The following is a 72,089-nucleotide window of genomic DNA, read 5'->3' on the forward strand; positions in this document are numbered from 1 at the left end:
TGAATTTAAAACTTTAAATGCCAAGCCGAGTATGAAGCCTTAATTGCAGGATTAATTCTCACCAAAGACATGGGAGCCCAAAACGTCATATGCAAAAGTGATTCTCAGTTAACAGTAGGACACATAAAAGGTGAGTATTAGGTAAAATATCCATTGTTACTAAGATATTATCATAAAATTTTAATAAACATCATGCAAAGCTTTCGTAGTGTCGAGATCAAACATATTTCGAGAGAACAAAATTCAAGAGTGAATTCATTGTCCAAGTTGGCAAGTCAACGTAGGCAGACTCAACACAATTCTTTCATACAACAAACCATGAATAGTCCGACAGTTGGAGTTGAAGAGTGCTTGGTAGTTGCAACAACAAAAGATGATTGGATTAAGTCATAGAAGAAGTAAGCAGGAATCAAGAGCAAGGTGTTGAAAATGATGTTAAAATAGTAAGAAAAGTCGTCAAGTTTATCACTATAGGAGACGAGTTATATAAAATAGGACATTCAACCCCAGTACTGAAGTGTCTTTCCCAAAAGCACACCGAGTACGTGATTCGAGAGCTTCATGAGAGACTTTGTGGATTACATTATGGTGCTAGAACTATGGCAACAAAAGTTCTGCGTGCTGGATGCAACTGGCCAATAGTATGAGAAGATTGTAATGAATATGTAAAAGCTTGTAAGAAATGTCAAGAGTTTGGTAATCTTAATCAAACATACCACCTCAAGATTTGCAGGGAATTATTTCACCTTGGCCATTTGCTAAGTGGGGGATGGACATCCTTGGTCCATTTCCTTTAGGACGAGGACAAACAAAGTTCTTGGCTGTTGTAGTGGATTACTTTACAAAATGGATAGAAGTTAAAGCACTTACAAAGATAATTGCGCAACAAGTTCAAAAATTTGTGTGAAAAAATATAATTTGTAGATTTGGTATCCCGTGTACTATTATAACTGACAATGACCGAAAATTTACTGAAAAAAAACTTATGGAATTCTCTGCAGATTTCAGAGTTAAATCTATAACAACCTCAATTGAACATCCGCAAACAAATGGATAAGCGAATTCTGCAAATAAAGTCATTCTCGACCAATTGAAAAGAAGACTTGGAAATGCAAAAGGATTATGGGCCGAGAAGTTACCAGAAATACTATGGGCATATAGATGCACGCCATAAACAATGACTGGAGAAACTCCATTCAACCTTACATATAGTACTGATGCCATGCTACCAGTTGAGGTAAATGAACTAACTTTGTGAAGACAAATAGAAGACTGAAATATCAACAATGAATGTTTAATTACAAATTTAGATTTGATTGAAGAACTCCGAGAAAAGGAAAAAATAAGAGAAGAGGCAGTAAAACGAAGAGCATGCAAGAGATTCAATGGCAAAGTCAAGCCAAGAACTTTCAATGAAGGGGATCTCGTATGGAGAATGAGAACTGATGCAAGGAAAGATCCAACACATGGAAAATTAGCACCCAACTGGGAAGGCCTATTCAGAATAGTTGAAAACATACAAAACGAAGCCTACATATTGGAAACACTGGCCAAAAAATCAATATCGAGAACGTGTAATGCAAGTCCTTTGAAGTTTTATTTAAGTTAAAAGTCTTGTATAAAGTCAAAATACTTATCATTGTATATAAAACCTTTCAGTCAAGGATGGTTTCTCATGTATAAAGAAAGTCTTTTCTAAGATCGAAATACTTAACGAAGAAGTTATTCATATGAAGAATCAAACCATTAAGTTTCTCAATGCTTCACATACTTCAAACCTCTCGGTCCAGGATGCTTTCACTCCAGGTGAAATCCCTCTCGAGAGTGTATTTCGTACTTCAAACCTCTCGGTCCAGGATGCTTTCACTCCAGGTGAAATCCCTCCCGATAGTGTAATTTCTTTTAATTAAGTCGATTTTAAAATTAAAAGGCCGAGAGGTCGAACCCTTTAGGTGATCTATCTTCATCAAGTTATTTGAAAACATTAAACACTTTTTTGGGTGTTTAGAATTTAACATTACGATATCATAAGTTTTATTTTGTACGTTGTATTTAATAATAGAAAGGTTAAAAGGATGATAAGAAAATAAGTTAGAAACGACAAAAGCTACAACTGTTATATTAAAAGTTCAGCCTAATCAAAAGTGACAACCAAAGGCCAAATTAAAACATATCAAACTGGTATCCAATAATCGGGAAGTATAACAAAAAGGAGAGATTACAACTAAATCAGTCTTCAACTTCAATTTGCTTATAACCATGCCCGTTTTCATCTTTCGGCGTCTCATCATAAGGAATGTCATCAATTGGGATAAGTTCACCGTTGTGAAAATCTTTGCCAACATCAAAATTTCCTTCATCCAAAGAAATTTTGTAAAAATATTTAGCCTGCTCAAGAGCTTTAAAGAAATCCAGTTTATATTAATCAACAACATAGTTTTCGACTTCTAACACGCTTTTCTTCAATTGATTTATCTCAAGTTCCAAATAGTATATCTTCTCGGCATCAACTTGATTAGCGATAGATAAGTCAGACATACCATATTAATTATTTTTATCAATTATATTCTTGAGAATTTTAAATCTTTAAATAGTTTAAACATATATTTATTATGTAAGTGGAGTTACAAAAGAGATCAAATAGAAAATTGTATAATTATTTATCATAGTGAAAAAACATTATATTTTAAAATTTTAATAAAATAATTTAATTGGAGTTGTTGGCAGTAAGAAAAAAAAAAGGAGGGGGGAGGGGGTAAAACACGTGGCGGTCAACTATAGATTTTGTTATATAAGTGACATATGTTTGATACGAAAATAGTGATGATGATATATATAGGAACAAGAACCTAGTATTTCGCCTAATCCTATTCCCAAACCCCTGTTTCTGTCACTTTTGTTATATCTTTCTCATTTCGTCTTGTATTTGCTAATTCTGAAAGAGAGATTAACGCTCTTGCTCACACTTGGTCAGCATTGTCAATGGCGCTTCATTGTCTCTCATCCTTTTCTCCAAAACTAACTATTTTCAGCATAAGGGATTTAGATAACCCTCTCCTCTTCTCTATAACCCATCTTTCTTCATCCCTGCTTCTCTTCTCTCCCAAGAGGTAATTCCCTCCCTTCATCACTTTCTTATTCTTCTTCTTCTTCTTCTCTTTCCTTCCCACTGTCTCGGCATTAATATTCCTTCTTTCCTTTCATAACTAACGCAATCTCATCGGTACCGTCTCCAATCATTTCATTTTTGTTGGTTTGTTTTGCGTTTTTGGCTTATCCTTAAAAGGTGATTGAAAAGAAAAAAGATGTGGTGTGTGTGTGTCTAATGAATTGTTGGTTGGTGGGGCTGCAGGCAGGGCATTTGGGATTGTGTTTGTTTCCTTTCATGCCCTGAGTGACATGAGCTCTTGATTCGTCTTTCATCCACTTCAACTCCTGCAAGACCAAAGGAGCAATCAATTCAAACGACACCATGTCGGGTACTATGTCTCCCAAAACAGGTTAACTTATCTTTGTAGGCTACACTTTTCATTTCTACGTCCTTTCCTTCCCCAACTTTCTTAAATACTAGTTACATTTTATTATCTTTTTGCTTTTCAATGTAATTAACTATTATTATTATTATTGTTGTTGTTATATTGTTATTACTATCTTTGGTATTATCATGGATGCGGCTCTTGAATGCTGTCATGTGTGGTAGGTTCTTTCAAGAAAAAAGCAATCAATGCCTCAAACATGCTGAGGAATTCTTTGACGAGAAAGGGTAGGCGAAGCAGCAAGGTCATGTCCATTGAAATTGAGGATGTCCACGATGCTGAGGAGTTGAAAATAGTTGATGAGTTCCGTCAAGCTCTTATTTTGGACGAACTACTCCCTTCAAAGCACGATGACTATCATATGATGCTTAGGTCTCTTTTCCTCTCCTATGCCCTTCCTTATGGATTCAGATTCTCTGCATTCGCATTTAAAGGCATTCTCATATTCAATGATGGACAAAGATCAGAAGACTCATATTTTATCTTGGTCAATCAACTTAAAACACATTCGAAATCTCTGTTGTCTGATCTTTATCTAATGGTCATAACATGAGTGCTAGCATGACTACCCTGAATCCGGTTCCGTTTATCATATGACTTGCTTCCTTCATGGTTATTTGTTCCGTGTCCTAGGATGGATATATACTTGCATATCATCTCATGTCATGTCATTGATTAAAATAAGAAGTTGAAATATACTATTTTATTATTTTGTTGTTCAGATTCCTGAAGGCTAGAAAGTTTGATATTGAGAAGACAAAGGAAATGTGGTCTGAAATGCTCAAATGGAGGAAGGAGTTTGGTGCTGACACTATTCAGGAGGTACTTGAAATGACAAATGTTTTGTGAGATTGAGGGGATTTATTTATTTCATTTTTGAATGCTATTGCTTTCCACGTTGGCAGTTTCATTTAACTAGTTTCTTTCCTCTTCTGGACCTTTTTGTCTCCTTTATACCAGGACTTTGAATTCAAAGAAATTGATGAAGTCTTGCAATATTATCCCCAAGGACACCATGGTGTGGACAAAGAGGGAAGGCCCGTGTATATAGAGAGATTAGGCCAAGTCGATGCCGGGAAAATGATGCAAGTCACAACCATGGATCGCTATATCAAATACCATGTGAAGGAGTTTGAGAGGACATTCGATGTAAAGTTTGCAGCTTGTTCGATTGCTGCAAAGAAGCACATCGATCAAAGTACAACTATCCTGGATGTGCAGGGAGTGGTAAGATAAAATAGTTAATTATATGTGCCAAGAATAAAGTCATAAATTATTAAAAAAAATCAAAATGAAAATGGCAAAATGTTAAAAGCCCAGAGATAGTATTCTAGTGGATTGAAAATGAATCCTGATATCAACAATAAAGAAAAAAATTGGAAAATATGAGAAGTTGCTAAAACTTTAAAACTGAATCAATGTCACAGGGGCTTAAGAGCTTCAACAAACATGCTAGGGAACTCGTTACTCGTCTTCAGAAGATTGACGGTGATAACTATCCTGAGGTATTTCTTAGTTTTTCTACTTTGATTAGAATTTTATTGTGAATAAATATCATGGATTACTGAGTAATACTATGTACATTGTTGCTTCATTGCAGACCTTGAACCGCATGTTCATCATCAATGCAGGTTCTGGATTCAGAATACTGTGGAACACCGTAAAATCATTCCTTGACCCTAAGACCACGGCAAAAATAAATGTGAGCATATAAACATTACCCTAAATGTGCTTGTTTGGTCAGAAAAATATAATAATGTCACTCGAACATAAATTTTCAGGTTCTTGGCAACAAGTTTGACACCAAATTGCTAGAAATAATTGATGCAAGGTGAGTTGACGAATAGGGGGAATATCGCAGCATCTGGTTTACCTTGTTTTACACGTACTTTTGATCTCTTTGATTGCATTCTCTGCTTTCATTCTCCTCCTCGAAGTCTTTCTATAGAACTGACAAAAGGTTGTTGAAAAGCTTTGGTTTTGCTTTGCCAGTGAGTTGCCTGAATTTTTGGGAGGTACTTGTACTTGTGCTGATCAAGGAGGCTGTATGCGTTCTGATAAGGGTCCCTGGAAGGATCCAGAAGTATTGAAGGTAAGCCTGTACTCCATTTTATTTGACCTCTTTCTTTCCCTTGCTTCTCTACAAATAACCTCAGCTGATAGTTTCTATATGTATCATTCATAAAGTTATTTTATTATGAAATTGCAGATGGTTCAGACAGGTGCTCACAAATGCTCAAGAAGAGGTGACTCACACGGCGAGGAAGAGAAATCAATTTCTGAAGTGAGATAGCTCATTCTAAGCTCTTTGGTTTATCTTGTGATACATTTCGTTTTCATTTAGTTGAGCCTCTTCAAATGCTATAGATTTTTTGTATATCTTTTTCAATTTTCTATAGACTCTCATGAAATTTTGAACTCATAAGTGAGGATATATGCCTAGGAACCCGAGACTCCCAAGTCTGAGGCAGCTCCGGCAACTCCCAAGTCCGAGGCAACTCCCAAGTCCGAGGCAACTCCAACCACTCAGGTTACTCCCGTTGCTGAAGAGGTATTTAAATATCCGTTCTTAATAATGTGTTTTAGATAGTAATTCTAGTGCACATGCATATTTGGGAAATGTTGGGTAATGGTTAAGGAATTAAAAATTAAATATTTTTATTAAAAAGTATTATTGTGACATTTTCACTTACGAGCCTCACAGGTCCCTGCTAAGCCTGTTGAGTTAGCACCAACGGTTGATTTGAATAAGCCTAAGGACGTAGGCCCTGCGGTGGGTTCAACTGCTGCTGTAGCAGCAGCAGCAGCAGCATCAGGTACACGTTGGATACACTTTTATTTCTTCTAATCATTCTATGCTAAATCTATTTCTTTAGCAACAAGCATATGCTAAGTAGGAAATTACCACGTGGTGGATTCATTAGTTAATTCATCCAACATAGATTCTTTTGTTTCTCTTATTATTTAAAAATGTGTGATTCCTAAAACATCTAAAGTCCGTGGTATCCAGTGCCTATCAAAGCCTCTTCTGCTGAATCGCTTCTGACCAATTTGCCTGCAACAGGGTTGTCTCCTGCAGAGTTTGCGGCTGTGATGAAACGCATGGCTGAGTTGGAGGAGAAAATGGTCATCATGAATAAGAAGCCTGCATCCATGCCACCCGAGAAGGAGCAAATGCTGAATACAACTATAACTCGGGCCGATGACTTGGAGAAGCAACTTTTGGCAACCAAGAAGGTACAACATTATTCATTATGCGCCCTTAAAGTATATAACTTAAAAGCAGAGCAGAGTCAGTTATTAGGTGCATTTGGGTAATCGAAATAATTAAACACTTTTTATCATATGAACACAGTTTACAATTCACTTCCACTGTCCCAAATAACTTTGTTTCTTGGGATGTATCGTGTTAATGGTTGTGCATTGTCAGGCTCTGGAGGATTCACTTGTTCGGCAAGAAGAGCTTTCGGCTTACATTGAGAAAAAGAAAAAGAAGAAGAAGAGATTTGTATGTAGCCCATCATCTTAACTTTTGGTACAGAATTATTTGGTTTACTAAAGGATTTTGGTTTTTTGTTGCAGTACTTCTTTTAAATAAGCAAATCAGTGAATGCCCGAAGGCGAGGTCCAGAGATAAACGAGGAATTAAGTTTTAGTTTGTGCCTTTCAGGAAGATTTCCCAAATGCCCTCTTGCCTAAATGTTCCTACATGCGAACTAGTAAATATTCTAAACGACAGAAGAAAAGCATATGTTGAATATATGAATTATGCTAATCGGATTTGTTGTCTCTATTAGGATAGGAATTACTCTCTCTGTATAGTATTATAAGAATAATATAGGACGGCTAATCCAGCCCTATATTAGTCCGTACAGAATCAATCAATATCTAATACAAAATTAGAGAGTATGTTTGACATACATATATATGTGAAAAACTAACTCACAAAACACCTCCCTTTTCCTGTCACACTAACGAAACAGCACTAACAAATCCACATCAAACCAAAACTTTCTACCACCCATATAATTCCTTTCTCATGTTCACCAAAAATACCTCAATATCAATAATCAACAAAAACAAAACAACAATGTTGAGTTTACAAGCTACCCACACCAATTGCAGCTTTACCTGGATCATGTTCATCACCTTGCTTCACACAACTACCCTTTTAATCTCCCAAAAATAATTCATAAAACTGGATGATTTATTCAACCTGAATCTCTGATCCATCAACCTACTGCATCCCACCTTCAATAAAATGCTACTTTGCGAACGCGGTGGCTGCCATTTCAATTCTTTTGCAGATCTCATCCATATCTTCACTTCTAATTTTTTGAATCACACGTTCTTTTAACAAACCCATCATAAAACGCTAAATTTTTTTTATCGTGAGATGAAAGACATCTCTACTATGGTGGAGGTATTTTGGCGCGTGTTTTTTCGATTTTGCAAACTGTGATCTAAAGATGATTAGATGTATAAACTAAAGACAGTTTCGTTGGCTCGGATAATGTATAGACCCAATTTAATTCAAGCAAATTGAATTGATTTTTTTTTAATTGAGTCAAATTCTATTAATCTAATCTAATTCATTTTTCTATAAATTGATGAATGAATTTTATATATTAAACTCAAAACGTAATTTAATTAATTCAAAGTTATTAAATAATATTAATATTAATATTATTACTCTATATTTTTTTACTGACATTTGTAACATTATATCATATTTAAAATATAAGAACTTAGAATAAAAATAATAAACCATGGTAATGTTATATCATATTTAAAGTGAATTTTTATTTATGAGTAACTGCATTTTATAAAAGACACAACTTATTTATGAGAAAGTATTTGTTATATAGAATTATTTCAATAAAAAAAGTAGTTAATTGAGCTGAAATAAACTAAATTAAAGTATTTTTTAAGTTTAATTTTTAGAAAATAAACTGCTTAAAAAACAGTGCAGAACATTACTTAAACTATTATGAAAGTTGAAAAGAAAATACATCCACTACCTGTTCTTGAAATTACCATTTTTTATACGAATTTTCAAATATATCTTTTTATTAATAAAATTAAATATAAGTGTTAAAATTTGTTTGTTAAAGATTATTTTAATATCAAGAAGGGATCTCAATAGACCAATTTGCACTGTCAAAAGAATGACAACATTTTTTCTGTTCCTATGACCAGATGTTCACCTTTTTGTCAATTGTTTGTTTTTTTTCACACTAAGAATTTAATATTTGTAAAAATTATTACATGCAATTTGTCTATAAAAGGTTGATGGCTACTTTGTTAATAAATAATTTGTGTATGAAACTTTTTATCTATTTTTCCAACTAGGAATGTAGTTAACATAATTAAATTACTTCAATTTATAAAAAAAAAATCAGTTATGTTAAGAGAAAAGGAAAACATAATATATGTGTGATTGTATTATGTGATGATTGGAATATAGGGGAATGTATAGCAGTCACTGTAATAACAGAAAGGAAACTAAGTGCCTAATATCCTCCCCTTAAACTTATGGTTTGTCAATAACCATAAGTTTATTACAAAAACTAGAAAAAGAGGGTCCAGATACAGGTTTTGTGAAAGCATCCGCGACTTGAAACCTAGCTGGAAGGTGGATTAGCTAGAAAAACTACTTTTGAACATAGTCCCTAACAAAATGAAGGTCAAGTTCAAAGTGTTTTGTGCGAGAGTGCATGACTGGATTTGCATTGAGTAAGACAACACCCAGGTTATCAGAGAAAAGTTGAGGTTGTCCAGTGGATGTGCGAAGCTCATGGAGAAGAGAATGAAGCCAAATAACTTCAATGAGGACAACAACTATGCTCTGATACTCTGCTTCACTATTGCTTCTTGAAACAACCTTTTGCTTATGAGAGGACCAAGTGATGATGTTGAATCCAAGATAAACACTGTAACTAGTTGTGGATTTGCGATCGTCTACATCACTGCCCCAGTCTACATCACTGAAAGCAAGGATGTTTGTGGATGAGTTGCGTCTAATAAGCAAACCGTGTGTAGTAGTTCCGACAAGGTATCATATGATACGTTTGACTGCTTTCCAGTGGTGTTCCTGAGGATTTTGCATGAACTGGCAGACCTTATTAACAACATAGAAAAGCTCAGGGCGAGTGACAAGACTATACTGTAGAGAACCAACTCCAGAGTGATATAAGGTGGTATCTTGAACAGCTGGAGAAACATCCGGTGACAAACAAAGAGCAGTCTGCATGGGAGTGGGAAGCGAATGAGCTTGGTGCATGTAGGTTCGTTGAAGAAGATCATTGATGTATTTGGTCTGAGAGAGAAGAATGCTTCCATCTTTGAGATGCTGAACTTCGATGCCAAGGAAATAATGGAGACGTCCCAAATCTTTTAGAGTAAAGAAGGAGCCAAGGGTGCATATCAGATCTTGAATGTGAGAAGCTGAGGACCCTGTAATTATAATGTCATCAACATAGATTAAAATGAAAATGGTATAAGATGAATGGAACTTAATAAACAAAGAGGTATCACTAGTAGTAGAATGAAAACCAATGGATTCCAAGGTAGAACGTAGCTTTTCAAACCAGGAGTGTAGCGCTTGCTTGATGCCATATATGGCTTTCTGAAGCTTGCATACAAGGTGAGGAGAGGATGATTAAAAACCGGGAGGCTGCTGCTTGTAAACATCTTCTTGAAGATCACCATTCAGAAAAGCATTGTTGACATCAACTTGGTGCATGGGCCATGCAGCATAAACAACATGGGAAATAACAACACGAATGGTCGTTGGCTTGACAACAGGACTATAGGTTTCATTGTAATCAGTGCATGCGGTTTGATTGAAGCCTTTGGCCACAAGACACGCCTTGTGCCTTTGAAACGAGCCATCAACATTGTACTTGTTTTTGAAAACCCACCTGCAACCAACAACTTTGCCACCGCTGGGAAGAGAGGTGAGAATCCAAGTATTGTTGTTAATAAGAGCATCATATTCATCTGTCATAGCTTGAAACCACTGTGGAGAGTGAAGAGCTTCAGTGATAGTAGCAAGTATGGAAGACTGCAGATTAGTGTTAGAAAGAAAGGTCTTGGGTTTGCAGATACCTACTTTTGATCGTGTTATCATGGAGTAATTATTGAGATTTGTAGTAGTACGAGAATGGGGAAGAGAGAGATCAAAAGAAGAGGGTTGGGTGGTGTCAAAGGAGGGAAGATCAGAAGAATGAGAGGAAACAAGGGAAATAGGGAAAGTAGTAGAATGATGAGAAGATGTGGGTTGCGAGATTATTAAGGGAATGGGAGCAGGGTTAGGAGGAAGGATTTCTGGAGAAGAATGTGGAACAAAATTGTATTGTGGTATATTATATGGAAAAAGATATTCTTGAAAAAGAACATGACAAGATATGTAAACCTTACAAGATGAAGAAAGGCAGATGTAACCACGATTGTGAATGTTATAGCCAAGAAAGATGCAACAAGACGAGCGAAAACCAAGCTTGTGTTTGTTGTATGGTCGAAGAAGAGGATAGCAAGCACAACCAAAAGTTCTTAAGGATGTGTAGTCAGGTGCATGAGGGAAAAGAAGAGCATGAGAAGATTGGTTACCAATAACAGGAGAGGGTAAGAGGTTTATGATGTGAACATAAAGCAAGGGAAGCTTGAGATTTATGAGAAATAACAAACATCCATGTATAACGACTATAAGCATCAAGGAAAGAAATATAATAGCGTGAACCATTGGATGCACATACAGGTGAAGGTCCCCAAATGTCAATGAAAACCAATTGTAAAAGTGTAGTGTATCTGTTAACAGAAGCATGAAAAGGAAGTTGGTGAGCCTTACTGAACACACATGCATTATAGAATTGTGTCTGAGAGTTATATTGTATATTACAAGATTTTAAAACACGTTGAACAATAGGAAAACTAATGTGCCCAAGCCTGTTATGCCAAAGCTGTAAGGGAGGAACATTCGGTTTGTATGAAGCATGATTAGCAGTGTAAGAGAAGAAGGAAAAACATATAGACCATCTCTAACTATTCCTTGAATGAGAATCTGATGAGTGTCCTGATGTTTAACAAAACAAGAGTGAGGATAGAATTCAAAATAGACATTATTTTCTTTAGTAAATTGAGCAACGCTAATCAAATTTTTGGTGATATGAGGTACCACTACAAGAAAATCATGAAATAGAAACCAATTTTAGAGACAAAAAATAATTAGTTGCTATAGTGACTAAATTAGTGACCAAAGAGGATCTTCTATAGTTACGGAGCACCAAAAATAGATGGAGCAGAATCATCACCGACTGAGATGGAAGATTGAGAGATGTTAGCCATAAAAGTAGAAGCGGTAGGAGGATCATACATATGCCAACAAGTATCAACAATGTGCCCTTGTTTGTGGTAGATCTGACAGTGAGGTTTATTGGAGTTCCAAGGTGCAGGATGGAGGAAAGTAGAACGAGTGATAGGTCACGGTCCAAAAAAGAAAGGCATAGAGGTTGGATACGATCGACAACTCTGATTGTGACCACCACGATAGAGTTCGATGTGAAAATTGGGTTTCTTGGTGGGACGAGATGAAAACCATTGCGTGGAAACCTGATTGGCTTGAATGATGGAATTTTGAATGAGTTTATGTTTCTCAAACCTTTCTTCTTGAGCCAGGAGTAAAGATTCCAGTTCGTCAGTAGTGTAGGGATCAATACGCGAGAGAACAACAGTGATGAAACCATCATATTCCTCCGATAGACCATCAAGAATGGCATTTATGTGTTCGACATTTGAAATGGAAGCATAAATGGCAGATAGAGAGTCAACATTCTTTTTTATATCAAGAAGGTAGTTTGCAACCGTGCGGTCATTCTTGGGTGTGCGAAGAAGAAGACGAAGTTTCTTGATGGTGGCCCTTGTATGGGAGGCGTAATATGTGGATAAGCGTGTCCAGATAGCAGTTGAAGAGTCCAGACCAACCATTTTGGTTAAGATGGAGGAGGACATGGAAGCCAACAACCATGCGACGAGAAGATGGTCTTGCTTATGATATTGGAGAAAGAGGGGGTTGACTGTGGGTTCTTGATCTTGTTCTTCAAAAGGGAGAAACTGAGATGGAACATGAGTACCATCAAGAAGATGAAGAAGATCGAGCCCACGAAGAGTAGCAAAAATTTGTTGTTTCCAGGTTAGAAAATTTTCAATTATAAGTTTCAGGGTAATAAGAGTAGAAAAATGGTGTAAAGAAGGTGATGCCATTGGCGACGAAGGAGGAGAAAAAACAGGGAAAGAAGGTGATGAAGGAAAGGTAGCGGAAGAGGTTATGGAAAAGAGATAGCTCTGGATACCATGTTAAGAGAAAAGGATAACAAAATATGTGTGTAATTATATTATGTGATGGTTGGAATACAGGAGAATATATAACCGTTACACTGTAATAACAGAAAGGAAACTAAGTGCCTAATAAGTTAAATAATGCATATTAACTAAACTAAACAATAGTTGAAGTTAAATTCAACTTGGTCCAACAATTTTTTTTTTTTTCAGTTTAACTTAGTTTGGATAAAATATTTTCTAGTTTAGTTCAGTAGTTATACAATACCAAAGCAAATTATTTATTTTCAACATTTATTTTCACTTTTTTTATTTTTTTATTTTTTTATTTTTTTCCAACATCTATTTTGTTAATAAAATATATATTATTGAAATGTTAATTTCATATTTAGTTTCAATTTAGCAAAACAAAATCTTGTTAAAAAATATATTTATTGAACTATCAACTTCTAGTTTAGTTTGAGTTCAAAAAATACAGTTTAGTAACTATAGTATTCATCACTATAATAGTTCAATTTAGTTTTTTAATATAGAAGTAATTTATTGAAATTTTTAAATAGTTTAGTTCAATTCATTGTTAACGTTAATTAGTTTAGTTTAGTAAAACTTTTTTAATAGTTTAATTTAGTATGATTTAATTTTTTCTTTCAAACTAAACTATAAACAATCCTAGTTCTCCCTATGTCATCAATGTATCAAATCTAAACTATCTCAACGTGTTCAAGTCATATCTTATCACATTCCAACTAAATTCAGAGTAACAATTTCAAAAGATTTAGACAATAGCACAACAATAGGAAAACTTTAACCCCAGTTCCATGTATTGAGAGATTAACATTAATACATAAATACCTAAAGAGAAACAATGTTTTCTATCATATTGATTCTTCTTTATCTGAAGTTATTACATCAATTAATTTATGCTCTATTTTCTTTTTCTTCTTTATCTGAACTCACAAGCTCTAACAATTATCCGATAACCAAGTTATAAATAGTAAATGGGTATTTAAGAGGAGTAACTTTTTAGTAGTACAATTAAGGTATATGATAAGTTTAATCATTTAAAAATTAATAATGATAAAAAAAAGCATATCATATTAAGGTTTATTTAATGTTATTTTAATTTACTTTACTCATCGTGCGAAAATTACTTTTTCTTTTGATAAAATAATATGTGTTGTGGGCGTTGGAAGACTTGAAAGTAAAGCAAGTACAGCATGCAAGCATTATGAAGAGAGCAAGAGAATAGGCATGGAACTTTACTTTATCGGTATTAGTTTCAATAATATTGCATTAATGTAATAATCCTTAGTGATCTTTACAGCTTTAACGCTCATTGCTACATCTCTAATTTAATGTTATCTTATAAAATAAAATAAAAAATTGTTAAAAATCAAAGAAAGAAGAGAAAAGAAAGTGGTCCTATCCTACTCACTCTACAATGCCCTAATTTTTTAGTATGGTAAAGTTGTAGATTTCCCTGGAATCAAAGCTAAGCACATATACTAAATGCTATACACACTACCTAAAATAAACGAAATAATGCCAAGAATATGATGTTAAACGAAGAGAAGACAAGTTTTGTTCAAAAGAGTTAGACTAATAGAAAGGTATATAGAGGATTAGGTATCCAACTATACCTGTTCCTTCGTTACATTGCATCATAGATCATGCCACGCTCTTTGTTATTTATTTTAGCCCTTATGAACATTAGTAATTTATAACCTTACACATAAACAACTGCACAAGTCTAGATTAAGGTTGTTACAGGTGTCCAAAAGATGAAGCTATTCAACATTTAATGATTTTAACTCATGAGACATTAGCGTTTGTAGCTTCTTTTCACCGACACAACAAAAGAAGAACAAAGAATACAAACGTGGATTTGATTCTTATAATAATATAATAATCTATCATTCTGTCACGGTATATGAAAGTCACTCTACCTTTTTTTTCTTCCATGTCCAATGGAAAGAAACACTTTCAATATCTCTGTACTTTTATATTATTGAATTTGTTTGTTAAACTTGAAAGAACATGTGAATTTAGTGTATATGATTGAATTGTTGTTTTAGAGACACCAAACTCACTCTTATACTCTTTCTCATCCTTCTCATGAGTTCTCACATTGCAGACAGTAAAACTCCATTTTTGGTTAGAAAATCTAGTCAAAATTTCAAGAGCTGCGATGAAGTCAACATGAGAAGGTGAAGGTAACTTGGTAGAGTCCATCTAATAAGACCCAGACAAGAAGAAAGAACTGCGAGGCCTTTCTGATATTATCATAGTTTACTTGAACAACTCAAGACTCGATTATAATAGTGTTTGGCTTGGTGGATTGAAATACTAGTCTTCTGTCCTAAGGAAGCACCAATGAATCCCTTGTCTTTTGAATACAAAATATGGATACAATCCTTGTAAGGAAACTTGTGAGATGGCAGCGAACATTAATTAAATTTAATTTCTTTGCACCACATACAGGCTAATTGGAAAAGTGTTCTTCATTTATCTAATGAGCATTACAAGTTCATATACGTAAGACTGCGATGATAACAAATTACAGATTCAATTTTTATTACACGTTTTGAATAGAAGAGATGATCTTGGATCCCCAATAGAATAAACAAACAACTAGAGAATGAATAAGAAACTAACAGCAAAAACTAGAACATAAAAATAGAGACTAAAGCAGAGAGTTTGTAGACAGAAACTGAAACAGAAAAGTGAGAAAAAGTGTAAGAACAAATTATTAGGTAAATATAAGAATATTTTACTAACACGAGAGTCATTTCACCCTTGTTGTAGTAATTTATTAGCCTAAATCACAGTTTGTCCGGTGAAAAGTAAAAGATGGAGCTTAAAAAAACAAAAGAAAGGAATCGACAACTTTCGATGAAAGAATACCGTAACAACGTCAAAGGAACCGGGTCCCTAGAGGTCCCTTTTACATAAATAAGACTAATTTATAATTTAAATTCATCATGACATTCATCTTACCTCATAATTCTTGATCTTATCTTTTTATCTTGTTAAAACTAATGAGAAAAATCACTCGAAAATGACTATTATTTCTGCATTAAGTAATTTTGCTTTATGCCAAATTAAAAGCATGTTGTTCCGTGCTTAGAACATCAAACCATAACGTTTATACTAGTGCTCAAAAGTGATATAACATGACAAGTATCAATAGCTAACTACTCTTTATCTTTTGTGCGGATTTGAAAATTAGTTAGTTACCAACTCCAGCTTTTCTTATCCTTCCATTGCGCTTTTTTTTTTTCATTCGTTCTCTGTCATGCAACAATTTTCAGTCAATTTCTTCTCTATAAATATCATACCCCATCATAATGCTCAACCAATCCAGCTAGAAAACACCTCTTCAACCACCCTTGTGCGCTTGTTGTTCAGGGAAGTGTTCTTGAAAGGAACAACAATGGTTAACTCTATAATTTTTCTCCTGCTTCTGTCTCTACTAGCCTTTGCTCCCTTCTGTCACTGTGAAAAGAAAAATGAAGGTTATCTTTACCCTCAATTTTACGACGGTTCATGCCCCAGAGCTCAAGAGATTGTCCAATCCGTTGTTGCCAAGGCTGTGGCAAAAGAACCCCGCATGGCTGCTTCATTGCTGAGGCTACATTTTCATGATTGTTTTGTCAAGGTCTCTATATATATGACAGAAAATAAACCCCATAACTTAGTTAAAATAATTAGAAAATCTATAGCAGTTTTATAACTCTCTTGAGTCATGCTGATGTGCATATTACAGAATTTAAAGTAATGATGTACACTCAAGTGATACTCTTTATTTTTCTTTATCTCTTTCTTTTTTTCGTATTATATATCAGTAACAAATGTGTTTATGGGCACATGGGAGTAAAAAATAATTTTTGTAGAAATTATATGGTTGAAATGTTTGACTCAAGTTTGATGTTGCAGGGGTGTGATGCATCAGTGTTGCTAGACAGCAGTGGAACTATTATCAGTGAAAAGAGGTCAAATCCCAACCGTGATTCAGCTCGAGGATTTGAAGTCATTGATGAAATTAAGTCCGCAATAGAGAAAGAATGCTCACATACAGTGTCATGTGCTGACATTTTGGCTCTAGCGGCTAGAGATTCAACTGTTCTTGTAAATACCTTTTTTTCTACACTCTGGAACGCTTATCTTGATATTTGACTACCAAAATTCAAAAGTTAGTGATAAAGCCTGATTAATCATTGCAGGCCGGTGGACCGAACTGGGAGGTACCTTTGGGGAGAAGGGACTCTCTAGGTGCAAGCATTAGTGGCTCAAATAACAATATTCCTGCTCCCAACAACACATTCCAGACCATCCTAACTAAGTTCAAGCTTAAGGGGCTTGACATTGTTGATCTAGTTGCTCTGTCTGGTACACTCCTAATACTTACCTGTTTCTCGGAGTTTGCCTTTAATTACGGTTATAGTTTGTTTAGATGAATATTTACAAACTTATTCCAAGATGAGTTTGATTTTACAAAACTAATTTTGGTTCAAATTGAGTTTCAAGAATAATTATGCATATTTCAAAATCAAGATCACGGTAAAATTAGTATAAAATTGTAAACTAACGCAATAATTACATATATATTCATCTTTGAAAAAATGATCTTAAATTAGATTTGTATTAGAATTGTATGGAAAGTTTAACCCAACATAAAGTTATATTTTTTTCACTTCCAAACACATGGGCTTTGCGCAAACTTCATTTTGACAAAATACCATCAAACATGACATTTTGTTGTGAAGTCCTAATAGGACTTCCTGAACGTGCGTTTGATACTTTCACATATAAATATAAACATAGTATAAATCATCTTAATTTGAGGATCACTTTGGTTTCACTGAATTAGCAGTATTGTATAGCTGCATCATGAACAAGTTTTGATATGTTATAGGGAGCCACACTATAGGAGATTCCCGATGTACCAGCTTCAGGCAGAGACTCTACAACCAAACTGGCAACGGAAAAGCAGATTTCACTCTTGATCAACAGTATGCTGCTGTATTGCGCACTTCGTGTCCAAGATCTGGTGGGGACCAGAATCTGTTTGTCTTAGATTTTGTTACACCACTTAAATTTGACAACTTCTATTACAAAAACTTGTTGGCTAACAAGGGTCTGCTAAGTTCTGACGAAATTCTCTTGACAAAGAATCAAGAATCCGCGGATTTAGTGAGGAAGTATGCAGAGAGAAATGACCTGTTCTTTGAACAATTTGCCAAGTCCATGGTTAAGATGGGAAACATCACTCCTCTAACAGGATCAAGGGGAGAGATCAGAAAGAACTGCAGAAAAATTAACAAGTGATGAAGTAACGTCATTGTGATGTACCACATGTGAAAATTGCACCTGGATTTTACTTTTCTTTCCATTGTTTACCGCATTTGAAAACATGAGAGTCAATTATTGTGATCCTTGGCAGTGTCCTGATGTGCCTTGAATAATCCTTTTGATAGCGTCATTGTGTGTTTAAATTGAATTTATGTAATTAGATGTCTAAGGCCCAGTCTTGAAATTTGAATAAATTTTTCATGTTGTTGGGATTTATATGTTGGTATGAATTTCAATGAAATTTGTATAACCTTTCATGTGAAATAAGATATAATTCAAATAAATAAATAAGCGCTAAATAAAGTTTGTAAAGCATTAGTTTATCAGAAAAATAATTTTAATACATTTATCAGGAAATCAAAATTAATAGCTTTTACATTATTATTATTTTTTTTTTTGTAATTGTTCCGGTTAGGGAGATGAGACCTATGAAACTATTGAAGTCTTCGTCTTCCTCCTTCCTTCGGACAGGTTGCTAGGGCTTCACTGGGATCCTTCGGCTCTCGGTCTCGGTAAATGCCAAATGGGAGAGGTACCTGCAGAAGCTGCAGAAGGCACTCCGACGCTCAAGTCAGTAAAGGGTGCTCGGTACTCGGGTAGGTGTAGAGTAATATTGACGTACCTTGCTTCTTGTAATATGTGATATTTATATTATTTTAATGGGCTTACCTCATTGGGCCTGATTACTGGAGTGAATCACACTTATGATTGCATTACTTAATTCTTAATGGTATTTTAGTTTCACTGACCTTGATTTGAACGTTAATAGTTATATGTGTCGATCGGCCTGGCCGTGCGTGGTGTCTCGGCCAACTCGGTCAGGGAGGTTGAATCACGTCAGAGTGTACCTCGGTCAACTCGGTCAAGGAGGCCAAGCCACGTCGGTGTGTCGGTCGGCCTATACCTGTACAGTAACCTTGAATCTGCACCTTGGAGAGTATAGTTGGTAATTAAATTATTAATTATTGTTATAAATATAATTTGAGAAAAAAAAAAAACAAAGCATCATCTTAGGATATCCGAGGAGGTTGAAAGTTTTTAGTTATCCAACATAATTTTCGTAACTATTCGGTGTTTTGTTTCAATGTTGATTCTGGAAGCATCTTGGTTGATTTCACTATCCCGCACTTATCTCTACTATAGTGCACTGGTAAGTTAATCAAGAAATTACACACACAACTGTTTTGGTTCAATTGGCTGCAATTTTGTTTCTAATTCACAGAAAATTTGTCTTTGAAAACTTAAGCTACTATGATTTATTTGTTTTTCCTGTTATAAGCTTCTCTTCATGGTGGTTGAGCATTGTTTTAAGCTTCTGCTATGGATCGTTAAACAGTGGGAACTTCTTTTTTTCTGCTTGAGACTTTATGGTAGTTAAGCATTTGTCTTGTTTGCTTCCGTTAAGTGGTTAAGCCTTTGATTTATGGCTTTTGTGTAATGGTTAAGCTTTGAGTTTGGTAGGAAAGTAGTTAGTTTGTTGTCTATATGAAGACTCTTTATAATCCTTTTGTATTACTTCTTCCATCAATCATTACACATATTATTTTCAACTTTAACAACGTGCATTACGTATTCATTCATGCTCCAGAAAAGGGGTAGCAATGAGATTGATACAAATGTCTTAACTGAATGAGGTACAGAATTTACTACTTGATTATTGAGATTAATAATGACAATTTTTTTCTTTCGCATTACATTAACACTGAAATTCTTTCTGCCGCTTCAGCTTTTGCTGTAAACTAAAAAGAAATGGTTTGTGGGATAGTGACGTTCGACTGTGTTGTAATAGAAAGAAACAAAACGAAAGAACAATGAATATCCAGAATCCTTTTTTGGCCAAATTAAAAAATTAAAACCATAAATTAAAAAATTGAAATAAATCTCGGGCATTTACATTTGACTGAGCTAGCATTTGTCATAGCTGTTCAATCTCAGAGAAATGCACCATTGTGGCAAATCCCTGTACTGCTCACATGCTCACAATTAGTTACTAGAAGCCATTCTCAAAGAATTTGAAAAGGAGTAAGATCCTGCGTGCATAGAAGTGAAAAAAGACTGCTCAGTGCTTGACCCATCATCAAGCAGTATGTACATTGCCAACAAAAAATTAAAGCAGGCATCTGAACTGAACAATCGAGTGTCAGAACTTGCAAATGCTTCCATTCCATAGATGAAGGTATGGGTCTCCTATCATTACCACCAGCATTGCGCCAGCGATTAATCTGCAGTGTGGTATGCAATAATGAAAGTAAGTTTTTACAATGTACTTCATATCAAATCTTGTATCAGATTGGTGAATAATAACGTAGAGCTTACCAAGTGCCAAAATGTCTGTAGTTGATTCAATTACCGGAGTATTTGTGAACTCGAAGAAATCTTTAGTCCGAAGTTTATGTTCAAATTCTACTGGCATTCCTATAATCTTTAATTTCTTCAGAGAAGTGATAGCTTTCAGTCCTTCTGGAATCTTTTTCAGCTTCTCACAACGATCAATAACCATGTATTCAAGCCTTGGCATTGCACTTTGCTCAACTGTCCAATCCTCCAATTCTTTCAAAAGAACAAATCGCAAAATATGCAATTGTGAAAACCCTTCAGAATTGAAAGTCAGTTCAGGCCAATCGTATGCCCCTTTACCCAAAACGAGCATTTTAAGGTTTCGTAATCTCTGCAGTTTGGCAATAGACTCCTTCTGCAGGTGGGAGTTATGTAGAGTTAGTTTTAAGAGGTTTGGTGGGAACTCATGCGGCTGAGGTAGCTTCTTGATCTTTCCATTTAAAGAGAGCTTCTGGAGATGAGTGCACTGAGAGAGATGCATAAAGATTGGAAATTCATCCTCTTCAGATACAAGTGATAATGACAGTGAATGAAGGTTCTGTAATCCTTGTGCGGTAGAAAGTACAGAATTCACCATTTGTCCTGATAATTCACAGATCCCCAATTGCCTGAGGTTAACCATATTCGCTAAACCACCATCTACTATCCAGTTTCCAGCCTCAATGTGTGGTAGGGTTTGTAGATTGGTTAATGTGTCCAACCGTAGATGGCCACTATCTGGAGAATCAAATGGAGTGTATAGGAGCAGATGTCTCAAATTCACCAACTTCCAAATTACGTTTGGTATTTTCTTCAAAAAACAACAATACCTTAAATCAAGTGTTTGTAGGTTTAGCAAATTTCCAATGGAAAGTGGAAGTTCATCTTCTAGATTAGTCTTCCTCAATCCTAGATACCTCAACTGAATCAAGTCCCCTATTGTGCTTGGCAGGCTAACTACCCGAACACCATCTAATTCTAATACCCTGAGTAGCTTAAATTTCCTGTAGATGAAATTCAACTTCTTTTCTTGCTGAAAATTTAAAGGAAGCCAGGGTTTCCTGGCTATATCTGCATTATATTCTCTGTTGAAGAACAGCAAGGAACGTGAATGATGCGCATTGTGTTTTAAGGAATCATACCTCTCATCGCAAGAATGCATGGACTGGCGCCGGGCTTTAGTGGATGGACCTGCCACATCACCTTGAAATATTTTGAGAAAATATTCCTCTTTTCCCTTAGAGAGAGAAAGATCCCTAAGGAGATGGTGGATGCGAATTGTTTTTACTCTGCCTAACGAGCTTACTGTTCCCACTTGAATCATGCACCTACCAATCAACTCATTCAAATATTTCTGAGCAACACCTTCCGCAGTTTCTTCTCCTTCTTGCGGAAGAAATCCCTCCGCTACCCATAGTCTGATCAACTTTTTTGTGTGAATGTCCACACCCTCTGGGAAAAGACCCAAATACAAAAAACACGATTTTAAATGAGAAGGCAAATCATTGTAGCTTAGGGCCAAAATTCTTGTTATCTTCTCTTGCTCTTCTAGCAAATGCCAGCTGATATTTTGCAGAACCCGTTTCCACTCCCCACTTGACTTGAGTTTCCTAGACAGCAAACCACCGACCACAACCACAGCCAAAGGCAAACCTCCACATTTGACAACAATCTCCGTCGCAAGATTCTTTAATTCTGGAGGGATGCCGTTCGTTCCAGGAAATGCTTTGTTACAGAGCAATCTCAAACTCTCATCTTCTGTCAATGGCCGCAACTGATGAGGATTACTACAGGCATCAGCATGTAAAGCAACATCCCAATTCCTAGTGGTGAGCAATATCTTACTTCCCATCTTCCCTCTAGGAAAGGCAGATTTCAACCCATCCCAAACCTCCATTCCCCAAATGTCATCAAGCACCACCAAATACCTTTTCTCGCTCAACACACTGCGCAGCTTGTTGATAAACTCTTCCTCAGGTATTCTCCCCATTCCATCTCTGGGGGGAGCATCTACATCCCTCAGTATCCCTTGCAGAACGTCCCTCCTCCTATACTCTTTAGAGACATACACCCACGCTTTGCACTCAAAATGGTTGGTGATTTCGGTGTGATTGTAAAGCTTCTTAGCCAAAGTGGTTTTCCCCGAACCACCCATGCCAACAATAGAAACTACATAAGGCTTTGGCTCCAGGGCAAGCAACTGGGTAAGAAATAACCCCATGTCATCTTCAAGCTCAATAAGATACTCTTCCTCGGAATAAGGTGAAGGCTGTCTCCACTGCCTCAGTCTTTCATTACTATCATTACCATCATCACCGGTCATCACGACACCGTATGTTTCTCGCCTGTCGGATATACTCTTGATCTTGGAGAGGATCTTGTCGATCCTGGTTCTGACCTTGTACAGATGCCAAGGTCTGAACACCTTGACCAACCTGCTCTGCATGGTTGTGTTGTACACGTAGGTTTCTATTAGTTCCTCTGCCTCGAAAGCCACGTCTCTGATTTCCGACACCCACAAGCGAACTCGGTCGCTGCCTTCTTGCTTGGCATCTGCGTCCCTGAGAAAGCTCTGCATCCACCCCAATTCGTTCTTTAAATTCTCCACCTGCCTTCTTACCCCTGCCAGCGGCGAAAACACCGCCACCGCTTGCTCCACCAGCAGCGGCGTCAGCAGCTCCGCCAGCTTTGCAACAACTGTTGACACGGCAACCTCGGCCATCGTATAATGTCTGCTGCTGGCAGGTTCTCCCAACAAGAGAGAAGACTTGATCTTGAGAAAATGGGGGGTTTCTGTTCCACTTCTTTCGTATGTGGTGATGAGAAGCTTCCTTGAATCAACAGTGACCTTCTGACTTTTTCTCCCAGCAGTTTGACTGACAACTGTTGATCAATGATTTATGAGTTTCCCAGCAGGTTATTATTGACGTATTGTTTCACACTCTCCTTTGAAGAATTTTTGTTCTCAATAAACCCTTTTCCAAACAAAATACCCTAAATAGATATTCGCACAAATTTTTATTACAAGAGATTTGAAAAATGATAGTTTCATAACTTTTAGAATTGTATATAATTTTTATATAAGAATTTAGAAATTAAAAAAATTATAATTAAATAATATAAAAATATTAAAATAATAATATTAAAAATTGTAATATAATTATATAAAAAATTGGGATTATCAATATATCATTATTCTATATTACTTTCAAATTTTGGCACTTCAAGAATCAATTCTTATTTCTTCACTCTGTGCATGACAGGCAAATAGGTTGGAAATTCTGAAATGATATTTTCATTTTTTTTTACTTTCTTTGTAAGAACTTCAAATCTTTTACGAATATTAAATTTAAATATTAATATAAATTATTAAACTAAATTCATTTATATTATTTGAGTAATTAATGGATATTTTTCTTGTTAATAAATTTACAAATTTAAAACATTTTATCATTATTGAAATTAATAATTAGTATTACTAACTAAATTTTATTTGAATCTAAATTATTAATTTAATATTTTAATTAAAAATAATATTAATTGTTGTAATAATTTAAAATGAACATTTTAATATAAATTAATATTAAATTTTATTGTTAAAATTAATTTTGATTAAAAAATATTAGTATTATTATTAATGATTTTATCAAAGTTTAATTAAAAAATTATGAGTATTAATTATTCATTTAAAATATTAAGGAAAATGTATTATTTTTTTGTATAAACTATTATTAATAACATAATTTTATTATTAAATGTATAATTATTAATAGAAATAAACTTTATAATCTATTATTTACCGAAGAGAAACTAAAATATCAATAATTCATGAATATAACAAAAAATTAAGAGGAAATAAATTTCAAAAGAAATATATATATACATTACAATGGAACTCATATATTATATAATGATTAATTTGTTTCTTCTCTTTATCATAGTAGTTAGAGTCTTTCAACTCTGTGGAATGTGTATTAACTAGATTCATAATTTATTTATAGGTATAGTGAGACACTTTTGGTCATTCTAATTCATAATCTATTACGTTAATTGAGACATTTATCATTTGATTCACAGCACATCTTCATTAATATGCATGAAAGAGTAGAAGATAAAACGTGAGACTAGGAAAGACAAAAAAAAAGGAAAAATAATAGAAGTAAATAAAAAAAAAGGACAATTTTTTTTTGTATGATATGCATATTTTATAAAAAAAATTATTATTTTCAGCAACTGATTAAAATTAAAAGTAGACAGATATGATCTGAGAGAATGTTAAAATTCTCTTAATTTAGTTTGAAGTTTTTAAAAAATAATTAAATTAAGTCTATTTTGAGAACTCGTGTTTATGTTAAAAGAAACAGGTGCTTTCTTTGAGTCTCAGTAACAAAACGACGGTTTTGCATTGCGTTTTAGAAAAGCCGCAGCACTGTGGCCATTGCAAAGGAAGAAGGGAAGAAACAGTGTATTTGAGGAACAGAAGAAAGAGAAGGATGACGGGATTAAGGTGGAGTATGGTCGTAACGGTGACGTTCGCTTTTTTTGTGTTGTGGTTTGGAACACTGCACGTTCAAGCCTCTAATTCTGTTTCCGCCTTCGTTCAAAACGCCATTTACTCCAACAGAATCACCGTTTTCTCCAAATCCTATTGCCCGTGCGTTCCTTCTAATTTTCCCCCTTTTCTTTTTATGCGATATCACTTCTCTTTTCCTTCATTCCATTTAATTCTATAATGTCTCAATAATTAGGGTTTTCTACTCTGTTTCTTGTTCGTAGCTATTGTTTGCGCTCAAAACGCTTACTTGCTGAACTAAATGAGAAACCGTTTGTGGTGGAGCTCGATTTGCGAGGTAATCATAACCAGCCAGTTTGCGTGTGTCCTGTTAAAATATTCTCGTTCTTCAAACTTTTCACGTGGATCACGTTGCTTGTGCTTTTCTCCTCTTGTAGATGATGGGTATGAAATTCAGAGCGTTCTTCTGGATTTGATAGGTCGAAGGACAGTTCCACAAGTATTTGTGAATGGCAAGCATATTGGTGGATCAGATGGTTAGTTCTAAATTGCTAATTTTATGAGTTATCATCTATGTGGGTGTTTTCATTACATTGGTTCACTCATACTCACAGCTGAAGTACCAATTTACTTTTTTTAAGATAAATATTTGCATGTCCAGTTGGAGTGAGGGATTGTTTGGGAACCAAAATTGATTGAGTTAAAGTCACTTGTAGAATTGTAGATTTTGCGTTAGGTAAAAAATTCAAACATGGATTGTTTGAATTTATTTGTGAGTTGGGTACCCATTGCACCCTTTTGTTGTAAAAATATCTTTTGGCTAACCAAAAAAAAATTCAAAACTAATTTTACTCAAAATCAATTCGTTGCAGATGCGATCTCATTTATAACTTTAAAATAACAATCTCAAATTCTATCTGTTATTCTTGTTAGTTATTATCTAAGGTCTACAATTAACCCCTCGATCTGTTTTCGTTTTTCATTCACTTTGTTCCACTCACTCAGTCTTGTTACTTTTATGCTGTTTGGCAATTCAGATCTCAGTGCTGCAGTCCAAAGTGGTGAGTTGCAGAAACTTCTCAGTGCAAGTTGATGTTGCACTAGAGATTTGGGAGCATTAGCATTGTAGCTTCTACTATTTATTGGTATGTGGGGACTGACATCTTTCATTGTTGATGAGGTTTTCAAGCTTATAGCAGCATAGTACATTTCTTTTATTTTTGGTTATTTAGGCGACAGTGTGTATTCTTTAGTACAGGAATAACCTGTCGTTTCTTCATTCTGCTTCGAATCCGCATGGATTCTTCATAAAGAAATGTAGGACTCTTGAAAGGATGGGCTGTGAAACGTTGAGTTTGAGCTCTAGTTGGTATATTTTTCTTTGGGTTAAACTGTTGATTACTTGTGAATTTCAATTTTATTGATCGTGCTTATAAATATAAAAATGAAAGACAAATAGAATGCCAATTTTAGACCCCGGCTACAACAAACTCAGTAAAGCAATATTTCTCCTTCATTGATTGAAGTTTTGGTGAATCAACCCCATATGATGGCGTGGAGACATAAAGATGGCTGAAATATTGTTTCCAGCTAGGAAATTATGATCCTAAGAATGAGCCAAGGTCAAACTGTCCTGTCTTACTCAGTTTACACTCATGAACTATTATTCAACCAGGCACAAAACAGAATAATAAGACATGTTACATTGGCAATTAAAAATCTAAATCAGTGGGTAGGTGCACCATATATATGACAAGTTTTGCATTATATGATATTAATCTCGGAGCAATTAAACTGAATACAGATATACACATGCTATGAAAACTATAAAATAATAGTGTGACGTTTTCTGGAAGCTGTTGTGCCATATAGGGCTGAGAGGCTGAATACACGTTACCGCCACTGCATAGCTCGATTCAAAGCACTCCTTGAATTAAACCACTAGTGTTTTATCCACTATCACTTCATCAGGACACAGCTACAGACTCGGGCCTCCATTTGCCTCTTTTTGCACAGAGTACACCCTCTTTTATTTTGTCAAATAATATTTCCCAATGTAGAGACTTTAACAAAGTTTCCACTTCGCTGAGGGTGGAAGTTTCATCACGGACAATCAGTTTACCTCCCGGTCTAATTATTCTATCCACCTCTGCCATAACAGCAGTTAGTTTGCACCTAAGGAGCCAAAACAGCAGAAATGGGTCAGCATAATGCAGTTATTCTAGTATGAGTGAAAATTTAAGGATCATACTACTTCCATCCATACCTATCTTTTAACTTTGAGAAAAGATTATCTGCATGCAGCAGATCATAAGATCTTGGATACGTGCTGAAGGATTCACACCAGTCATGATATATCCCAAAAAGACCTCTCTCATAGATGACGGGAAGTGTGTCCGGAGTATCTACGGTCACCACATTCAACACCCAGACGGGAAGATCCCTTAGAGCTGCCGCAAATCTGCACGAACGAGACTGAGATTGAGGATTTCATATGTATAAGAATGTAGAATAGTTGTACCCTAAGTTGAATCAATACCCCCCGTAAATGGATCGCATATCCATGACATTTCTCACGTTAGACCAAGTTATACCAATGTTGCTCAACTCATCTACAACATTTTTCCAACGATTAGTATCTGCTGTAAAATCTTGGGGAGCTGGTTTTCCATAGATCCCAATCTGCGAGTTGTTTAACCAATATGGGGGTTTATTTACTCGACGAGGCCAAGCTTCAGGCCATTTGGCTCCTCTCTCATTCTTGTCCACAGGCACCCTGTGTATGCATGCCTGCAGAGGTACATACCTGAAATATAGTAAAATCGACAGGTGTCATGTTCTAAACTGATCCAATATCAACCATACTGCGAGAGATTTACCAGGCAGCATTTGGATCGTCATCATCCTTGCACAGTGGAGGTTCACTTTGCTCCCTTTGGTCGTAGCATTCGTTGGTTGTGGGTTTGCGATAAACGGCGGCACCAACACGATTCAGTTCATCTTTGTTGATGGTCACAAGCTCCCAACAAATGGACTTTGTGAGTATGGTCATTTCTGGAAGAACATTATAGGATGTCAGTGACTCTTAAATCGTGGAGTTAATTATCTTGTAAAAAATAAAAATCAAAGATATGATATGTAATAATCCTACCCTTCCATATCTCGACATCTTCTTCAAGCTTCTGGTACACAGGAGTTGCAGACCAAACAAAATGGCCACCTGGTCTCAAAAGCCGATTTAGTTCCAACAGCAACATGCCACCTAGAAAAGAGTTTCACATTATTCAACAATCATGGTTTGCACAAAACTCAACCATTATGAACAATCAATAGGAGTTAGTAACACCAACCATCTGAATGCCAAGGTACTCGACAACGTGCACAATGTACAAGATCAAAGACACGACTGGGGAATGGCAGCCTTTGAGAACCCATAACAGCAGATATGGCAGGAATCCCTCTTTCAAGGGCAAATTGCACTTGTGCTTCATGTTCGTCTTTAGGAGCAAAAGACATTGCAATAACATCTCTCTCGAATAGAAACCCTCCAAAACTACCAACCCCACACCCAACATCCAAGACTACCCGTGTATGTTTTCCCCATGCAATAGAAGGTTCAGCCTGCGTGAGTCAAATTATAAAACCACTGAGCAGAAATTATGATTTATTAGCAGTATAAGTATGGTTTTCTCATTCTGACATTTGTAATACATAAATGTTACATGCTGGGTATTAAGTTTTAACGAATGGCATAGTTATTAAATTGAAATTGTGATTACCCGTTGAACAAAATCAATGTAATGGAGAGCTCCATTAATGAACTGAGTGCCACCTCCAGGGAAGGTCAAGAACTCTCCGGTCACCTTCACCCAGTTCTGGTGTCCCTTCACCTCTGCTAGCTTCTTGTGTGGTACATTGTGGTACCATATCTATTTCGAAATATAATCATGTAAACATATCAGCCTCATGTAATCTACTAGTGTCATGCTTTAATGAACTTCTTCACAAGTATTTACGAAAGAGAATAAATAAATTGATTTTTTTTTCATATTAGTTAAGCTAACTTATGCACCTAAATATATTGGATGTATCTTTCAATAAAAAAATCACCTTATCTCTGCTGTTAGGCCACTCGATGGGCGTTTTGTAACCTTTGGGAAGTGGCACCAGACAAGTAGGAGGGTCCTCAGGGCAATGCCTTTCCCTGTGTTCGTAGTGTTTTGTGGTACGCAACTGTTTCAAAGCCTTTTCATTGTCCAAACACGGTATATAATCTTCATTCGCAGTGACATTGCAGAGGTACCATGTGTGATCTTCAAGTTTCTCTTCACTGTTTGATTCAACCTTCTGTCTTTTGTTTTCTTTCTGTGACTGAGCAGCTTGTGTTGACCACTGCTTCTTTGACTTGCCACCTTTCTTCTCTCCTTTTGGCTTCTGCCTTACCTCACCCACATCTTCTACTCTCTGGTTTTCAATATTCTCAGACACTTCCTTAGAACTTGTTTCCTTTAAAGCCGCCTCAGAGTCCTGTTGCAACATGTCTAATTTAGGATTTGCTTCAACCACGCCTTTGCCTTCTTGAAGTTGTTCCTTGTTTTCATCATCTTCCTCCGGTTTGGACCCTCGAGTGTCAAAACCTTGAACATCTTGCTGCTTTCCAATGCTCTGTTCCTGATTTTCCACCGCCGCCCCGGTGATTTCTTGGCCCCTTTTGTTTTTATTAGAAGCCTTGGTGATAGTTGGCCGAACTTTCTCAGGCTCAGCCATTTTCACATCACTATCTGCACCAGCTTCGTGCATCACGGAAACTTGCTCCTTTTGAGTTAAAGAGCTTTCCTCGGACAGCTGCGCGTCCATGCTGGCAATGATGTGCTGTTTTTGTGACTCATCGTCGGGATTCTTTTCATCAGATTTTATGGCATCATCTGGAAGATGACCAGGGTTGTCCCCAAAGACAGAAGAGGAACCGTCTTTTCTCTTTTCTGCAATTTTTGCAGCAATTTTTGAAGCAATTTCATGGGAGGTGGTAGAGAGTTCATCATTGGTGGTTGCAGAGGTATCAAGGGACATTCTGGTTGCAATGTCTTCATCGCTCTGCGTTACCGACTTGGAGGTTAACATCCACACGCCAAAAACACATAGTGCAATGAACACAAATATTGTCAAGGTTGATACGTAAGATGGTGATGATGATCTCTTCCGTGTTTTAAAAAGTGCCATAACAGAATGTGTGTGTGTGTGTCTGTTGAAAGGCAAATTATGCAATGGGTCCAAATTTATTAAAGAAGATGCTGAAAATGGGTGATCTGCATGGCGTTAGAGAGATTGAAAGTGAGGGAGATGTTGAAATGAAGATGGTAAGAAAGAGTAGGAAATATTGTAATCGTTGTAATGAGGGATGATCCAAAAGAGTAGGAATAGGAAATCTGTTAAGAAAGTTTGGTTGATATCTATGAACTTGGCAACATAAAGAAGCGACGTGAGGCTTTACTCTCTTCTTCTATTTTAACCATACTTTAGCCTTTGTTTTAGGAGCTTTTTTTGTCTTTGTCTTTGTTTTTGTTTTAAAAGACATAAAACTAATTAAACTGTAGTTTCAGAATAAACTGAAGGTTTGTCCACCAACAAAACAATTTGGCCGAGACTGAAGGATCCTACAAAGGCGTTTTGAATTAACAAAAATAAATTGAATGTTACTTCAAACTATTTTTTATTTATTCAACGAGTCTTATAATTTTTTAAAAATGAAATATTAATTGTTTTTAATTTAGATCTACTACAAAATTATATAAGTAACAAGTAACACGTACTGTCATTAAAATAATTATTATTAATTTAATGTATTTAAAATTTATTTCAATTTGAAAATAGTATATTCATGTTTTTTAGTAAAATACGTATTTTTGTATTTTAATTTTAATCTATCTTCTCTAAAAAAATTATAAAAATGGAATGAATGACTAAAATTATAATAAACAGAAATAATCTAAGGGAATTTGAATTCAATATGTCGTGCTATACCTAGCACCGAGTCACTTTCGTCCCTAATTTTCTAGAATATTTCCCATATTAGTCTCTAAATTGAAATATGTTAGTTAAACCAACAATCCCACTGGTTCAAACTAAAATAATAATATTAACATTATTCAAAATTTAAATAACAATATTAACATATATTTGAAAACTTAAATAATAATGTTAACATACATTTCAAGACTAAAATTATACTATACAATTTAGTTTTGAGACTTATTTGTCCTCCTAAAATATTATTTAATACTTTTCTTAATTTCAAAAACTAATATTAAAAAATTTTACCATCACAAACTAACGTGTCCATTTACTCATGCCCGATTATAATCATGGTTCTATTGTCCTTTATTTGCATGATTTTTTTTTATAAATATTTCAGTTCAGGCGGAAGGGTATGAAAAATATTTCTGGGCTCTAAATTTTCGAGGTGTAAATTTTTTACCTCTTTTCAAAAAATGTTATAAGAAGAATATTTATGTTTAAAACACGAGGTAGGTTGTGAAGAGAAAAAAAGGAGTGTAAATAGAATTGTCCAAATTGAAAACCCCTGAGTTTTTCCAGCAGGCTGCTTTTTCCTGGATCTCCATACGTTCTGGCAACGACCGCTTCTTCCTACACCTCCAGACATTCTGGTCTCATCCCTATATCAAATGTGAAATACCTTTTTATCCTTTTTGTGTCATCCTATACATAATCTAGAATATATTTTTGGATCCAGAAGTGTTATTTAAATTTATGAAATCTGGAAGTCTTTTTAGATTTGAGATAAGTCTATGGATTATGTAATCAGGAAACTAATCACCCATTTGAAAAAGATTTCTAGATTACATAATTCGGAAGTTGATCTCAATCCAGAAAAGATTTCCAAATTATATAATCCGGAAGCTAATCAAATATCTAAAAAAAAAAGGCTTCCAGATTATATAATCTAGAAACTAATCTCATATATAGGAAAGACTTATAGATTATGTAATGTAGAAGCCAATCAAAAAAGGCTTCCGGATTACATAATCCATAAGCCAATTATAAAAGATTTCTATATTACATAATCTAAAATATTAAAAAAATGATATTTTTGAAATAAAAAAACTTATGAAATGACAGAAGAAAGAAAGGATGAAGGTACAATAAGAAGTCTCTGGCAACACCTCATAGTAAATGTAATAATAGCCTTTTGTTCTTCAGGAAAAAAAAAAAAAAAAAACCTAAAACTCCACACACCTTTTTCACCTTATTTCTTCTTCCGTTTTATTTCACTGCAATACTTCCAAGCCACCTCCAGCACTCCATTTGTACAAGGTTTTTTTTTCTTTACATAATTTGGGAGCGTTTGACAATCTATTTGTGGTTCGTGAAAAAAAATTAGTTTTTAAGTTGTATTTCACTCGTTTCTGGTTTGTCACTGATTTGATCATTTCTTTTTTTTTAAAAAAAAAAAACATTCTGCATTACATAATTTGAAAGACATTTTCGGATTCAGAAGTATTGTAAAATCTATAAGAATTTTTAAAAACAATATATTATGGATTATATAATTTAAAAACTTCTTCTAAATCTGAAAATAGCTTCCGTATTATGTAATTCAAAATATATTTTTTTAAAATGTTATTCTAAATTACATAATCCATAAATCCTTTTTGGATTTAGATTAGCTTTCCGATTACGTAATAGTTACACATTTCCTATATTTTAACTTTTTTACAAAAAGGTAATTTTTGAATAAAAACTTTTGGGATACTGCAAGATGGAGGAGCAGGGAGAAGAAGCTTTCCCATCAACATCAGCTTCTTAAGGCAATTACTTCCTGCACCTTATCAAATTTGAACCTGCACCACATTTTTATGTGGAACTATACAATAATGCCCTTAAATAAAAAGAATGTACGGATGAAAATACATTTTGAATCCATTTTTTTAGAATATGTTTTTGGATTTTTTTTTTTAATTCCAAAATTACTTTTCAGAATGGGATTTTGAATTTTTTAATTTCCAGAATGTATTTTTTCCAATTCTATATTTTCGTTTTCAGAATGAAGCACACTTTTAAAAAAATTTAAAATGTGTAGGGTCCAGGTTTAAAAGGTTGGGTGTAGGAAGAATTTGCCGCTTCTTAAATACTACCCATTGGGCCCATAACGAAAGTACCCATTGCCAACCAAGTACTTTAATCTACCATTTTGGGTTCAAATTGAATAATAATAAGGCAGTTTATTCCATTTGTAAAATTGTTTTACTTCATTAAGATTGAAGGGTTACCCTTCTTCAATCAAATGGGTATAAAGTATAATGATTTGAAACATGTGAATTAAGAATCACTATTATTATACTTCAACATATAATAAAGTCACTTTTACACACCAAACACAATCTGGAAAATATAACTATAAAATACATAATTTGACTTAGTGTATTTTTTTATGGACACAAAGTGTTGAGATATAAACAGGACCATCTGTAGCATAATTTTAATTCAATTTCATCTTACTTTATCCCCTTCTTTTAGGTTCACTTTATTTGTTCAAAAGTGTGATATCAGATACGCATAGTTCTGTGTTTAACTTTGAAAATAATTATAAACAATACAAATCAACTTGATAAATGAATAAAATTTATTTATTCTTATATAGTAAATCATTGGAAAGATTCTTTTATTCATAACAATGGACGAATCAAAAGTTGTCTTCTATTTTGAATGTTTATAAATGTAGTATTTCTTCCCATGATGTACTAAACACATTCTTAACATTTTTTTTATATTTTTTTGTTTTACCATTAGAAAATATTAAAGCAATTAATTACCATATTGTAAGCACCGAACATCATTGCTGTTACAGCTTAAATTTTTCCTAGTAGTCTTAGACAGATTAAGTTGCCAGTAATCAAAATTGTACAAAGTTTGGTTATGCTTACTCCAACTTTTACGTATTTAAGAGAGAGCATGAGAAAAAAAAATGAGAAAAACTTTATTTTTTTTATCATTTACAGAAAAATATCCAAACAGAACCACTTTTTTCACTTAACATTAATGCTCACGTTTATATTTTTCTTAATTTACGAATATTTTTTAATAAATTATAAGTATGCTATAAGTGTGCGTATAATTTGTTTCTTTGCCTGAAGCTAATTGTTTTTAGTGAAAAGAGAGTTGGTCTTTCATTTTGAACAAAGATATAATTTGATTGAGTACATCTGATTTATCTGATTTGATGGATGAAAGAGTTTTTGTGTTCAGGAAGTTTTCATTGGATTATTGTGATCCGATGATATTTTATTTGTTGTGAGTTAAATTACTTTGATATAGTTATTTATTTTCAAATAATTTGTCGGATTGTTCTGATCACTTTTTTTAAAGTGATTTGTATAGCTTTGTTATGATGATCGTTTGATTTCGGAGATAATGATTTTGTATAACTTTGATTTGATGATAGTTTGATTTCAGATAGTGATTCTGCATAGCTTGAATCCAATGATCCTTTGACCTCATATAGCAATTTTGTATAGCTTTAATTTGATAATTGTTTCATCTCGAATAACAATTATGCATATCTTTAATCTTATGATTGTTTGATACTAGATAATGATTATGTATAGTTTTTTTTTCAACGATTGTTTGATCTTGGCCCACAATGGTTCTAATGATCATTCGATCTTGGTTAGTGATTTTGATCCTATAACCGTTTGATCTTGGATAGACATTATTATTCCAATGATTGTTTGATCCCAGACAATGATTATGTATAAATTTTTTCCAATCACCATTTGGTCTTAGATAACAATTGTTCCAATTATCGTTTAATCTCATATAGACATTGTTATATCGATGATTGTTTTCTCTCGTTGAGTGTTCTTTCTATACCATTTGACCTTTGATAGTAATTGTTCTAATGATTATTTGATCTCAAATATATAATGTTGTTTTGAAGATCATTTGATCTCGGCGAGTGTTTTTTCTTGGACGATTTGGTCTTTGATAACAATTGTGTTGGAAATCTCAAGGATCCCTACTTAAAGTGTTTGATGAAGCCATGATTGAAGTCTTGAGTGAAGACCATGTGTCTAGGTATCTTAGGTTTTATTTTGGTTGTCTTCATTTATCTTTTTCCTTCAGGAATGATGAAGGGTCCAAGAACAAAATAATTTTTCAATTGGTTAAAATATATTTTAATTGGTTAAAAAATATTTTAAATCGATTAAAAATGTTTTAAACTAGTTATAATTTTGTTTTCTAAAAAGTTCATTTCTTTAATCTGTTATCTCTCAAATCAATTGATTAAAAATACTAAATTGTTTTAGATTTTTTTTAATATGTTTTACCTCTGAAAAAACATATTTTAATATGTAAGATATCAAGTATTTTAAGTTTAAATACATTCCTTTTAAGAAAAATTGTTTTGACACAAACAACTTCTTTTGAGTAAAATCAGTATATTGTTTTGTTTTTCAACCAATTGATTTTACTGACAATACCCTTTTCTATTTTAATTTTTTTTTCTGTTTTAGCTTTTATAAAAGGGTGAGTTTGTTTTCTGAAAAAGCTTCTGAATATTGCTTACACAAAATACACTTTTACAATTTGTGAGAATAAAGAGTAAGTTGTTTTTGGAAGAATTAGTCTTTGTTGATATTTGAGTGTTCTTGGTGCCTAATTTTCATCATCCAACTAGAGGTCAAAGGTTCTTCAAAGTGCTATTGTGAATTGGGAGATCCCTTTATATATCTTGGTTCATAATCAAGGTGAATTCGTTCCTTTTCATTACTATTCTGTAATTTTGTGTGTGTAAGTGCCAAGATAGGGTTTCGTGGTGGGAATCACAACTGTAACAGGGTTTTGCAGTGGGTGGTTGGTTCTTGTAGTGTTCAAGAACTATTTTGTTGTTCTTTTGTAAAAGAATTTTGGTGATTTAGTTAATTTCATCTTGGTGTGAGGTGGGACTAAATGTAGCTTTGTTGTGAGTGAACCAATATAAAATTTTGGTTTCCTTTAAGCTTTCTTTATCAATGTACTTTATTTTATTTTTTTTGCATAATTGTTCTTACTAGTTAAAATCAATCGATTGTTTTCAAAATCAATTAGTATTTTTTTATCTGTAGATCTGTCTGACTTTCTGATTTGAATAAAACTGATGGGCTAAGCAAATATGTGTGGAACATTATGGACAAATTTTGTTTGTATACACTTGCATTCATTATTGGGTTTACAAGTTGTTTGAATAAAAAAGGTTCTTTAAAAGTGTGTTTGAATTTGTTGGATTCTTCATTGGTTCTTGAAAGCTGCAAAATCTATTTTTGTTACTGTATCCGAAAAAAAGTTTGTTGTTTTCAACTATAATATGTCGAAATTAATTATGAAATTTATTTCTTAAAATAGATTTAAATTTTTTCTAAGTGTGTTCTTGATTGACAATTTTGTGCTTTAAGAATTGTGTGCTCAGATATTTCAATCAGTTGTTTTTGATAAAAATAAATTCATTTTTCTGAATTAAAAACTTAATGACTTTTTACGGCAAGTACACCGCGTTTGTCAGAAGTAATAATTGTCCCTAAGGACAGATATCGATTCCACAAGGAACATTAAATTATTAAGTACAATATTCGCTAAATATAATAATATAACAATAAAAAGAGTTTATAAGTGATTGTGTTGGTACTGATCAATAAGAAAACAAACAAAGAATTAGTTGCTTCAATTGGAAAAATAGGGATTAGGTTTCATCTCTCCCACTCTCATGTATTTTGATCAGCATGTTAATATTGAGTTCTTTGATTGAAATTGATGCCCGTAGAAAATTCATTTATACCGATCTCTCGCATATAAAATCCTTAAGAATGTTTCCTAAATATCGATCTCTCGCATATTTATAAAAACAACTTAGAATCACACTCAGACGTTAATGACAATTAACATTTCAAGTCTATCCCTAGCACTCAAATATGTTAAGTATTGATGTTTAGGTCCAAACCCTAAAAATACCTCTCGGTCAGATTTAAGATTTTCAATTTGTCACGGAAAGTTAAAAGTAAAACAACAATACCAATAATCAATCAAGAACTGAATATTAATATATAAGATATCACCTCAATACATAAGAGTTTGAGCAGATTACTCTCAATCCCAAAGGGTAGAATTAGCTACGCATACTTCTAGCACCTTCCATTCTCCCAATTGGTTACAATTCACTCTATGGTGTTTTCCTCTCACTCTGGCACACTAGGGTTGAGCCTCTAGCCCTCTATTTATCTTAGTTTTCTAGGGTTAGGTAACTTCCTGTGTCGCGCTAATGGGCTAAAGGATAAAACATAAAAAAGACCCAATCTTTCTTTGCATCTTTTTCCAGTTTGGGACCTTCCATCTTTATCTTTTTAGCTCAAGTCATTCATCTTTAATCTAAATCTCCAATCTTCCTTAGAAATCTGCAATTAACACCAAATTTGGGATTCAAATAAAGATCATAAAAAATATAAAAAGGTATAAATTCATAAATTAGGGATTGTTTTATATGTAAATTAGCAATAAATCATCATAAGTGCCTATATTTTAATATGAAATATAACTGAAATTAGATATTTATCAGTGTTCTCTTAAAAATATCAACTTGTTGTTTTGAAAAACAATCCATTAAAATTCTGTTAGGATTGTGATAAACCACTTTTTGCGAAAATCTAACTAAGTACAATTCACCCCCTTCTTGAACTTAGTCCCCCATTAATTCAACAAATTGTTCCAATGATAATTTGATCTTGGATAGATATTATAATGTCGATGATCATTTGACCTCGGAGATTGTTCTTTTTATGATTGTTTGGTCTTTGATAGTAATTGTTTTGATGATCGTTTGATCTCAGATACACATTATTGTTCTGATGATTGTTCGATCATCGAATGTTTTTTCTATGACTGTTTGGTATTTTATAGCATTTTTTCTGATGATAATTTGATCTCAAATACACATTGTTGTTCTCATGATTGTTTGGTCTTGGCGAGTGTTCTTTCTATGACCATTTGGAACTTGATAAAAATTGTTCTAATGATCGTTTGATCTCATATAGAAAATATTGTTCTAATGATCATTTGATCTCAGCGAGTTTTCTTTTTGTGACCGTTTGGTCCTTGATAGCAATTATTTTGATGATTGTTTGATATCGATGAGTGTTTTTTGTAAGATTGTTTGGTCTTTGATAGCAATTGTTTTGATGATCGTTTGATCTTGGATAGACACTATAGTTCTGATGATCATTTGATCTTGGATAGACACTATAGTTCTAATGATCGTTTAATCTTGACAAGTGTTTTTTCTATGATTGTTTGGTCCTTGAACGCACTTGTTTCAATCATCGTTTGATTTCAGATAAACATTGTTGTTTCGATGATTGTTTGATCTCAGTGAGTGTTCTTTCTATGACCAGTGTCCTTGATAGTAATTGTTCTGATGATAATTTAATATCTGGGAGACATTCTTATTCTGATGATCGTTTGATCTCGCATAGTGATTATGTATAACTTTATTCCAGTGATCGTTTGTTTTTTGTTATAATTTTTTTTATGATTGTTTGATCCCGAATATCGATGTACTATTTGAAATAGATACCAAAAGAAATTTTATTTCAAAAATGTGCCTCATTAAAACCTTGTTCTGAAAAATCCTCCTTAGGGATAAAAACCAAGTTAAGGAAAAAGGTACATTATCCTTATCAATAATTCAATTGTAATACCTTTTCAAATGGGTCGGTTCCAAGTTCTTATAAAGAGTTTTTCATTTAATTTTCCAAGCTTGTAAGCCTCAATATGTAGTGAGTCTACTATTCAGTATGGGTCTTTCAAGTTGGGTGTTAGTTTTCCTTTATGCCTGTCTTTTCTTGCTTCACCAAGCTCAACAGGGATCATGACATTTGCCCCGTATGTCAGTCAGAAAAGTGTTTTCCCAATAAACGATTAAAGGGTGCAATGATAATCCAATAATATATTGGGTATCTCTTCGGCCCAAAGATCTTTGGGTTCCCTAAGTTTCTTCTGAAGTGTTGGTCAATAATACCTAGTTCTTAAATCTTGTGATGTCATACATCGAATGCATCCCACATGTGCCCCTACGGAGTTCAATGAAAACATATTTAGCTTGGTCATTGTTCAATGATTTTAACAATAGGGAGGAAAAACCTCCTCAAAAGATTTAATCATAATACATAGTGTAAAATGATGCTTTTATGTGCACCCTTTTAGCTTCTGTTATGTTATCAAGTAAATAATCATTGGTCAAAAAATTGATATGTGTTATCCAACTCAAACTACCCAGATTTACTTGTAACACATCATAATAGTCCCAGCTTGGAGTGCTCAGGGTTTCTTGAACGAGGGTTTGGTGTTGTCTAACCTTCCTTGTGTCAGCGAGCTTGGAGAGGACATCGACACGCTCGTTTTTCTCTCTTGGCACTAAATGATAATAATATTTTCGTCATCGGAAGGGAATTTCATGGTCATAGTGTAGAAATAACAACTTTAAGTCGGTTGAGAGTTCTCTACCTAATTAAATCATCATATGAAGTGTTGGTCTCCACTAAAATATACCGAACCATGAGTGTTCAAAATGTTTCATGATGACTACTTTACGACAAGTACACTGTGTTTTCAAAAGTAATAATTTGTCCCTAAGGACGGATATCGAACCCATAAGGAACATTTATTTAAAATCTTAATAGTAACATTCACTAAATATAAGAATATGTACAATAGTTTGTATGAAAATTAAATAAAAACAAAGTAAAGAGTTGTTGATTCAATTGAGAAAATTGGGATTGGGGTTTCTTCTTCTTACTCTTTTGTATTTTGAAAAGCATAGTAATATTATATCTTTTGATTGATGTTGATGCCCGTATAAAAATCATTTATATTGATTCCTCGAAAGGCATCGCTTGGGTCGAGTTAAGTAAAGACTGACTAGAATTCAACTGCTGAACACTTTCCATATCTATCTTTTCCATTGAGAGTCCTAAATATCGATTCATCGCATATTTATAAAAACTTCTTATCCTTATGATTAGACGTTGATAACAATTAACATTTCAAATATATTCATAATATTCAAATATGTTAAGCATTATCATTTGGGTCAGAAACTTAGAAGTACTTTCGAGTCAAATCTAAGGATCTAGACCATAGAAACAAGCATTACAAATAAAATGACAATATCAATCATCAATCAAGAACAAAATATTACATTTAAATATCACCTCAATACATAAGAGTTTGAACAAATTACCCTCAATCCTAAATGGTAGAATTAACCACTCATGTTGGCTATTACAAACATGGAGAGCAAGAAAAGAAGATCCAGGATGTTTCTCCTTTACGACTGTCTCCTCTAGGATTTTCTATCACCTTCTATTCTCCCAACTGATTTCCAATACACTCCATGATATCTAGGGTTGTGCCTCAAGCCTCATATTTAACTTAGTTGGACTTGGGCTAAGTGACTTCTCGCCTAAGCATTATTGGGTTGGCATGGTCGAGTTGCATGAGAAAAGGTCCAACGTCATTGGAGTGACCTTTCCTGGGTGAGATTCAGCTCGCTTGGGTGAGATCCTCTGGGAGCTCCTGACTTGGGCGAGCTTCGATGAGTGTTGGTGTGTTCTAACTTATCCTTTTTAGCTTTGTCTATTCTCCTTTTGTCCTTTCATCTTCGTTCTTCCCCAGAATCCTAAAATTAGCACAAATTTGGGAATAAATCGTATTTATTCAAATTATAATAAAAGATATGTAAAAAAGTTTAAATTCATAAATTAGGGATTATATTATAGTTATTTTATCAATTAATATTCATAAGTGTCTCTATTTTAATATGAAATATTATTGAAATCTGACACTTATCACTTCACTTGTGCTGAACATAGTAAGCAGTGTGCACACATTCTCTTGTGAACCTTAACAACGAGTTTAGGTACGAATGAATAATGGAAATAAGGATGTAAAGCTTTAAGAACATCGATCTATGAAGCATGTTTATAGAGCCTCCTCAATTGATTAAGAGCTTTTCAAACCTCCAATTTTCAAGTTTATACTGCAAAGATGTCTTTTCCTTTCAAAACTTGAGTTGCCTCCCCCAACAAATCCTCTCGCTATAGCATTGATTGTCCCTCTAATGTCATTGGGATTTTGTTGAGGTTGCTCCCTTTATTCTTGCTCATATTAAGGAAATAATAATTATCAAATTATATGCAATTATTGTATGCAATATTTGACGATATTGTACTCAATTATATGCAATTAATTTAATAATTATAGAATCTCATGATTAATATCCTACCTAATTAGATTGTAATTTGGGGGAGAGAAACTCCCTATATATTTCCTATACATGAAGTGATGTAATATACACATAAGAGAATAAGAAACATCTCTTCTTCTTACCATTTTTTATCATTTTCTTATATGGTATCGGAGCACCGATCTTGGTGCCTTGACAACCTCTCCATTTTTATCCCCTAAATAAAAAATCATGTATGGCAAAGAAGTCACCAGTAACGAGTCCGATAGAAACCTCGTACAACGCTTCAGTGCCGAGCAAATTCAGCAATTGGCAAGGGCTATTTACTCGCTCAACAATAACGGTAAAAGTGACACATTTGTTAGCTTTGTAGGTCTGCTTGCCCATAACTCCTCTTCTAGTTCTGCTTTTACGAAACCATGGATTTTGGATAGCGGAGCAACCCATCACATTGCATCTGATTCACAATTTTTCACACACAACTCATCATCATTTATTTCAAATTTTAATCTGCCCACAGGCTCAACTGCGCCCATCTCATCTATAGGCACAATTAAATTCAATGACAAAATCACTCTCAAAGATGTTCTTTGTGTTCCTTCTTTTAATTTAAATCTCATGTCCATTAGTAAGATAACCAGTTCACTAAATTGTTGTGTCGGTTTTACTCCACATGGTTGCGTTTTACAGGACTTGGCTACGGGGAGGATGATTGGCTCGGGTAAACAACACGCATGCTTATACTACATGTCCCCTCTTCCAAACCAAGCCCACGCATCTCAAATATCAACCGATCCTGATTTATGGCACAAGCGCCTTGGACATCCTTCTCCGGCTTGTATCTTCCTTACTACCTATCCCTATCAGTAAAAATCTCATTCCCATTTATAATCATTGTAGTATTTGTCCCAAAGCTAAACAGACAAGGCTACCCTTTCCTTTAAGCACAATAAAATCTCATTCTCCATTTAATCTATTGCATTGTGACATTTGGGGTCCTCATAAAACCCCAACTCATTTTGGAAAACGTTTTTTTTCTCACTATAGTCGATGACTATACTAGATGTACTTGGCTATTTCTTATGAATCACAATTCTGAAACCCAACATCTCTTAGAGTCATTCATTACATTTGCACAAAATCAATTTCAAGCATCTATTAAAACCATACGCGTTGACAACGGACTGGAATTTATTTCAATGTATGATTTTTTTCTCAAAAAAGTATTGAATGTCAACGCACTTGCGTTTACACTCCTCAACAAAATGGAGTAGTAGAACGCAAACATAGACATGTTTTAAACACAGCACGAGCCCTCCTATTTCAGTCCAATTTACCATTAGAATTTTGGGGAGAATGCGTTTTAACCGCCACATATATCATTAATCGTTTGCCATCACCTTTACTCAAAAATAAATCACCTTTTGAGCTACTATATAATCAACCACCTTCACTTTCTCACCTAAAAACTTTTGGTTGCCTCTGTTACGCAACTGTTGTTTCACCTAAGCAAAAATTTGATCCGCGCGCCCGACAATGCATCTTCATTGGTTATCCTCACAGTCAAAAAGCATACAAATTATTTGATATAGATGCAGGCACTTTTTTTACAAGTCGGGATGTCATCTTCCATGAAAGTGTTTTCCCATTCTGCCAACAGTCACCGACACAATCCTCACCTCCATTACAAGGTATTTTGCCCACTATTGACATTGACTTACCCACTCCTGTCCAACATTCACTCGATCAACCTTCTTCTCTTACTCATCACAATGCACCTGAACCTCCATCAAACCAACCTTCTTCTCCTACTCGTCACAATACACCTGAACCTCCATCAAACCAACTCTCTTCTCCTACTCGTCACAATGCACCTGAACCTCCATCAAACCAACCTTCTTCTCCTACTCGTCATAATACACCTAAACCTCCAGTAGACCAACGTTCTTCTCCTACTCGTCATAATACACCTGAACCTCCAGTAGACCAACCTTATTCTCCCATGCCAAGAAGTTTAGCACCCATTACCAAACCTTCTCCAACCGACCTTCCTGTTCGACGATCCAGTTGCACATCAACCCAACCTTCCTGGCTTCAAGACTACGTAACGGGATCCCAAGCCAATCATTCGACCACTGCCCAAGACCGACCAAATGGAACCAGGTATCCTATGCATCATTTTCTTTCTAATTCACGATTTTCTTCTACACATAGTGCATATCTTGCTAACATCACAGCCACCAAAGAACCTCACACTTATGCTCAAGCTATCCTTGATCCAAATTGGCAAAAAGCAATGGACGAAGAGCTTTCCGCCTTGCAGCTAAATCAAACGTGGACCTTGACACCGTTATCCGCTGGGCAGAAACCCATCGGATGCAAATGGGTCTATAAAATAAAGTACAACTCAGATGGTAGCGTCGACAGATATAAGGCGCGCCTTGTCGCAAAGGGGTACACTCAGATTGAAGGTGTCGACTATTCTGAAACTTTTTCACCAACAGCAAAATTAACAACTTTGAGGTGTCTCCTCACCATTGCAACAGCCAGAAATTGGTTTACTCACCAGCTAGATGTGCAAAATGCCTTCTTACATGGCACATTGCATGAAATTATTTACATGGACTTGCCACCCGGGCATCATCGACAGGGGGAGAACATTGTATGTCGACTCAACAAATCCCTTTATGGTCTCAAACAAGCATCTCGAACATGGTTTTCAACATTTTCTCATGTGATTAAATCTGTAGGATTTCAACAGTCCAAGACAAATTACTCTCTATTCACAAGACAAAATAACTCATCATTTACTGCCCTTTTGATTTATGTGGATGATATTCTTTTGACAGGAAATGATTTGACAGAAATTCAGCGTGTTAAAGATTGTTTATTACAACAATTTCGCATTAAAGATCTTGGAGACCTAAAATATTTTCTAGGGATTGAATTTTCCCGTTCCAAAGCTGGTATTTACATGTCCCAAAGAAAATATGCGCTTGATATTTTGCAGGATACGGGACTCACAGGTGCTCGTCCAGACAAATTTCCAATGGAACAATACCTAAAACTCACACCAGACGATGGAGAGTTATTAAAGGATCCAGTCAAATACAGGCGACTTGTGGGACGACTGATATACCTCACGGTTACTCGGCCTGACATAGCATTTTCGGTTCGGACCCTAAGTCAATATATACAGGATCCACGGAAACCTCATTGGGATGCCGCAATTCGAGTCCTAAAGTATATAAAAGGATCACCAGGACAAGGATTGTTATTGCCATCCGAAAACAATCTAACATTGACAGCTTATTGCGACTCAGACTGGGGAGGTTGTCAGACAACTCGGAGATCAGTATCTGGATATTTCATTTTTCTTGGTTCCTATTATCTCATGGAAGTCAAAAAAACAGACAAACGTATCAAGATCATCAGCGGAAGCAGAATACCGCGCAATGGCCAATACTTGTTTGGAGATAGTTTGGTTGCGATATCTATTGCAGGATTTAAAGGTGTCATGTAACTTGCCAGCTCAACTTTTCTGTGCAATCAAGCGGCATTACATATAGCAGCAAACCCAGTATTTCATGAACGCACAAAACACATTGAGATAGACTGCCACATTGTGCGAGAAAAATTACAAGCTGGGATAATCAGTCCTTCATATGTACCGACACAGTATCAGCTCGTAGATATTTTTACGAAGGCATTGGGCAAGGAACGATTTTTGACGCTACGACACAAGTTGGGGGTTCTTGATCTTCACCTACCAACTTGAGGGGGAGTATTAAGGAAATAATAATTATCAAATTATATGCAATTATTGTATGCAATATTTGACGATATTGTACTCAATTATATGCAATTAATTTAATAATTATAGAATCTCATGATTAGTATCCTACCTAATTAGATTGTAATTTGGGGGAGAGAAACTCCCTATATATTTCCTATACATGAAGTGATGTAATATACACATAAGAGAATAAGAAACATCTCTTCTTCTTACCATTTTTTATCATTTTCTTATAGCTTAGGCTCTAAAGTCACATGGTCCTTGAGATTTTCCTTTCCTCTACCATGGAAACCACCTGCCTTCGGGATAGTAACATCTTGACTAACATTCAAAGGGGTTTTATCATACTTAATAACATACCTTCTCTTAAAGGCTTGTGTGGTATTCAGGGTAAAGGTAGAAGCAAATTTTCTCGCCTTTTGTTGGCTGGTGAGTCATTATATAGTGTGTCAAGGAATTTTTCAGGGCGAAAGCCTACCAAATAATGTATGCTTGACCACCATTACGTGTAGGTTTAGAATATGTATTCTATAACAAGAAATTATTCCCATTGAACTTCTTTATCTTATATTTTGTTGCCATGGATTTAAAACCAACTTATGCACTTATCACTATGAATAGTATTGTCTATTAGGACAATGACCTTAGACCATGAACTAGTACACCAAGTAAATTATTAGGAAAAGGAGGTGGGTGACTAATGAACATGCTTAAATACCAATTATTTCCTTTCCAGAACTTTCTTAGATATGCACTTTTACACTACCGCAGTCTATATTCAGTAACAAAAATAATTCTTTTCTAATGTAAGTTATCAACTACTTGCAATCACAAAGCATAAATTCTAGCAATAATATAAGCGAAATATAATTAGGAACTAAGCTCTCATACTACTATTGGATATTAGAGTAACAATATAAGAACTCACAACTAAAATAAAAGAAGAACTGACGGTTGCGAGGTGCATTATGGTGATGATGATGATGAAGCAAGAATTATGCTTCTAGTTAGTACCATAAGACTTGTGGTCAACAATTTTACATGTGCTCCCATAGTAGGCGTCAAAGAGTGTTGGTCTCCCGAGATGGAAGAATGTGATTTTCCTTACAAGTTGACTTATGACTTGAGATATTATTGCAAAGTTTTCCAAAAATGATGATAGGAGATCTACCTGCAAAAAATTCTTCAACCCTAAATTAATAAGAGTATAGAGAATTATAAGTATATAAGTGAATATCAAAATTGAATAAGTACTTACTGGGTGATTAATTTGTATTTGTAAACCTTTTTAATTTCAGTTGAAATATTCAAAAAAATATTTAAAATAAATAAAAGGTATGTTTAATTATTGAATATTTAGCATTAAACCATCAATAATTACTTTACAAATACATAATTTGATTGAATTATATATGATTTGATTATACTATATTCGATTTAATTAAATTTTATATTAATTATATTATATTATTATATGTATATCCGTATCTGAAAAATTACACTAAGATTGTTTTTACCGGTTGTTTCTTCCATTCTTTGTCCAAACCACTTAAACTTGGTTACTCTTTTAAAAGTAATTGGTTGTTTTTTACTGATTATAACATTATATAAACAGAATAAAATTATTAACAAATAATTTTTTTCATTATTTTATATATTTAGAGTTTTTTTTTTATCGTCAATACAACTGTTAATAAAAAATTTCATCCAGTATGTCGATAAATATTATATCATACTTTTTATCTTGATAAAATAATTTATTGCTTAGACATCACAACACTATTGTTCATTATTACACAATAGTCGTTATTAATATTTTCCATTGCATAATAGTCATCACAATTTGTCATTGTATACCAGTTCTCGTCATCACCTACGATCATACAACAGTCCAATTAGTGTAATTGTCGTCACTGTTAAGTTGATCCTTTAACTCATAATATGTTAGAATTTTAATTTAGATTGGAGTGAAGTCAAGTGAATGAAAAAGGATTACACACTATTAATGCATTTTGTATAGATTGATAATAAGGATTTGTGTTCCTGAAGATTGGTAATGAAATTTTGGATATTGGTTTTACTTTATTTATGCGTGAAGATTTTCGCATATATAGTTTTTTTTAATAATTTTCATTTTGTAATATGCTTATAATATTTTTGGGAAAGTATACTCCTTTTATTTATGAATTCTTTAGTAATCACTAGTTAAATATTTTTTTAATCTTGACTTGAACTAAAAAAGATTATAATATAATAAATTAGACTTCTAAAATCTTTTTTCATTCATATTTGTTTCTTCTTAGAAGCATCTTTTGAGCACATTACTAGATAAATTCCATCTGGGTATGTAAATATTAAAAAAAGGTATTTAAAATAGACATTTCATTTGCTAAAATCGGAGTTTTATAAAAAAAAAAGTTATCTCTTTTCAAATTGTAGGTTTCTTATTTATGAATATCGGTTTCTATACATACACTAATACACTTTGTTTATTTTTTTCTATCAGATTTTTTTTAGTAAATATATTTAGAAGTCTCAATCCTATATAAAAATAATTATTTGACATAGTCACCTGAAATTACTAAAATTTCCTATTCTTGTTACAAGTAGCTAATTTATGAAGAAATATACGTACTTTCCGTAATAAAACATGACAGCATTTGTTTGTGTTTTTGTCCATTTTATTTATTTATATAGATATCTTTGTGTGTTAATTTTTTCAATGTTGATATATTCTTCTTGGTATAACTTTTGTCACATAATAATTATATGCAAGATTCTTGAAATATTTGCAGGGAAGAAAATGAATAAGCAAACAAAATATTTAAAAACAATTTTCTATTTTTATCAGCAATAAAAAATAAATAAATGAGAACCACTTGAGGGGTGGTCCAACCCTTATACATAAAGAGCTAGAGTCTTACCAACCTCCAACCAAGGAACACCTTCCAACTTAAATAAGGAACAACAAAACCAACTCAAGAAAGCATTAAACAACCAGCCTCATACAATCCACTGAGTTCAAAACCCAGTTGGGGGTATGTAAAGGAATTACAACAGGACTTTGCACAAATCCAAGACCAAACATTTACCTGCACCAGTGCAAATACCTCGAGCGCATCTACCACGCCCCTATCGAAGGTCACCGAGTTCCTATGTCTCCAAATTCCACTCACAACACCAACCCAAATCGTCCCTCAAACGTCATTAACCACATTAGAAACCGAAGACAACCTGAATTGTTGGAAGTTATAACCACGTCAATGATAGTTATAACTGACATAAAAACTCAATTCTTTTGTCATAAGTCTTCATGTTTTTTTGTCATTATATGATAGCTATAAAGAAATTATAATATAAAAAAGTTCAAAAGAATGGATAAAGAAAATATCCTTGTTATAGTAGTAATGCATAATTTATTTTAAATATAATTATAAGTGTTTATTTTAAATTTACTTTATTGAGGTTTATTGTTTTCATGTTGAGTGTTTGTGATTCATTCACTGGTCTAAGTATTCATAGGTTTATGCACCAGTTTATTACGATTATCTTATAAAGTTGTAATTCTTTATAAAAATATTCTTTTTGTTTACTAAATAAAAACAAAAATAGTCAATTATGCTAAAAATAATCAATTGTCATAAGATATTCAATTATCTTGACTCACAATTAATTAGTATAAACGACATACTCCATTATTATTTTAGGATTTAGATCTTTAAATCTAAACTCACAAATAATTGTTATAAACAACACACTCATAAGTCAACATTTGCAAATAATTAATTAAAATAATTAAATGATTAGCTTGTTCTTTATTAGTTTTTAAATATACTTAAGAACACAAAAATCAATTATCATTTATAATAATCGATTACCTATTTTACGAAAAAATTTAAGATGTTACCTTATGTATTGTAATTTTGCTTCATTTTTTTATTAAAAATTTATTTTTGTAAGAATAGCTACTTGATTCAAAATTACAATACATAAGCTTGCTAAAATGTCTACGATCTTCATTCCATTTTCTTTCCATCACTAAAATTCTTGTAACACCTAGAGCTAGTACTGTTGCTGATAAAAAAAACCTAGATTTAATATAATTGTGTAGTAGGTCTCTTCATTTTTTTATTGTTTTTTTTATAAGTTTTATATATTCTTGAATGCATTGCATAGTAGATGTGAAGTGTGTATCTAACGTTGGTCTTTTAAGAATAGTGTAGTAATCCAACTCAGGTTGTTTGAATTGAAATTAGATGTAAATTCGTAGTAGGATGTTAAATTTGAAATCAAACAAATTTATAAAAACTTTTGAGTTTTTTCTCTTCTACTATCCTTGGTTTTTTTTATTGACTTTCTTAACTTTGCTTCTTAAAAATATTATTGATTAAGTGTTTTAAGAAATTTTTTTTAGGTATCCAATTTAATTAAAAACTTTATTACACTAATTCATCTCCTAAAGGGGGTGTATAACCTTTTTCTTTGAAAAAACAAGATTTAACTACACTACTACAAGAGAATCACTAACTAAAAACTAATTTTAGAGACAAAAAATAATTAGTCACTATATTAGTTAAATTGTTTTTTATAAAAAGCTTTCATGTTAGGCATCACTATGCTACTTGACATCTCAGCTAGACTGACACCTCAAGTAACAACAATTATTTGTCATCACATGAAAAAAGTATTATTAAAAAAAAATACAAAAATATGGGGAGACTAGACCAAAACACATATGTTAACAAAAATGATACATAGGTAGACTCTATGAATAAATCCTAAATTAGCCAACTTATCAGCACACGCATTTCCTTCACGAAAAATATGAGTAACCATAAACCTGATTTTTCTACAGTAATTAAGACAAGTATTTCATTGATTACGAAGCATCCAAGGAACATTTGTCCTAGCAGTGAACACAGCACAAACCAAGGCAGAGTCACATTCCAGCCAGACATTAGTAAGACCCAACTTTTGAGTTTCCTCCAAAGCATATATAACTCCATGAAATTCAGCAACCAAAGCAGTTTGAACGTCAAGAAACGCAGAGAAAGCTCCAATAAACTCCCCATATTCCCACGGAAAATACTTCCACAAGCGACAAGACCTGGATAACCCCTAGCAGCCCCATCAATGTTAATTTTAACCCATCCCGGTGAAGGAAACTCCCATCTAACAGGAAGATGACGTAGAACTTTACCACTATGAGTGTTAATACCAAAAAACTTGAGCACATTGAAATCGAACATATCATTCTTCATTGAAGCTTTAGACGAATTACCCACTAGACAAGTTAAATCTTTAATAACCAAAATAGCCCTAAAAACTTCAATCTTATCTTGAAAATGAGTATAATTCCTCACACGCCATATCATCCAAATAGAAAAAGTTATCACATCTAGCTTAACCAATTTAACCAACGGACTACCATCACTCTTAATAAAAGAAAGAAGATCATCCTTATTAGAAAAATCATAAGTAGGAAAAATGTGTCGAACACAACTCCAAATACGCAAAGCATTAGCACATTCAAAAAATAAATGTTGAATAGATTCCTCGTGCTTTTCGCAAAGCGTACACATAGAACAAATATGCAGACCTTTATTTTGAATATGTTGATCTGTAGGAAGCCACCCATGAAAAACTTTCCAAAGGAAAAGAGTTTTGGAAGGCGGAATATATGAAGACCAAATAAATTTACCCCAACCACAGGAAACCCCTGGTTCCGAGAAAAAAGTCCTAGCTGATTTAAGAGTGAGACGACCAGACTCATCTAGAATCCAACTAGGAATATCCTATTCCACCCTAACCATGATATGACTAAAAAGATGAGGCATCTGTTGTAAAGACAATGAAATATTCCAATCACCACCTGTCCAAAACTGAGAGACTGTATCCGGAATACTAGCACCATCAGATAATCCTACAATATTTGCTAAAGAAGTAGAAGCACACCATTTATTATTCCATAAATTAATAAAAGAATTTGTACCAACAGTCCAAGAAGTATAATCAAGTATAGTAAAATGTTATATTAATTAAATTAGATGTTATTTTAAATACTAAAAAAATTATTTGTATCTAAATTAGTTTCTATTATTAATAAAATTTATAAGCTAGTTTCTAAATTGGTATCTAAATTATTAAATAGAAACCAACTTTAGAATTTGAAGTAATTAGTAGTTAAAATCTTAGTAGCTAATTAAATACCAATTTAGAAACTATTTTATAAATTTTATGAATAATAGAAACTACTTTAAATATCAATAATTCTTTTAGTTTCTAAAATAATATATAATTTAATTAATATTGTAACTAATTATTTTTAATCTCTAAAATTGGTTTTTATTTAATTTTAATAATTTTTTTTAGCTATAATATTTAACAGTAACACTTGGTAAAAGTTTTACGGATGTATTGATGAATTTAACTGTTACCAAATAGTAAACCATTAGTACCTTTAGCTATGATATATAAAAGTGAATTTTGTCAACTACACGGAAAAATTGTAATTTATATCTAGGTCAAATTTTGTTAAAATAAAATAACAATAATAAAGTAATTAAATTATTTATATATTTATATCAACATACAGACTATTATATAGATACGTAAGTAGATTCAACATAACATACACATATTATATTATATAAGTAATGTTCCTAATCATTACATGCAAATTATAGTTATAGTTGTAGATAATGCACCTAATAATTATAAATAAGTTATTCCGTAGATAATGATCTAGTCATTATATGCGAAAGCAAACAACAATAACAAATAACAAAGTAATCAAATAATTTATGTATTAGTATATTTTAAAAAGTATGTATTATATCACTTTTAATCTATACAAATAAGACATTAAATTATTTTATATTAACATTAATATTTGTAAATCTGATTTATATAAAAGAAGTTTTCATTCTAACATTGAATTTTTTTTTCTAAATGCAATTTAATATATATTATTGATCTTGTTGAATAATTATAATATAGACGATAATATCTTATGATTGTAGTTTTACCTTTATAATAATAGTTAGATAATATGGAATTAAATATTTATAATTGTTTTTAATAGAAAAAGTAATAATGATTTATATAATATTTGATGATTCAATATGAATCTTTATAATTTTCACGTGCTTTCTCAATTTTTTTTTTTTCCTTTTACCTAAATAATTGACATATTTAATCTTTGCTATTGTTAGAAAAAAAAAATCAATAATGTGACTTTTTATTTTATATTTTACGTTATATGTCACGGAGGCTTCAAACACTTAGAGTCACTAAATTAAAATTAAAATTAAAATTTTATAACAATTCGATTTAATTTAACAAAAAATAATATTATATACAATAGCTTTAAGCAAATTTTGAGTACCTAAACCAATATTGCATTTCCTTTGGTATGGATAGAACATATTACAATTTATTTAAATGAAAAAAGAGAGAGTTGAGGATAGACTCTTTTTTTTATTGAAAAGGTTAAAGAAAATAATTAATGTATTATTAAGTCAATCGATAATGTATAGCGTATATATATTGAATATGGTGTATTTTGATGTCTAATCAAATGTCCTATTTAATTTGTAAAACTTGAAACTTGAATTATTACCATTATAAATCTATATTTATCTATAACAGTATTTTGTTTTGGTAATTAATATTAATTTTGAATTTTTGGTTACATTGCGTGCTAGTGTTCTAATCCTAGATTAATTTTGTAAATGTTAAGTGATAATATAAAATATTGAATATAAAAGAGTTAAGTAGAAGAAAGAAGAGGGAGGCTAAGATTGTGATTAAGCATTTGTTTTGGAAGTTGTGCGTGCATATAGGGTATGGCATGGTAATCTTAAAAAGTTAGTGAGAAGTGACATTGTAATCTCACATGTGATCCTTAACTTTATCTGGGTATTTTAATTTGGAGAGTTGAAAACTTTGGAGAATTCTGGTAGGAGCAGAGTGGGCAGTGCTGGTTTCACTTTCAAGGGTCACCTCCTATGATTGATTTAAAGAAAGACTCCTATCTTATGGCCCACGACCAATGCCACAACTTATTTCATTCTCCTCTTTTCAACTCTCTCTCACAACCACAACCTCAACCTCTCTTCTCCGTCCAATGCAACTTCACCTTCTGCAGATTCTCCTCCTTTATTTCCTTTTACATCTTTTTCACATCCATAAATTATATTTCATACTCTCATATTTTAAGAAAAAGTATTTTCACTCTGATATCACATAATCTTCCTATCCTTTAAAATAACTTGATTTGTTCCTGCTGGAAAGAAAAGTTTATGTAGGGTTAGAGTGATTTTTCCTGAGTATTTGGGTTGTCTCTCTAACTTGAGACACCTCTATTGTATCTAGAATGAACTTTTCATATTGTAATTAGGAAATGAATAGGATTTCCTTAAGGAGACCAGTAAAATATCTCTTATATCATATTGCATTGCATGATTTTGTCATATTTTAACATTTAAATGCAACTATACCAAATAATATTATTTCATGTGAATTGTTTTGGATCTTGTCCAGAGTGGCTCAAATGGATTCTTACTATCCAATCTCAGCTCAAATAAAGACCAATTAAGAATTAAAAGGTAAAAAAAAAATAGAATTTATAATTTAGATCGACATATAGATTGACTTGAAGGTAATATAGGGATGTAATTCACATTAAATAACATACATTAGTTAAAAATCATAATAATTATTAATAAAAGAGGTGATTGATTAGCTAATTAACTAAGTAGCACTATGGGCAAATTAACTTCAAAAAAATTCGAACTTATCATTGAACAATGTTCGCAATAGATTTTATAAATAAAAAATATTTTACAGATAAATGTATGTTCTTTTAACTTACTTAAATATTAGAAAATCTTTTAAAGATATTCTTTCTATCTCTAAAATTCAGACATTGTTAGGATCTGAAAAGTATTAGACGAACAACGATGACTTTTAAAAAAGTTGAAGATCATATTCCAAACAAAAATCATAAATAATCTATGATAGATTACAATTTTCATTGTTATGTGGGTCATGGTTTCATTCAACTCCTCACTGGTTCACTAACTTAGTATTTTCTTAAAGAATACTAATGACATAGTTAACTAGGAATTGACTTGGATCTCACTTGTAAAACTCACTTATTCAACTTCACTAGTACAAAATTAATAAAAGAAATTAAGTTATTTTAAAATGGTAAGAGTAAAGCATAATTATAAGGTGTAAAAGTAAATTTAATCCAAAATTATGATAATAAAAAGATATTTAGTTAGGGATACTATTAATGTCGAAATATAATAGAAAGATGTTTAATAAAGAATATGACATTTTTTTAATGAAGATGTAATAATAATAGCAAGTGTTCCTACAACCTAATGTCTAAGGGTGATAAACCAGACCTATAAATAACTAACGTTGGTGTAATGTTACTGTGAATAATGTATTTTTTTCTAGTGCAAGCAGGTATTGGCCTAGGGCATAGATGGCATCTTACTTTGAACCCCAAAATGACTTGAATATAGGTCAAAGTTTAATTTAATTTGAAAGGAAAGAAAGGACCAAGCTAAAGGAAAATAATAATTGGAAAGGTAGCTGCACCAAAATGTTCAGTCATTAACTAATTATTAGCTAGGTTCTCAACCTAGCTAGCCTCCTTTTTCTTTTTTTCTATCCCAAACTTGATCCTAGTCCCAATAAGCAATTAGTGGGAAACACAGGCATCTCTTATATTCAATCTATGTTCGAACTTTCATTTGTCCTTAAAGTCTTCTAATAATTACCTCAATACAACTTTGTACTCTTTAAATTGAGTTCAAATGGAGGAATATAAGTATTAGAGATATATAGGTGTTTCATTTTAGCATTATGACGAGTAAGCACATGTTAAAAAATAATTAAAAGGAGGGTTTATGCAAAAGATTGGTGTTTCAATTTTACTATTTTGGCCTGTCACTTTCAGCTTGCCCTACACCAAATTGTATATGTATGGTACTAATAATAACCTGCTTGTCCAATCTAGGCAACTTCAAAATTTTGTAGAAATTCCTAAAGATAAGGTAAATTAACACATGAACTATGTTCTCAACCAACAAAATATATCTTTCATATTTTTGGTTGTCATTTTTTTTTCAGATGCAAGGAACATATATAATTAAACTATATGATTGGAGGGGTTTTAAAAGATAAAATTTCTTAGGGACTGACAAGAAATTTGTGACTTTTTTTTTATCAACAATAAACAATAAATAAATGAAAATCACTTTAAAGGTGGTTCAATCCTTATACAAAGATACACAAATAACTAGAACCACTTACCTAATCAAACGAAAGCAAGCATAAACTAAAATCACAACCTGAAAACATCAAGAAACCATCATCATGCACGTCAAAGATTTCAAACACCAATCAAAAAAGGAAAACGAAGCAGAACGAGATTTTGCAGAAATTCAAAACTAATCATTTACTTGCACTTACAACCCCGCCCAAATTATACTCCATACAATATTAACCGAGTCAAATGGTGACAGTACATAATAGAGAACACACAAGTTGAATATAATGTTTAAGGAATTTAATAACGAAAATGATACTCTGCGCTTTTGGAACCATAACAATCAATTTGATGATCTAATAAAAAGATTCTTCCCTTTTGTTCACAGAATGGGTTTATTACTATTACAGTATTTAGAGGCGTGGTTAAGTGATGCATGTGTACGTACTTACGCGTGCAACCAAATCTGAATGTAATGCATACTGAATAGTGAACAAGGACTTCAATCTGGAATTAAATGTTTTAGTCAGTGTATACTACTTCAAATATATAAAAGAAATTGGTTCAGATATGTCCAGATTTTGGTATTAAAAGAAAAAAAAAATATTACTTTGATAACTATAAATTAAAATCCATAAATTTATAATTGTGATTTAATTTATACAACTGTAATTTGATTTATATAATTTTAAAATTATTTTATTCTAATAAAATATTATTTCTCTTTCTAATTATATGATGATATATTCTATATTCAGACATTGAAAAGCGGATCCTTAATGCCTCTGTGTGCTTCTTTTAAAACTACTTCATATGTAAAACTAAATCCAGCTCAAAATTAAATGAGTTTTGTAAATGATTAAGAACTAGAATCTGACTCATCAGGAAACTTGGTGGGTCAGACTGATACACTAGCTCACTTAAAAAAATCATCTCAATTAAAAATTAATATTAAAACTTGAAGATTTTATAGGTTAAAAAGTTGAAAAAACTTTGTAGTTGACATATAAAATTTAATTTATGAAAATAGAAAAATAAGTTAGTGTGATATTTTTAATCATGTAATTTTTATTTATTTATGAAGTTTTAATTTTTATGGACTGTTATTTTTAAAATATATATAATAAATTCTAAAAATGATTTTTTATTTATTTTGTTATAATTTTTTTTATTGATCTCTTCAACCCGTACAATATGTGGAAAACTAAAGCAAATCAAATTTTTTAAAGATTAAATGCCAAGGGAGTTAAGCTGGACAGACGAATGCTATAAAGTGGATAAAGATCAACAATTTGGCAACTTTACAAAATTATTTGTTTCCATGTTTTTTTCTATTTTTCATCAATGATTAAACAAAAAAATACTATCTTCATTTTTGTACTATGTAACTCACGTCATAATTAATATAAATTTTAAGATAATTATAATAAAGTTCTTAAATTTATGGCATATATAATTATGCTTCACTGGTAATATACAATTATTTTACATATAAGAAAAAAAATATGTTTACCTTATAACCACGTTTTTTTCCCCTCAGCTATAAATTACACATAAAGAGCTAGGTAGGTGGTGACACTCCCAATATCATTTCATGGTGTCTACTATATGTTTGTGAATGAGAAAAAGCAAAGTTAGTGATGACAAGGAGTGAATGAAAATAGTATTAGTATCTTACTGTCAATGAACATTTGAAAACAAACAAACGTTAAGTGCAGAGTATAGTTGGGGTTTTGTATCCTAATATACTTATTTCTTTTCTTAAGAATTGGTTAAACACAAGTACACGGTTTTAAATGCAGTGAAAGTGGGGATAATTATTTTTTCTCTTACATTATATTTTCTGCATGTCCTAACATATACGCTGCCTAACAATGTTGTAAAGTAGAAAGAATGATTGAAACCAAATGGTGGTTCCTCTTCTTGTTCTTTTCACTAAAGACTGGTTCCTGCGGTCACATTTGCTTTCACTTTCTTAATTTGTTTTCCACATGATGAATTTTGTAATAATTAAGTTAGTGTTCGTAAAGCTAGTAAAAGGTATCATCAGCCCACAAAACCATAATTGATCCAAAAAATAGTTGGTAGTTTAGTTAATTACACCAAACTTTTGAAAGTCAACTATCACACGTCTTTAAACTTGATTAAGTATTTAAGTATTACTGTTAACATCAGTTCATCGTACTTGAATTAGCAAGATGTCAATTACACTTGTAAGAGATGAGGAATAATATGTGTTTTAACAAGAGTTTAATTTATTAGAAGATAATAGAAACTCTATAGTTCCAGTATATTAAATTATTAATATTTGTTATCTAAAGAAAATAAAAAGGTCTCAGAACGAATAAGGTGATTTGATTAAAAAAATTACATTGATATACACCTTTGTACACTTTTTTCATACTTTTGGGACCAAATGTTAATCATAATCATGAAATAAAAATTAATTTTAGAAATCATTTTAGTACCTAATTAGTTTATTATTATTGTTAAATGGTTTCTAAAATGGTATCTACTTAGCAACCAAAATTTTTTTTACCAAATTTAGAATCTAAATAATTGGTAGTTAAAACTTTAGTGGCTAATTAGATATCAATTTAGAAATTATTTAACAATAATAGAAACTAATTTATAAACCAATTTTTTTTAAATGGTCTTTAATTTAATTACTATTTCAACTAATTATTTTGGTCTCTAAAAATTGATTTCTATTTGATGATTTTCTTGTAGTGACGGGTTCTTAATGTTCTATATTAGTTAAATTGAAATTTGTATGTCCTTGCTATTTGAAACCAAATAATAATTATAGTTCAAACAAATCAATAATTTCAAATATTATGTAAAAAAAAGTTTCATGAAAGTCCAAACAAATCAATAATTTCATCTAACTACATAGAAATACATAATCATATTATGTGATGTCAACTATAAATATAAACTACAGGTTTCTGAAAAAGGAATGAGGTTCTACCTCTTCTATGACATGTATTTTTCCTGTTATTCTCCCTTGTCATTTTCTTTACAATGAGTTATATATTATGAACATTGTTTTCACAATAGAATGTAACAAACTTTTGCATCATTATGTCGCTATGAGCCTTTTGTGTTTTTACCTTTTTTTCTCCCATGTTTGACATTCACACTCACATTGATCCTGAAATTTCCCTTGACAACGGGATTACAAATCCTAGTTTTCATCCCTCCAACCCTTATTACATTCATCACAGTGAAGGATCCAGTTCTGTAACCATTACCTATGTCCTCGGTGGCTTAAATTATTATTTGTGGTCCTGAGCCATTCGTACAACTTTAATCTATGAAAACAAAATGGAATTTCTCATTGGTGATGTTACTGAACCTGCACCCATTGATCCTCTATATGCAACATGGAAATGTTGCAATTCCTTAATTATGTCTTGACTTTTCAATCTTCTGTCTCAACCTATTGTCTAAAGTTAGCATATATCCTCACTAAAACTCTTCCACCACAACTATTTCACTCCAATTTATCCAAGTTGAAGCTTCTTTACATCTTCAAACCTCTATCTTGTGAGGGGTTGAAAGAATGTTACACAATAACCCAAACAAACTAGTAATTCCAGCCCAATCACATAGAAATACAGAGTCATATTATGCAATGAAAGATGTTGTAGTATGAGATGTAAATATGCACTATGTACCTCTCATATGAGTTGTATTTCTTTTTTTATTCTCCTTTATCATTTTCTTTACATAATGAGTTGCATATATTTTGAGCAATGTTTTCATAATAAAATGTAACAAACTTTTGCACCATATTTATGCATCATTCTTTTGCTATGAGCCTTTCATGTTTTTACCTTCTTTTCTCGAGATTTTTCCTCATATATCACTATTTTCATTTTTATATTTCCGTCTAGCATTGTTTAGTTTTTATTTTCTTATCTAGCACAATTTTGTTTTTATTTCCCTATCTAGCATGTTTCAAAAGTAAAAAAAATTAATAAATTAAAAATAATTGAGAATTTTAATTCTGGATGCATTAAAATAAATAAATATATTGGTTGTAAAAAATATATTTTTAATTTTTAAAATAGTTAGAAATATAATTATTGAAGAAAGAAATTATTTTTTACAAAATAAAAATAAAAATTAATAAATTAAAAATGTTTAGTTTAAAATTTAATTTTTTTGTAAGAATAAAGAAAATAAAAAATAAAACCTTACAACAACATAAAAGTTGAATCTATAAACATAAATTAGTATTTATTTTTTCTTCTCATTTTTAAGTCTCAATTGTAGCATTTGTATTATTTTTTTTAGTGAATTTAAATATTTATAAAATTGAAATAGAAAAAAATTTGAAATTTGAAAATTAAAATTAAATATGTAAAAATTTATGAAAAAATATCAATACAAAGAGAATGAAATAATGTATTTTATTGGTATTTTGATATAAGCAAATATTATGAATAAAATAAATATAAAATTGTAACATTATTTTGCTTTTTTTTGTATTTTTACAGTAAATTTGAATTGTGGAGAATAAATTATAATACATTTGTAAATATATTTTTATAATGAAATTTGGATGAAAAAATTATAATATTGGTACCAAATTAAATGCTGATATTTTAAAAAAAAAAGATATTAAAATAAGTAATAGTAAAAATTAAATAAAATTGTTTGGATATTTTATAAAAAAATATTAAATAAATGGAAATTATAAATAAAAATTAAGTTATTCATGATATGTATGTAATAAAAAAAATTAAGTGAATAAATGTATTATTAGGTTTAATAAGAAAATAATTTTAAAATAAAAATTAAGAAAAAAAATTATATTTAAATTGAAAGATTATGTAAATAATGAGTTATATATAAATGTGTCATAAATTATAATAATAAATATTATATAATCATATTTAATTATAAATAAATATAAAAAAATTTAAAGAAATGAAATATGTGGTGAATACTAATTAAAATAAAATTTATATATTAGTTAAAAGTGAAAAAAAGACAATACATGATATTTAAATAACATAAATAAATGTGAATTGTTTTTAAATGTTTTAATGTTTATTAGTTGTGAATTGTTGTTAATTATAGAAATGATATAGTATATGTTGAACATAAAAAATGAAAATAAATTAGAGATGATCATTCATTTAATATTTTCTTCAATGGTAAATTAAATAATTTATGCGAAATGAAACATAATTAATGACGAGAAGTGGACGCTCTGCAGTAATGTTGGGACACGTCCTTATTACTTTTATTCTTATTTTTTTAAAAACTTATTTATTTCTTCAATAATTATATTTATAACTATTTTAAATATTAAAAGTATTTTTTTTTACAACCAATGCATTTATTTTTTTATGCATCCAAAATTAAAATTATCAATTTAATTTAATTTATTAATTCCTTTTTAAAAATTATTTTATTTTATTTATTGGTTCTAAAATATTAATAGCTAAAACTTAAGTAGCTAATTTAGATACAAATTTATAAATTATTGTATAATTTTTTATTAATAATAGAACAACTTTAGATATGAATAAATTTTTAGTCTCTAAATTAGTATCTAATTTAGTTAATATAGTGACTAATTATTTTTTATTTCTATATTTGGTTATTATTTAATGATTTTTTTATAATGATAAATTTTAAAGAAATATAAAATTAAAGTTTAAATAATTTTTTGATAATTAATATTTCTCTCTTCACTAATTTTATTTTATTTCTTAAATTTAAAAATAGCATGAAATTTCCTTTCCATCGTAATTGTCTATTGTAATAATATTATTATTAATAATAATAAATATGATTTTCTCATTAAACACAACTAGTGGGAAAACTAGATGCGAGAGTGGATAAATGCTTATCATTTCTAAGTAGAAATGTAAAATGTTCTTACAAGGTTAGATTCTTCCTGAAGTAACTTCTTCTTCGTCCACTTCCAGTCTTCTCGGTTTTTAGGTGTTATGGTCCTTTCGTATTCATCAATGACGGGTATACCTGTAAAGATGCTTCGATACTCAAGTCAATATGAGTAAAATCTATAGATGTAAGAATTAAAAAAAGTTACTTTGTGTCTCTTGAATGTCTCTCTTATTTATACTTTTTTGTTGGATCCTTATATATTGTCATGGGCCTATGCGTAGGCCCTAAAAGAAGACTCAATTATACCTTAATAATGTTTTCCATATAATTTAGCATGTTAGCTAATGATATTTTAAGATATCGTAATTTGAGTTTAACTATGATGAATAACATTCGACGATGTCGACCTTCCAACCAAGCGATAATACGTAAAGTAAGGGGTAAGAAAACATAACAATGTTACAACATAAAGAGACGACAATGGAATAATATTGTGATGTAGGAACATAACTCTTAAGTTCTCATATTTATTTTACTTTTTTGTGCAGATGTAACTTGGCTTTAAGAAAACATAACTCTTAAGTTCTCATATTTATTTTACTTTTTTGTGCAGATGTAACTTGGCTTTAAGAAAACATAACAATGTGACAACATAAAGAGACAATGAAATAATATTGTGACGTAGCAACATAACTCTTAAGTTATCATATTTATTTTACTTTTTTGTGCATATGTAACTTGGCTTTAAGTGAACATAGTTTCTTAAGCGAAGATAGATTTTTTTTGTTTGACTACTTAATTAGATTGTAGGTAGGTAAAACAGAGTTCTACTATGTTTATTTTATTATCATTTAACCGAGTGGAACTTGAACCGAAATACAACATAATAGTGTTTATGATCAAGATCAGTTAAACATAACCTTTTCAGTAGTTCTTCTATTATTTCTTAGTACGATGGATTGGAATGTCTAACTTACAAGTTTGGTTCGTTGGCAAAATAAGCACATACACTTTAGTTTATTTTGTCATCCAATATTCACTATAAATATAACTCTTTCCTGTATTTACATAGTTACAAATATTTAGTGAGCAGATTTTCATTGGAACCAAATCATCCTCTTTGAATATTTAACATTAGAAAAATATCTTTGAGTTAATTATAAATATGATTTAAGAAAAATCTGTTGTCATTTTATACCTATCAAAGGAATTTCTCTCATATCCATTGACATTAACATCTAATATCCTGCCACATATTTAAAAAAAAATAAAATCATAAAACTTATCTTTCCACAGTGCTGAAGTTTCTACTTGAGAGTGACCTTTTTATTTTGAATCATTTCTCTAATTTTCACATAGTGAAATAACCAAGTACTATAAAAAAAAGTGTAAGAAAAAAAAAATAGTGTTGGTAGCATAGTAATAGAGGAAGAAAGAAGGGAAGCATGATTCAGTAAGAAGGTAGTGGTAGCAGTGAATTGATCTGAGCACATCTTGCATCTCATTGGTTTGTGAATCTATGACATGAAAAGTTGATTATTTTATGATAAAATAATGTTTCTGCTATTTATATCAATATTTATGATACAAGAGACAAGAGGAGGAGAGTGGGACCAAAAACCTAAGTGCATGTGATGAGTTTGATATGATATGGTCAGTAGTTTGGATTATTTGAAGCGTCAAGTTTATTGACGACTTGCTAGATTTTCTGGCACTCCATATCTCTTTTATCTGAAGCAAGCAACGCGTGACATTTTTCCCTTCTACTTTTTTCTTAACCACAAATAAATATTATTTGAGGGGAGGGAGTGTGAGGCTTATTGGCTTGTGACAGTGAATGTAGGAATAGGGAAGAAAGAGAAGAAAGAGAAGAAAGAAAAGAAAGAAGTAATTGCTCACATTTTAGACTTCACACATCACATGCTTGATGGGTTGTTTTGTTCCCATCAAAAGCCCCCCTTCATTTATGGTTCTGACTGTGACCCTTAAACACTTTCTCTCTCATCTTTTTTGGAAAAATATGTGAGGGCTGCCTGGGGGGACTCAACTGCCAAGGGAAACCAAAAACACAACACAAACATTTCACCAAACACTTCTGCACCCATTCACTAACGCCACCCAAACATTCTATTTTTACTTCTTTTTTTCTTCCTTTAATCAATTTTTTTCTTTTTTATATTACTATCTAAAACATAATATTATTAATCATACAATATTTCATTTTAAGATTCTTTTCAAACACTCAAAAAGAATACATGAATTTACATGTATGCCTCTGTTGTCTATATTGAAATGAGATGAGATGACATTGCCAAAAATAGCACTTTTCTTAATAAAAACAAACCAACAAACTCCTCACATTTGTTGTGTTATTTGCCGCAATTGGCTTTGTGGAGTTAGTTAACTTTGGGATTGGTGGATGCTTTTGGGACCCATAAAACCTCTGCATTCTACAACTCTTAACAGACCTCATTCTTAAATATAATTAACAAAAATATATTACATTAAATAAATTATTGATAAACTAGAAATAGACCAAAAACAAATTACACACTCTGGATACTTAATTAAAAAGAATGAAGGAATAGAGATAAAAAGGAAAATTTATATAATTACGGGTTATTATTATGAAACATTGAATTATTATTTTTGTCTATAATTGAATATGAGTTTATATGTTCTATATCATGTTGGTAATTTGGTTTATTCATAATATTTGTATTTATAATATGAAACTATAATTTTAGATTTAAAATTTGAAAAAGAAATTTTAGAAATGATTTTTAGAATTGGTTTCGATTAAAATTGTTCTTTTAATATTAAATTATTAAGAATAAATTTTACTATGTTAATTTATTTTATTTTTAAAAATTGTTTTCTGATGACAAACACAAATTTTTAGGTTAACATCAATAAATATTATTTTTATTTGATATTATTTAATTTTTTTTAAGATGTTAGTTAGAATGAGTTCGAATTATTTATCAATCAATATTAATAAAATTTTCTTAACTAATATTTAATTAAATAACGTGTTATTTTTGTCTGATATAAGTAGGATTAAGTAATAAATTTTATATTTTATATTTGGTGAAAACTAAAATAATTTATCTAAACATATAAAAACTAATAAATATTTTAAAGGGTATTATCCAAACAAAAAAATTTAAAAATTAAACAATTTGAATTAAAAACAATAAATTCAACATATATTTACATTTTCTGAGAATTTTAAAATATTATATCTAAACATAACATGTGTGATTATATTAAAAATATTAAAAAAACACATTTAATTAAAGACTTTTTATTTTAAAATGTGTAACCCATGGATATGTGATAAAGTTGAACCAGATTAAAAAGTTTTGTAACTACACAAGTTGAAGTGGATTGATCATGATGGAGCTTATGAATTTAAAACTGAAGATATAGTAATGAAGTGAGTTAACCTTTTTTTAGCATTTGTATTGTTTTAAATTTTGAACATGTTTATGTGATTGGCATGATTTGCATGAATGAGAAAAGAGGTGATTCTGTGAAGAAGGGTGAGAGTCCCAACAATTGTGGTGTCTCTCCTCGAGCCCACCGTCTGCTTCCTGGTTGACTACTTCTCCTCTCTTACTTTATCGCAAACATAGTCACTAACCCAAATGCTCATGGAGAATTAAAAAATATTTGCTTTATTACTAGTGGATGTAGATGCAATAAAGAAAGACAAAACAACATGTTGCTATCACAAAAGACATGGATTATAATAATGCTATGAGTTATGAGAAGTGATATTTTCATTCATGTAAAGTTTGTGTACCTCACCAACCTCATTTCTCCACACTTTTTCAGTGTGTTTGAGGTTGAAACAATTGGATTCTATCACTTAGTATCCTCCCAAACTTTTCCCATTAGAAAGGTCAAGTTTTGAACTTTTGAGAATCACTCAAGTCTATCAAATTGATCTATTTAAATAATAATAATGCATATTATATAAATAATATATAACTGTTAGTATTAATGATAGATTTTATTATAAAAATCATATCAATTTAAAGCTGTTGGACATATTATAAGTGACCTACTGTTATTTATCTATATTTTTTCCTTACTTATAATATAAGTCATAACAAATTTCTTAATTTATTTAATATAAATATTACTTTTGCATAGACAAGAAAATCAAGAACAAGATTACAAAGTCAAATGAACAGTGAAATAAAAGTCTAAATCAAATTAAACTCGAGTCAAGGTTTGAGAGTTTACGTAATTTTATGAAAGTTTGGTAAATTCATAAGAATTTATTTCATGTGGAAAAATAATTTAAGTAACAAACATACCATAGTACAAACCTACAGATATCTAAGAGGCCATAAAAAACATGGTACACATATTTTATTATGTACTCCATTTTGAATATTGAAATAAAGATATCAAAAGTAGTGTGCATGTGAGAATTCGATTATACATGTGTATAATTGTTGAAAGAGATTAGAGCCTTTCATTGTATATAAGTGGGTGCAAACCTCACCCCATTGAGCCGGTTTTATGGGGTTGAGTTAGGCTTAAAGTCCACTTCGTAATAGTTTAGAGTATGGTTTTAAAAGTAACAAGATATGATAGTCATATTGAGTGTCTAAATTGGTGGTTTGAAGTAATTAAAAATGTAGAATATCTATTGAAATGGAAATGTTGTAATTTCTATTTTTAGGTTGATATCACTAAACAATGGGTTACTGCTTTAGTGACGTCCAAGCGGTGAATCGTCGTTATGTATATCGATCAATGTTGTTTAAGCGCCACCATGAATGTTCAAGTAATAAAACATATTGCTCATGTTAGAGTTTTCTTTTTATCATCAATGAATAAATAAATAAATTAAAAGGGGACAGTTTAGGGGTGTCTCAACCCTTATACAAGAACCAAGAAAACCTTACCACCTAAGATACATTAGGCCTAGGCTTCTTTAGCATTCCACCTCATCTAAACATAACAATTATACACCAAGTACTGCATAACCCCAACACTGATGTCCGAGCTGTTTTAAATTACAAAACTGATTTTTGCCTTAATTTTACAAAAGAAATCATGAGCCCTTCCAAACCCAAAAAAGCAAAAGAGAGAAAACGAAGCCCAAGTGCCTGTGGAGTGATCTGAAATCACTGCAATGCCATGTTAGAGCTCAAGACATGAGTGAGAGAGATGCCAAAACAATTCTTTCTTCTCTTAAACAAATGACGTGCAATGAGATATCGTTCAAATGTTGAGATGTTATTATAGTAGTGCATGAGTTTTTGAAATATGTGAGATTATATAATTATGTTATATCACTCAAACAAGAATATGATCGCTCAAACGACAAGATATAATGTGTTTGATATTTTTGAAACTTATTAGATTATATAACAAATAACATGTGAAGAGGACACTCAAGTAATAAACATGAATGTTGGAACAAGCAAGAGACTAAATTAACTTTCTCCTATGGAGATGGTTTCTCAAGTCACGACAAACTAGTCGAACAAAAAGGAGGTCTATTAATTATCTTTTTTTTCAGTATTGCTCAAGTAAGAAAGTTTTCCTTTGTGTAAGGAAGTAAACTCACTTAAGTAAGAAGATATCACTCAAATAAGAAGATATTATATGTATAAATATGAATTGACATGATAATATAACTAATATGAGAATAAATAATATTGTTAGCATCACTCGATAAACCAAATAAGGGTAGGAGAATAATTTTTTTCAAGTGCTTTTGAGTTCTATACATGACTACAAATATATTTATAGCTTTAGAGACTTAGAAGTTTGAATGAGTAATATTACATGTATTTTTTTAAGTTTGTTGACATAATTAAATTTATTATCAATTCCTATGAATTTTCTAGGTTAAGTGGCTAAACTCCATCTTAAAAGATAGAGTAAATAAACACGTAAGCCTTTTTCTTCATAATAAATACATATAAGTAAAAGCTTATCCTATTTTGAAAGATATTATTCTAAAAAATATTGTAGAATCGTGTGATATGATCTCATAGTGTTCATAAATAAAGAACTAATACATAAATATATCGAACAGACATAATCATGACAAACAAAACAAAATCTCTAACTTTTAAGTCTAAAATAACGTATGATATGAGTTTTATAAAAATAAATTCTAATACATAATTTCTTTTATTAAAAATTTCTTTCTCTAAATATCTAGTTATCTAAAGTCTCTTCTAGTTTTTAGAATAATCAAAAGATCATATTGGATATTTGAGAAGATATTAAGGTGATTATTAAGTAGTTTTTTAATTAGGGATTATATTTTTTTCTTTTTTTGGATAAAGTTTGATAGTGGAAACTTAACGATAGTTGTGTTATACTTCTGAAAATAAAAGGTAATATTCTACTTATCTGAGTTCTTTTTTACACATACTCTTAATAATATTAACTAGATGGGTGAGTGGTATGATTATGGAATGTATGATAGTTGAAAAACTATATATGTGAAAATGTGATCATGAAATACTAACGTGATTTGAGTAATTCAAAGATTCCCCAAAACTTATTTTTTTATTGACAATAAATAATTGAATTAAATGATGTACTTAGAATGTACCAATTCATAAACAAAAAGATATATACAGTCTATTAGTGGGTAACTCAAATAGACAAATCATTAAAATGTAAGTCTAAAACCAAAATACCCCCACTGAATTCAAAATGTATGTAATAATCCCACGCCATCACAAAAAAATCCCATAGAGATTATCTGCATATTACTCCTACACCCCCGTTTTGAGAAATGATGATTATTGCATAATCATTAATGCTATGTTAAGATGTAAGAATTGAAACTTTATTATGTTAACACTAGCTTTGAAGATATAGTCCCCACCATGTTGTACATATAATATTACAAGAAAAAAACTCATTTATTTACGAAAAATTTCATAGATAAAAGTCAAAATTCGTAAATAAATTAACATTACATACAGATTATTTATGGACCAAAATCTGTATGTAATATGGGCGTAGATAATTTACCTACGAACAGTTTGTCCATGGATAACGTAAATAGTAGTTACCTACCAACTTTAGTCCGTAAGTAAATCAACATATTTTATTTTTATATTTTTAATTATTATTTGATATTTTTTATTATTGATAACTATTATTTACTAATATTACACAAATGTCTATTTTTAGGATTATTATTAACAACTATTATATACGTTATTATAATTATTATTAATATTAGAAATAAACTATATCAGATGAGACCCGAAATCAAGTCTCTTGAATAATTAATCATGTTAAAATCAACTGCATCAAGTTTAGTTATCATGTTATGATTATTATTATATTTATTAGTATGATTATCAATATTACTATAATTAATAATATTTATATATTTAATATCATTCATATTATTAGTTTCATTAATATTATTAGTTATTATAATAATTGATCCGATCGGTCATCGGTAGTCGATGACATCAGCAGCAGATAACCATGTGGACCACTCGCGGGGTGACACGTGGATCAGGTGGCAGAGAAATCAGGGAGGAGATCACCCGGTATGGAGATCGGTGGTCAGTAACCGAGTGGCCACCGACAGATCAGTTACAAAATAAACACCTGGGGGAGAACGCAAGAAGCAATAGAGCACCGATCAGTCATCGGGTGCATGGTCATCGGGGTCTCGTGTTACACGCAGTTAAACTGGGACTGAGATTCCCAGCGAGAGCGTTACGCATGGACCTCGCATGATCATACCTCAGAGAAAGAAGAGCTCCTTGTCGGTATAGTCGTGCACGAGAGTGGCCTGAGGGAGTTAGTAAACCGGTCAGTGATTGGTTACTCTCTCAACCCATTACGTGCATGGCATTGTGAAGGGGGAATCGTGTGTGCAGAGAGCAATGCTTGGTGAGTGTGCCTAGTCCAGCCACACCTGGCGTTCTCCTGGGAACGTGCGATTCACCCAGATGGAAGAAACGCGCTAAGTTACTCCGCAAGGGAATAACTTAGGCGCACAAAGAGATGCGCTAGAGCCCTTCAGGTGATGGCACGTGCACGGTTAGATGTGAGTTGCATGCCTCCACGTGTCGCTGTCTGAGAGGGGCGGGGCCCAGATAAAGGTGCACTCCGTGTCGTGAAAGGTACAGACAGAAAACCCAGACACCCACCACCCTGACTGTGGTACGTTTTCGTACAAAAGCATAACAGAATTCTGAAACACGCAGAGAACAGCGAATAGAATTCTGCTAGGCACAGACACAGAGGGGGATAAAAAGAGAATCAGAGAGAAATACAGACACACTTTTTTTACACACATTATTTTTCATTAGTGATTCTGTGACCTAACTTGAGCGTTGGAGTGCAAACGGCCGCTAGAGGCGCCGTCTGTGTATTTTGCAGGTTGCATTTGAAGTTCCCAGAGAAGGTTCTAAGAGCACTCTTGCAGATAGCACAGTTGCCATAGGCGGGGCAAGGAAGCGACGAGGCAATTCCTCCACGCTTGAGTTGTCGGCAGGATCATTTGGCGCCCACCGTGGGGCCCGTTTGAATCGTGGTCCCATCCACACCAAAGTTTCTAGGGTTTCTCAGAGTCTTTGTTAAGAAAATGAGGAGAACAAGACAAACATCACCTGAGCCATCTGTCGAGGAAGGAGCTGTGACAATGAGCAGTACATCGTTAACAGAGCACCTTCAGTGGTGTCGTACGATCTGTTCGACGTACGCCAGTACCAAGGTGAGTCGTTGAAAGACTACCTCAACCGCTTTGGAGCGCAAGTGGTTAGATTGCCCAGCAAGGACGAGGATATGTTGGTGCATGCGTTTAAGAAGGGAGTGCTGCCTAGTCTTTTCAGTGAATCCCTAATCAGGAGCCATCCCAGCACCTTTGCAGAGATACGGCGACGCGCGGTGGCGCACATAGTGGTAGAGACAGAGGTTTCTGAGAAAAGAGGAAGTGCGGCACCGCTGAAGCCGCGTGGTGGACAAGGGAAGCAACAACAGCACACGAGGGTGCATGAGGCAAAGGAGGGAAAGAAGGTGCAGGGGAAACCTCGTCCTTATGCACCCAGGAAGGACCAGGGCAGGGGGCGTGCAAAGGAGAACAATGCACCCCCAAGATATGATTTCATGGTAGATTGGCGGATCTGAGTGCCCTTCCTGCCGTAGCCGCGGGACTCCGAGTACCAGAGAAGACAGACAAGGTACTAGGGAGAAAAAAGAACGAGTGGTGTGAGTTTCACCAAACCTTTGGTCACACACTCCACTCCTGTTTGGCGTTGGGGCACCAACTGGCAGAGTTGGTAAAGTCTGGGTTCCTAGCAGATTACTTGCGAGAGGCGCCGGGTGATCGCTCGTCGAGATCCCAGGCAGGAGAGCAGCAGCATGAAATCCCTGTGCATAGGGAGGTGCAGACGATTGCGGGGGGCTTCTCCGGTGGGAGATGCACCGCATCACAAAGAAGGAGGTATGCTCGATCGGTAATGGCCGTGGACTCGGTAAACGAGGGCCATTTCCCCGAGGTAGATATCACTTTCAGGAAAGCTGATCTGTGGGACGTTGTACCGCACGACAACGATCCTGTGGTCATATCCCTCATCACAGCAGGAAGGCGAGTGCACAGAGTGCTCGTAGACCAAGGGAGCTCGGCAGACGTCATGTTCTGGCCAACGTTCAACAAGTTGGAGCTGTCCCCTGATCTGTTAAGGTCGTATACTGGATGTCTTTATGGCTTTGCAGGGGATCAGGTAGAGGTGCGGGGGTACATTGAGCTGAGGACGACGTTCACCGATGGAACGACAGCCCGCACCGAAAAGATAAGGTACTTGGTGGTTAACGCCCCTTCTGCGTACAACATCTTGATGGGAAGGCCAACACTCGGCGCAGTGCCATCGACGAGGCACATGAAGCTGAAGCTGCCGTCGATGGAGGGGACCATGATAACCATCAAGTCAGATCAGGCTGAGGCTAGACGCTGTTATGTGAACAGCCTCAGGCAGAAAAGGAGCGTATGCCATGTCACCACGACACCACCACCAGGTGTGCTCGAAGAACGATCGGTGGCTAGGGGAACACGTGGCGATCAAGAGATGGAGGCTGCTACGCTGGGGGGCTCCCAGGTAGCTCAGGTGGAAGCAGAGGAGGAGGGCATGATCACTCCTCGTGAGTCAGGCATCGTGAGGGCGGTCATCGCCAGCGAGAGAAGACCCCACCCAGTTGAGGGGTGGGTAGAAGTAGATATAAAGGGGAGAAAATTCAAATTGGGAGGATCGCTCGGTGAAGAAGAGCGAGGGTTGATCGCCGGGGTGATCGAAAGGCACATGGGCGCGTTCGCATGGTCAGCATCTGACATGCCAGGAATCGACCCTGACTTCCTCTGCCATCGCCTGTCGATGGATCCTAAAGTCTGACCTGTGCGGCAGAGGCGAAGGAAGTTCAACGAAGAGAAGAGGAAAGTGATCCATGACGAAGCGCAGAAGCTCCTTGCCACAGGGCACATCAGGGAGATCCAGTACCCATAGTGGCTAGCGAACGTGGTACTGGTTCAGAAGCCAAACGGCAAGTTGAGAATGTGTGTGGACTTCACTGACCTCAACAAGGCATGCCCCAAAGATTCCTACCCTCTACCCAGCATAGACGCTCTGGTGGATAGTGCGTCAGGGGGGAAACTGCTCAGTTTCCTGGATGCATTCTCAGGATACAACCAGATCAGAATGCAAGACAGCGTTCATGACTAAACGGTCTTGCTACTGCTACAAGGTAATTCCGTTTGGGCTGAAGAATGCGGGGGCTACCTATCAACG

At 32.8% G+C, this 72,089-nt stretch overlaps 5 protein-coding genes across 8 annotated transcripts; 3 read left to right on the forward strand and 2 right to left on the reverse strand.

Moving 5' to 3' along the window:
• The first annotated feature begins 2,819 nt into the window (after positions 1–2,819).
• Positions 2,820–7,311, forward strand: LOC137811496 (phosphatidylinositol/phosphatidylcholine transfer protein SFH12-like). Of its 4 annotated transcripts, none has more exons than XM_068613277.1 (15): positions 2,820–3,110; positions 3,353–3,500; positions 3,701–3,908; positions 4,259–4,358; positions 4,497–4,763; positions 4,964–5,041; positions 5,137–5,238; positions 5,318–5,367; positions 5,529–5,628; positions 5,746–5,820; positions 5,980–6,087; positions 6,241–6,352; positions 6,601–6,773; positions 6,967–7,044; positions 7,119–7,311. In XM_068613277.1, exons 2-15 carry the CDS (start codon positions 3,473–3,475, stop codon positions 7,128–7,130), a joined length of 1,491 nt encoding a protein of 496 aa, XP_068469378.1. In that variant the 5' UTR covers positions 2,820–3,110; positions 3,353–3,472; the 3' UTR covers positions 7,131–7,311. The 4 variants fall into 4 exon arrangements, with proteins under 4 accessions (XP_068469378.1, XP_068469380.1, XP_068469379.1 ...); XM_068613279.1 differs by having other exon boundaries at positions 2,972–3,110; positions 3,353–3,479; XM_068613278.1 differs by having other exon boundaries at positions 3,097–3,223.
• Positions 7,312–15,881: 8,570 nt separating this feature from the next.
• On the forward strand, positions 15,882–18,440 carry LOC137811499 (peroxidase 72-like). The gene is made up of 4 exons (XM_068613282.1): positions 15,882–16,530; positions 16,809–17,000; positions 17,096–17,261; positions 17,788–18,440. The coding sequence occupies exons 1-4, from the start codon at positions 16,168–16,170 to the stop codon at positions 18,198–18,200; spliced, it is 1,134 nt and encodes a 377-aa protein (XP_068469383.1). The 5' UTR covers positions 15,882–16,167; the 3' UTR covers positions 18,201–18,440.
• Positions 18,441–20,065: 1,625 nt separating this feature from the next.
• LOC137811498 (probable disease resistance RPP8-like protein 2) lies at positions 20,066–23,474 on the reverse strand. Its single transcript, XM_068613281.1, has 2 exons — positions 20,541–23,474; positions 20,066–20,446 (listed from the first exon to the last, which is right to left on the reverse strand). Exons 1-2 carry the CDS (start codon positions 23,260–23,262, stop codon positions 20,442–20,444), a joined length of 2,727 nt encoding a protein of 908 aa, XP_068469382.1. The 5' UTR covers positions 23,263–23,474; the 3' UTR covers positions 20,066–20,441.
• A 1,400-nt stretch (positions 23,475–24,874) lies between these two features.
• Positions 24,875–26,444, forward strand: LOC137811501 (glutaredoxin-C3). The gene is made up of 4 exons (XM_068613285.1): positions 24,875–25,194; positions 25,317–25,390; positions 25,491–25,589; positions 26,091–26,444. The coding sequence occupies exons 1-4, from the start codon at positions 25,034–25,036 to the stop codon at positions 26,144–26,146; spliced, it is 390 nt and encodes a 129-aa protein (XP_068469386.1). The 5' UTR covers positions 24,875–25,033; the 3' UTR covers positions 26,147–26,444.
• A 346-nt stretch (positions 26,445–26,790) lies between these two features.
• Positions 26,791–30,498, reverse strand: LOC137811500 (probable methyltransferase PMT27). The gene is made up of 8 exons (XM_068613283.1): positions 29,164–30,498; positions 28,833–28,982; positions 28,404–28,674; positions 28,205–28,315; positions 27,933–28,107; positions 27,593–27,859; positions 27,320–27,514; positions 26,791–27,228 (listed from the first exon to the last, which is right to left on the reverse strand). Exons 1-8 carry the CDS (start codon positions 30,271–30,273, stop codon positions 27,021–27,023), a joined length of 2,487 nt encoding a protein of 828 aa, XP_068469384.1. The 5' UTR covers positions 30,274–30,498; the 3' UTR covers positions 26,791–27,020.
• Positions 30,499–72,089: the final 41,591 nt, after the last annotated feature.

Source organism: Phaseolus vulgaris, chromosome 2 (assembly GCF_000499845.2).
Source record: "Phaseolus vulgaris cultivar G19833 chromosome 2, P. vulgaris v2.0, whole genome shotgun sequence".
Lineage (NCBI taxonomy): Eukaryota > Viridiplantae > Streptophyta > Magnoliopsida > Fabales > Fabaceae > Phaseolus > Phaseolus vulgaris.

Excerpts from the sequence above, each read along its gene's own strand:
- LOC137811496 (XM_068613277.1), top strand. The coding sequence starts at position 3,473 with ATGTCGGGTACTATGTCTCCCAAAACAG. Across the intron at positions 5,042-5,136 it reads ACGGTGATAACTATCCTGAG|ACCTTGAACCGCATGTTCAT; the intron begins GTATTTCTTAGT and ends GCTTCATTGCAG. Across the intron at positions 6,774-6,966 it reads AACTTTTGGCAACCAAGAAG|GCTCTGGAGGATTCACTTGT; the intron begins GTACAACATTAT and ends GTGCATTGTCAG.
- LOC137811499 (XM_068613282.1), top strand. The coding sequence starts at position 16,168 with ATGCAACAATTTTCAGTCAATTTCTTCTCTATAAATATCATACCCCAT. Across the intron at positions 16,531-16,808 it reads TTCATGATTGTTTTGTCAAG|GGGTGTGATGCATCAGTGTT; the intron begins GTCTCTATATAT and ends TTGATGTTGCAG. Across the intron at positions 17,262-17,787 it reads TGATCTAGTTGCTCTGTCTG|GGAGCCACACTATAGGAGAT; the intron begins GTACACTCCTAA and ends GATATGTTATAG.
- LOC137811498 (XM_068613281.1), bottom strand. The coding sequence starts at position 23,262 with ATGGCCGAGGTTGCCGTGTCAACAGTTGTTGCAAAGCTGGCGGAGCTG.
- LOC137811501 (XM_068613285.1), top strand. The coding sequence starts at position 25,034 with ATGACGGGATTAAGGTGGAGTATGGTCGTAACGGTGACGTTCGCTTTT. Across the intron at positions 25,195-25,316 it reads TTCTCCAAATCCTATTGCCC|CTATTGTTTGCGCTCAAAAC; the intron begins GTGCGTTCCTTC and ends TCTTGTTCGTAG. Across the intron at positions 25,590-26,090 it reads GCATATTGGTGGATCAGATG|ATCTCAGTGCTGCAGTCCAA; the intron begins GTTAGTTCTAAA and ends TTGGCAATTCAG.
- LOC137811500 (XM_068613283.1), bottom strand. The coding sequence starts at position 30,273 with ATGGCACTTTTTAAAACACGGAAGAGATCATCATCACCATCTTACGTA. Across the intron at positions 28,675-28,832 it reads ACATTGATTTTGTTCAACGG|GCTGAACCTTCTATTGCATG; the intron begins GTAATCACAATT and ends TGACTCACGCAG. Across the intron at positions 27,860-27,932 it reads GACGATCCAAATGCTGCCTG|GTATGTACCTCTGCAGGCAT; the intron begins GTAAATCTCTCG and ends ACTATATTTCAG.